The 72,089-nt window shown below is 37.0% G+C and overlaps 2 protein-coding genes and 1 long non-coding RNA gene across 3 annotated transcripts; 1 reads left to right on the top strand and 2 right to left on the bottom strand.

Moving 5' to 3' along the window:
- Positions 1–26,175: 26,175 nt before the first annotated feature.
- On the top strand, positions 26,176–36,733 carry LOC113513452 (uncharacterized). Its single transcript, XM_026897446.3, has 2 exons — positions 26,176–26,744; positions 36,223–36,733. The coding sequence occupies exons 1-2, from the start codon at positions 26,418–26,420 to the stop codon at positions 36,715–36,717; spliced, it is 822 nt and encodes a 273-aa protein (XP_026753247.1). The 5' UTR covers positions 26,176–26,417; the 3' UTR covers positions 36,718–36,733.
- A 747-nt stretch (positions 36,734–37,480) lies between these two features.
- On the bottom strand, positions 37,481–39,854 carry LOC128200756 (uncharacterized). The gene is made up of 2 exons (XR_008252861.1): positions 38,558–39,854; positions 37,481–38,275 (listed from the first exon to the last, which is right to left on the bottom strand). It is a non-coding gene; the product is annotated as an uncharacterized LOC128200756 (long non-coding RNA).
- A 12,245-nt stretch (positions 39,855–52,099) lies between these two features.
- On the bottom strand, positions 52,100–58,334 carry LOC113522199 (uncharacterized). Its single transcript, XM_052895186.1, has 2 exons — positions 56,791–58,334; positions 52,100–53,565 (listed from the first exon to the last, which is right to left on the bottom strand). Exons 1-2 carry the CDS (start codon positions 57,364–57,366, stop codon positions 53,170–53,172), a joined length of 972 nt encoding a protein of 323 aa, XP_052751146.1. The 5' UTR covers positions 57,367–58,334; the 3' UTR covers positions 52,100–53,169.
- Positions 58,335–72,089: the final 13,755 nt, after the last annotated feature.

Here is a 72,089-nt window from a genome sequence, read left to right as displayed (position 1 = left end):
TGTAAAATCACAACTGTTTATACAGAGATAATCTCTGACGTAATCCTCTGAGTGACTTTCTAATGATTTTATTGCCAGCCGCGCGGCGCACGCGCATCGACTAACGACCAAACTGATAGTGTACGTACGGATACTTATCATAATTGTCATATCCTTGATTATTGTCGTCTAATGTTGACGATAACTGAACTAAATCTTTATTGTTAGTGCTCAGAAAAAAATATATACAGAATAAGAAAAAAAAAAATAGTAAGTCTTTTGGAGTCAGTCAGTTTTACCAGCGGGAGACTTTATACAAAAGTCGTTTGCTTAAGTACCTCTGTCCAATTCGTGTTTCAACTGTAAAGCAGTTGTGTTTGCATGGCTGTATTTCGGTTTGAAGGGTGGGATATGGCGTGAATTTACAGGGTACAGAGGAATAACACCTGAGTCCTCAGGAATGGCAACGCATGGGGGTATCGTGGGCGAAACAGTATACTCTGTTATGTCCATGGTACTGCTCATGTCTATAGGCGACGGTTACCACTTTCCACCGATGGGCCGTCAGCTTGTTTATAATTCTGAGTTGCATAAAAAATTTTTTTTCTATGTTCATTAATCTTATTGTATTTTTAAACGATTACAAACGTCGTTTTGGAAGCAAAATTCTAGTTCCTGTTTTTATTTTTGAGTTCACAAAATTTTTAATGGGCAAATACCTGTTTGGATACCACAAAGGAATTATTAACAATGGGAACTTCTGTCCCCAATACTAGCAATATACCCTTTCAGGTTGATCTGCACGTGGTCGCACCCGCAATTCGCCACTATGGGTCCATTGACCAGAGTCCATCCTCACCTATCATCACTGAAGCGATAAAATCTTTGATTATTAAGAAAGATCTAGAACAAAAGTAGAATATAAATAAAACAATAACAAGTAAGTGAGTTGAAGGAAAATTTATCGGAAAAGTGGAAAATAATGCACAATTATGAATCGAACGAGACAGCTGACGCAATAGTCAACAAGTTAACTCATCCTGCTATGGTTTGTGAAGTAACACGTTCATACCACAGTATTATCATGGCTGAGTATTTTTACCACGATTTACCATTGTGGAAACATTATTATTATTCCTTATTACATTTTAATGGACGCTACAAACAGATGCTGCTTGGCCGGCCAAGTTCCTTTGAGTTTTAATAAATTAATCATGCAAAAAAAAACTTCAATTGTATCTTTTATATTTCAATATGTATTTCAAAGAAGATGAACAAAATGTCCATGGTACTGCTCATGTCTATAGGCGACGGTTACCACTTTCCATCAGGTGGGCCGTCAGCTTGTATGCCATTCTTGTATGGACATAACAGAGTATACTGTTTCGCCCATGATACCCCTCATGCGTTGCCATTCCTGAGGACTCAGGTGTTATTCCTCTGTACTCAGTAAATTCACTCCATATCCCACCCTTCAAACCGAAATACAGTCATGCAAACACAGCTGCTTCACGGTTGAAACACGAATGGGACAGAGGTACCCAAGCAATCGACTTTTGTACAAAGTCTCCCTCTGGTAAATATATGAACACGGCTATAATCCTTGACGAGGTAGTCAGAGGCATATCGTTTATTACTGTTACATATGTCTTTACAGATAACACACTAAGTTGTGATTCATTGACTTTAATTAAATGTTATTACTTCCACAAACAAGGAAACCGTGTTATGAAATAAATATAAAATACATTAACAATAGTCATCGTTAAGCTGTGAGCTATCGGTCTGTTATCACAATAACCAGTTATAACCGGTTATCACTGGTGACGCTACAGTCGCCGGTAGCGTCTGTGTAAATAACGAGTGTCGCTTTGTTTTGCTGGATGCGCCATGCTTGTTGTGTTATGATATTATAGGTATGTGTATACATTTCGTATAGATATTATTATTTACCAATTATGTAAATATACTCATTTGCATTGCAGAATTATCTGACAATATATCAACGGAATCGAATTTGGAGCATATTAATAGGACTATTTCTAATTGGTTTTAAATTACTGACATCATCATAGTAGTGGCTTATACCTAAGACTAAATAGTAATTTTAGAGTTCTAGTTGTTAGGACACTTGATACGACACGACGAACTTATGAACATTATAACAGAAGGTAAGATAGAAGGAAGGAAGGGAAGAGGGAGACCGAGACATAGTTGCATTAGGCAGATCAAGGAAGAAGTTGGTGTCGTGTCGTATCAAGAGGTGAAGAGACTCGCTGAAAATCGTAGTGAGTGGCAAGAGCTCCACCGACAAGAGCGCTCTTAAATAGGATAGCAGATAGATAGTTTTTTTAATAGAATGAACCTTATTTATGATGTTGGTTGTACGCTGACGGTACCAGTGAGGGGTGATAGATTAGCATGAAAACAGGTAATTTGAGGCATCGTAGTGAATTAGTGTGGTGGTCGCCTAAAACAGGAATATAATCTGATATTGTAAATAACAGTGACAAGCTACTACTAAACTACGCTACTAAGCTACTATTAACTAAAAAAATAACTAATTAATAAATTAGTTAGTTATTTTTTTGGTTAGTTAGCCCTTTGTCCTCTCTAGTTGGTGTGGTGAAACTGTGAATAGTAAGTTTAAACATGATATAAGTAAGGTGATGACATATGAATAAGGTGGTCCTGTTTAGGTGGTGAGCCTGTGAATACCGAGTTCAAAGGTTATTTGGTTGGTGAGTACTTGGTGAAGAAAAAATCACCTTCTTTTATTTCTGCCATCAGTATTGAACGTGGACTTCAAAAATAAACGTCCTAACTTGTAAATCTCACTAAAGGTGTAACAATGACCTTGCTCTCAACAATAGCAAAACACGTGTAAAGTCTCTTCGCAAAGCGATATCGTTCTGAAACTAACAAACAGGTAAAAAATAAATAAATAAATAAAAAAAATAAAATAAACTCCCGCCCGTCAGTGCCGATGATGCAAGAGTCATCCTTGTTGCTCTACTGTCAAAAGGGATTTTAAAAAAAATTCTGACGTAATAACAGATGTTGTTCCATAAAACAAAAACCAACTTACAGTCGTGGCAAAAACAGTTTATTTCATTTAAAAACTAAACTACCTAACCGATTTTGGTGAAATTACTATGAGACCAATCTGAAAGCACAGATGATGCAAGAGTCAACACTTTTACACTACTGTACAAAAAGGGAGAGTAATGTTTTCAGAGTTCATACACGTGTTTAAGTTTATTCCACCGTAATTTTGAAATGCCAGAACATATTTGAATGTATGGAGTATCATTAAAATTCTTAAGTCATATATTATTTTGGTCGAGCAACCGTGTTTTTTTCTTTTCTTTTACGAAACAAAATGTTTCTTTTTATAATAAAGTGACAGAATACAAACAAATCAACTCTAGTGAACTTTTCTTTTGTAATGTTTGATAATGGAGTGCTAACCCTGTCTGCTTAGGGGGAAAGGGATTGTTAGTACTGGAGTTTGACAGCCCCATTGCTAGCAATATGCTCTATTAGGTCGACCTCCACGTGGTTCTCCGTTGGAAACCATCGTGAACAATTCTTGTTGAATTCGTTACGATGGGCTAACTGACCTGCTTCATCCTCACCTATCATCCTTCACTGGTGCCCCGCCGGTGTATACAGATAGCGCGGGTGGGGTTGCCATTCCATTATCACCTATTAAAAAAACCCTGTCTGCGCTGGGTATACGCTGGCAGGGGCACCAGTGAGAGATGATAGGTGAGGATGAGAAAGCAGGTCAGTTAGCCCATCGTGATGAATACATCTGGACTTCAGCACGATGGTTTCCAGGGGGAATCGTGTGGAGATCGACCTGACGGGGTATATTGCTAGCAGTGGGACTGATAGTCCGCAATACTAACAATCCCTTCCCCCCAATACTAGCGAACTGGCCTGGCTTTGCTTAGGTAGATAAAATTTAAAAAAATAATATATAGCTTGATATTGATTGATGATGTAGCTTTCTACGGGTGGATTTTTTTTAAAGTCGGTTGAGTAGTTTATGAGTTTATTCATTAAAAACAAACAAACAAATCTTTTCTCTCTATAATATTACAAGTATAGATTGAAGTGATGTATACTAGGTTTTACCTGCGATTTTGTCCGCCTGACCTGACCGGGATAAGTTTCCTGAACCTTTTCAATCCCACATACATATTATATGCATACCAAATTTCATAAAAACTGATTAAGCTATTAAAGCGCTATAATGTAAAAGTCAAACATAACAATATATACTGGGGGGAAAGGGATTGTTAGTAATGGAGACTGAGAATCCCATTGCTAGCAATATACCCAACCACCCTCTGGAAACTATCATGGTTAATTCCTGATGAATTCATCATGATGGGCTAACTGGCCTGTTTTCATTCTCATCTATCACCCTTCACTGGTGCTCCGCCAGCGTATCCCGTTAGCGCAGGCGGGGTTACCATACCATTTTCACCCATCAAAAATAAAAAAAAAAAAACAATATATACTCCAATATGTAGGTGAGAAGCATCGAGCAACAATAATACGGTATTTAACCGACTCAAATCCACAATTCTCGTCTCCAAACACAATGATTCGATAGCCACCGTGCAGTATTTACACGCTCCGCAATCACCAAATGGGATTTTAACGACCCTTTATATAATATAAGGTTAATATTGTCTAATCTGCAGCTTCACTTTTCGTTTCGGACAGCCAACTTGCAATTACAGAAAACTGTACAGGTCACGTGAAATCTCAACGCGGACTCAGTTTTGACTTATTGTAAAGTGTTGAATTTTTAAATTAGCTTCTCTATTAGCCTATTAAAAATTTTCCGAATATTAATTATATGTTATATATATACAAGAGGGAGACTTTGTACAAAATCGATTGCTTGGGTACCTCTGTCCCATTCGCGTTTCAACCGTGAAGCAGTTGTGTTTGCATGGCTGTGTTTCAGTTTGAAGGGTGGGATATGGCGTGAATATACTGGGTACAGAGGAAAACCACCTGAGTCTTCAGGAATGGCAACGCATGGGGGGTATCATGGGCGAAACAGTATACTCTGTTATATCCATGGTACTGCTCATGGACGCTGCTGCCTATCTTTCGACCACTAAATTCTATTAGTTGCCTCTTACAATATCCACGGGAAAGGATGAAGTAACGCTAAAAAACGACTTCGATTGTGGCAAATCAATCATTTTGATTTAAAAACTAAACTACTGTACCGATTTTGATAAAATTTCTACAGAATCAATCTGTAAGTATATCCAATATAATTAAATATAAATAAATTAAATTTCAAATAAAAAAGATTTTCCTAATCGCTTTATAACTGTCGGAGTTACGAGGTAACAAACATAAAAAAAAACTAATTGAAGAACTCCTTTTTTTGGAGTCGGTTGTGAAAATGAGGTCAATACAAACAGTTAAAATGATGAATACAAATAATGTTCGTATTGCGCGCGGAGCATCGAACCCGCGACCGTCAGAAGGTGCGGCGGTGTGTTAAACCGCTACACCGCTAAGGTCATTGAGTGTTAAAATCAATTTATTTAAAACTATCAGTGCGCCCGACTTTGGACGGTTTTTTAATTAAATAGCCTATATTACACGTTGATAATAGATAGATAGATACTCTTTATTGTTTCTTCCAAAAGATTACAATGGTAAACTTATTATAAATATAAATAATTACAAGATATAATCACAATGAGAAAACAATGGGCGACCTTATCGCTAAGAGCGATCTCTTGCAGGCATCCTTTGGATGGAGAGGAGTAATTATAAACAATTTAGTGGGAGACACGATGAAAAATTCTGTCAATCTATACTTATAATAAATCTGTAGAGAGGTCAATTCTGTACATGAAATATATTTCCAAAATAACTATCAGGGGGTGATTAGTGATCGATACTGATGCCAAAATGCAATCAATAAAATATTTGTCTCTCTGTCTGTATGTTTGTTATAGAAACAAAAACTACTCGACGGATTTTAACGAAACTTGATACAATTATTCTTTATACCCCTGGGCAGGTTATAGTATACTTATCATCACGCTACGATCAATAGGAGCAGAGCAGTGAAGGGAAATGTTGGGGAAACGGGAGAAGTTACTCCATTTTTAAGCTTCCGTCGCGTGTGCAGCCTTAATGGCCACTTTTAAAATGTAAAAATGTCCACCCGTGCGAAGCCAGAACGGGCCGCTAGTTCTAAATATTGAGATGTGATACATGTAATGTAATATAGCTTTCTATAGGTGAAAGAATTTTTAAAAGTTTCGTGTTTATCATTTATAAACAAACAAACAATTGCTTCTTTCCTCTTTATATGTATTATTAGCATAAATATTTTTAAAGTCTATTAAATTTGTCTCGATTAATAATAATAAATTAATAAAGAAGAAGAAGAATAATAAAATTATATATAATTATTTATTACTTTATCAATTTGTTTTGTTGTTTCACAATGAATTAGTGTTAAACAATTAACTCATTAATTAATTATAATTAAATCAATAATTAATTTTTAAATAATCATTCGCTAAACCAATATTTATCTGTTTAAATATTATATTGTTTGCCTTAATCATTATTATGATTATGTACGCGTATTTATTTGCATTTCATCGAATATTAATATTGGGGGGAAAGGGGTTGTTAGTAATGGAGACTGAGAATCCCATTGCTAGCAATATACCCAACCAGGTCGACCTCCACGCGGTTCCCCCTGGAAACTATCATGGTTAATTCCTGATGAATTCATCATGATGGGCTAACTGGCCTGTTTTCATTCTCAACTATCACCCTTCACTGGTGCTCCGCCAGCGTATCCCGTTAGCGCAGGTGGGGTTACCATACCATTTTCACCCATAAAAAAAAACTTCTAGTGTTGTAGGCGTCTATAGGCTACAGAGTTTACCATCAGACGAGCTGTATGCTTTTACCACCTTTGTGATATAAAAAAAAAGAGATAATTAATTTTCCGTTACATGCGTAGACGTGGGATAAAAAATGAACATAACTATTAAGAATTTAGAATGGCTACACGTATTGGAAGCTATTAATTTAATTAAAAACACATACTGTTTCAATTATAACTTGTCAAGAACGATTTCCCAAGAAACATGTAGTTAACAAGCGACAGAGATCGTTTGCAATCATATACGAATAGCAATAGATACTAGGATACGCCGGATCAGCGACTAATGCTTTACAAATCGCAAATCCGGCCCCATATGGAGTATTGCTGTCACGTATGGGCGGGAGCGCCTAGATACCAGCTTGAACCCTTCGACTCAGTGCAACGACGAGCTATGAGAATTGTCGATGATCCCAGGCTTGCAAGCGGTATCGAACCCTTAAGTCTTAGGAGAGATTTTGCCTCACTCTGCGTGTTCTACCGCTTATACAACGGATTGTGCTCAGAGGAATTATTCAATATGATGCCTACGGCCACTTTCTATCATCGTACGGCTCGCCATCGGCAGGGAGTTCACCCTCATACCTTACAGCCTAAATGGTCGCGTACAACGCGGTTTCAGAGATGCTTTCTCCCACGAACACTCAGGTTATGGAATGAGCTCCCTGCCGAGGTTTTCCCGAGAGACTACAGCATGGGGTTCTTCAAAAGGGGGTAAAGAGGTTTCTTCAGGGTCGGCAACGCGCGCGTAATACCTCTGGTATTGCAGGCGTTCATAGGCTACGGTAACCGCTTACCATCAGGTGGGCCGTATGCTTGTTTGCCACCTCAGTGGTATAAAAAAAAAAAAAATAGGTAATATAATTGTTCTGTTTAAGAATCATTTATCAATGGAAATGTTGCTTCATTTTCCATTGGATCAAAGAAACCGATGGCTGTCATTCTGTGTATGCGATTTATAGTTTTTCAATTAGATTCCATAGTTCTGATTACGCGCTTTTTATGATGCTACGCCTATGAATAATGGTCGATTGTGTTGTCGAGCAACTACTCATGTGGAATATTAACCTCGTAAATCTTTTCTGTGTTATCTAACGCTTAATATCTGTCTATCTGTTTTATTTATATAGTTAAACTTTTTGAAAAAAGCAACAGCTGAGATTCCCTGTCCGTTCTTCTCGGCTGGGATTGCGTTTCGAAAGGGCGGTAATTAAAAATTGACTATTCAAAAATGTTTATATAAGTTTAATCGATTAAAAATATTTCTTTCTTTGTGAAAATGGTACGGTAACCCCGCCTGCGCTAACGGTACACGCTTGCGGAGCACCAGTGAAGGGTGATAGATGAGAATGAAAACAAGCCAGTTAGCCCATCATGATGAATTCATCAGGAATTAACCATGATAGTTTCCAGGGAAAACCGCAAGGAGGTCGACCTGGTTGCGTATATTGCTAGCAATGGGATTCTCAGTCTCCATTACTAACAATCCCTTTCCCCCCAATTAAGTTCTGTTGAGACAGACTATCGTATCACAAACTACCAGGCGAGTGATCTTATATAGAAACGATCCATTAATAATGAGAGGAAGTGATGGTTAGTAACGCGGACTACTAGTCCCATTGCTAGCAATGTACTCTTGCAGGTAGATTTTCACGTGGTCCCTTTAGGAAACCATCGTGTTGAATTCCAGGTGTATTTATCACGATGGGCTAACTGATAAACCTTTTTATTCCCAGCTATCACCCCTCACTGGTGCCCCGCCAGCGTATACCGTTAGCGCAAGCGGAGCTACCATTCCATTATCATCCATTAAAAGAAAGCCCCATCGATAATCCGAAATGCAGTCACGATTCTCAATAATTAAGAATCTATTACAAACAAAGAATAATCTAGCCAAATGCCTATATATACTCCAACAATGTCTTCACATTGGATATGCAGTCTTTTTTAAAAAAAAGTCCAAATATTTCTTATTCAAATCGACTTGTCTTTTGAAAGTTTTGCATTAAATATTCCATGCATTCAATGCAAAGGCCATTGTCATTTTAAATTTAGATCAAGGTCGTTTAATAAAATGACAAAAAGTAATGATGAGAGAAAATATAATATGTATTTTGTGTAGATTTAAATATTTTACGTGGGAGATGAAGTAACGTTAAAATCTCCAACATAACGTTGGAAAATTGATGCTATTTTTACCTACCAACATAAGGTTTTTTTATATTTGAAGCTTTTCGGTGTGTTTGGCGTGATAGCGACGTGAATAGACAGGTCTCGATGCTTTTTTGTTTCTTTTATTGAAAAATAATTTGATATTGATTTCGTTGGAAATATTACTTATTTATTTAAACGCTTATGGTCAAGGGATTTGCAGCAGCGTTCCTATTAAAACAATACCAAAGCCTAACTGCTGTTACTAACCCGCCTGCCAAACGTAATACTGGCAATCCGTCCACTATCGAATGGGCCACCCCTTCCTTTCCAATGGGTAGTAAGAGGCGACTAAAGGAACTTATGGTCGAGGGATAGGCAGCAGCGTCTCTCTTAAAATATTTGAAAAGACCTAATAGCGGTTGCCAACCCGCCTGCCAAGCGTGGCAACTACTGGCAAACCCCATACAATACAGGTATAAAATATCTTAAGAACAACGGACACTACGGAAGGAATTAACAATTGAGGAAAATATAATGCGGAAATGCACAATAAATGTCGGTCACGTTACCAAGGTCAACGGCAGGCGATGCTAATTTTAACTTATTGATTTTTTTTTATTACAAGTCGAAGATCAAAGGTGAACAAGTATGCAGGCTCGTCTGATGATAAAAATGCTTATGAAGGAATGTAACATTAGGAATATCCCATTTTAAATTATAACATAATAAATTGAAATCAGATTGTCAAACTTAAATGTGGATTGTCCCCAATTTTTAGAACTAATTAATATTCATAGGAATGACCGAATTCGTCTTCAACGTACTTTTACTGTGCCTCTTTTTAGAAATAATATTTCTTTAAATAACCCTATAGCGAATATGTGTAGACCGGGGGGGAAAGGATTGTTAGCAATGGAGTTTGACAGCCCCATTGCTAGCAATATACCTTATTAGGTCTACCTCAACGCGGTTCCCCCTGGAAACTATCGTGAATAATTCTTGTTGAATTCTAAGGCTAACTGATCTGCTTCATCCTCACCTATCATCCTTCACTGGTGCCCCGCCGGTGTATACCGATAGCGCGGGTGGGGCTACCATTCCATTATCATACATAAAAAAAAAATATGTGTAGATCATATAATGACGCTCATCAGAATGACCTTGACGTATTTGGACTCGGTCATAATCAATATCGCTGACAATTGTGTAAAATAATGTAATATTTAGAAATTTCTTATATAATTTTGTTTTGTTTTTTTATTTAACTTTCTCTATGTTTATGTTACTTTTTATGTTTAATTTTTTCACTAATAGTTGCAACCGAATGGCTTTGTTGCAGTCGCATTTATTATTGGATCATGCTGTGTGCACATGTTGTGGCAAGTTTACCTGATCAATACATTAATGTACATGGCATGTTATAATTTAAGTTTGTAATTGTAAACTTCTGTTATGTGCGCCTAATAAATAAAAAAAAAATAGATTACACAGATTAATCATACTTTACCGTCATACAAAGTCCATTATCATCTTTATCATACTAGCTTTTGAACTGTCCACTGCTGGACATAAGTGTCCCCCTCGGGAGGTTTTGCCAGTAGTTGTTACGCTTGGCAAGCGGATTAGCAACCGCGGTTAGGCTTTAGAGATATTTTAAGACGGACGCTGCTGCCCATCTCTCGCCCTCACTTAGTTGCCTCTTACGACACCCACGGGAAAAATAATGGCGTATTCTATGCTAGGATTATACAGTTCCAATATACGAGTATACATGTCTATTTTCTATCAGGTGAGCCGTAAGCTTGTTTGTCATTTTAAGCTGCATTAAAAAACTACACTATTCATCCTTAACAGTATAGGATAGCATTATTATCCAGACTGCACGGTGCAATAGTAATGCAGTGATCCAATTAGCTAAACCACCTACCTGCTAGTGCAGTTCGATCACACGAAATAACTGCAATGGCTTCACTGCAATTATGTATTCGCAGTTCGTTTTATTTGGCTTCCGATAATTACTTTATAATTGTAAGTCTTAGATCATATACATAGAGCATCCAGACTCAAAAACGGGTCAACATTTCGTCAGCCAATTGTCATATTAGCTGACTCGTTTCTTTTTATTAGTATTCTATATATCAATAGGAGCCACAGACAGCCCTCTATGTCGAGGCTGTTTCGACGCCGAAGAAACGGCTGCTCACGTAATCCTGGAATGTGAGGCTGTGGCCCATCAACGTTTAGAAATCCTCGCAACGGTGAGGTCGCTCCGTGAGGCCTGTGAAGAACCCAGGAAGCTTCTGCGCTTTTGAGCGAAGCTAGGTTGGCTGTACTAGCCACGACTCATAGCACAATGGCCCAAATGAGAGGCTAAGCGCGGAAAATGGTGTCTTTTTCACATTCACATTCACATGGTATTCTATATACTTACGCATAAAATGTATCTTGACGTATTATTTAATAAATTCAATGAGTATTTACGCATTAAAAAGATGCAGAAATTATAAGACAACTGTAGAAGTTATAAAGGATTCATTCATAACTATATATCATGCAAAATTGTATGAAATTGTTGATCCGTTTATCTCGAATCATTTCTATTGAGAAACTGGCTGTATAATCTAAGTTGTAAGATATATAAAGTCATGGGGATCGTAAGAGGGGATAAAGGGGACTTCATGGCAGCAGTGTTCTTCTTAAACTTGCTTGCCAACTCGCCTGCCAAGCGTGGCAACTACTGGCAAATATGGGGAGACTGATGATTAGCGGTGGACAGTTAAAGGTTTGTATTTATTATATTGTATTTATTATAATAATGTTGATAATATCGGATGGCCCTGTACCTAAAGATTAAATGACAAACTAATGAAGACTCTTGTATGTGGAAACCCGAACATGGATTACAACAAGTTACTGGTGATTAAGCATTATCATGTAAATTAGGTTAGATAACGGATACTGGGTTAATGCAGATAAAATACCTCAACCAACTACATATATGCAATACGAGTACATACGCAAAGTACTGTGTAGATACCCACCATACATACATATCTGTCACGCCTGTCTCCCATTAGGGTAGGCAGAAACAATGGAACGCCAAATGCTTCGATTCAAACAAACCTCTTTCGCTTCTTCCACATTCATCAATCGTGTCATACACGGTCGCCGGTTACGGGTACTTTTAATTTGGCCCTTCTTCAGCACGTCGCCTATTTGGTCGACATACGTCCGTCGACATACCCACCACTATTTTTATTTAATATTTTTTTACTAGCAAACAGACCCGTCTTTGTACGGTTTTTTTTTTAAATAAAATATAGCCTATATTAATCGCTGATAATGTAGGTGTTTACAAGTGAAAGGATTTTTATAACCTTTTTTTTTTACAACTCGGAATGGCAAATAAGCTGACGGTCCACCTGATGGAAAGTGGTAACCGTCGCCTATAGACATGAGCAGTACCATGAACATAACAGAGTATACTGTTTCACACATCATACCCCCCCATTTGTTGCCATTCCTAAAGACTCAGGTGTTATTCTCTGTACACAGTAAATTCACGCTATATCCCACCCTTCAAACCGAAACACAGCCATGCAAACACAACTGCTTCACGGTTGAAACACGAGTGGGACAGAGGTACCCAAGCAATCGACTTTTGTACAAAGTCCTTTTGAATACTTTTTGAGTTTATTTATTGTAAACAAATTACAAAATTTCCTCTTCATAATGTTACTAGATATTGGGCCCAGCTTTTAATAGTGTAGTTGGAATTTTCGAAAATAACAGATAGCCTATGTTACTGGCTGATAATGTAGTTTTCTGTAACTGAAACAATTTAAAAAATCGATTGAGTAGTTTTCAAGTTTATTTATTACAAAGAAGTTAACATTTTTTTTTCTATTTATAATATCAGTATAGAGGGGGGAAAGGGATTGTTAGTAATGGAGACTGAGAATCCTATTGCTAGCAATATACCCAACCAGGTCGACCTCCTCGCGGTTCCCCCTGGAAACTATCATGATTAATTCCTGATGAATTCATCATGATGGGCTAACTGGCCTGTTTTCATCCTCATCGATCACCCTTCACTGGTGCCCCGCCAGCGTATCCCGTTATCACAGGCGGGGTTACTATTCCATTTTCTACCAATAAAAAAAAAATCAGTATAGATAATCCAGATATTGACTACGTAGATGCTATAGTCTAGGTATCTGATATCAACTATATGTAGGTAGGTCTAAGTATCAGCTACCTGACCTGCATAAAAATACAATTAAGCTAGTCAAATATCCAGTTAGTTATTTCATTACCAACATTCTTTCTGCGTGCCCAAATCTGTCGCGCCATTTCTGATTTAAACCGACTCTTTCCAACCAAACTGCTCTCTTAACTTTAGCTCGACTTAGTGGTTTTATATTTCGAGCGTATTATCAAAGAATAATTAAATTTATGCTAGTTATACATTCTCTTTCTAACACCCTTGAAAAGTTCAGAGCTCCTTACACTTTTCGACATACATTGAAACCTATCTATCTATCCTATTTAAGAGCGCTCTTGTCGGTGGAGCTCTTGCCACTCACTACGATTTTCAGCGAGTCTCTTCACCTCTTGATACGACACGACACAAACTCCTTCCTTGATCTGCCTGATGTAACTATGCCTTGGTCTCCCACTTCTTCTTCTTCCTTCGAAACCACATTTGAACTATTCTAATCTTAATACTAAACTGTGATAGATGGACGAACGAAGTCTTACCATAAGAGTTCTTTTGTACCTTTTTGGTATGGAACCGTAAAAAGGGATTTTTAAACTTATAACGTTGAGCCCAAATAAATAATTGGGATAAAGTGGGAAGATAACGAACATGGTTAGAAAAAAGTTTTTCTACTCATTATTTGATGCTCTTATTTCGTTGATTTAACTATATAATTATAGAATCTACTAGAACTACTATGAAATAACACGGCAATAATACAATAGTTGTTTTTTTTCTTTATACTCTTAGCACAGTAATCAATTAACTGACACATCACACCCACCGATAGGCTGAAGTTACATCATCTCAGTATCCGTATGTAAATCATTAGAGGCCCAACAAAAAGAGCGTCGAATTAAGCCGTCCGCGTACAAAAAAACGCACTTTTGAGTGGCAACTGTGCCGTAACGAGCCGGTGTTGCCATGTGAAACTCTTTGTTGCCAGTCGCTATATAATTAAATATTATTAGTGTATCATCCCGCCGTTACTGTTGCCATGTACGCAAACCATTGTGCGCCGATCTGAAACTGATTCGTAACGCCATTGTGTGTGGAGCTGCAATTTTTTTATGTGCAATTTTCAATGGGATTCGATGTAATCCCAAATACCGCTTCGTATCTCTCAGATCTAGACGTTAATATTAGAATGTTTTTTATCTGCCAACAATGGGTTTCATGTAGACTTTCTTCGAAACAATGGAGCTTAGTGTTTTTTTTTTTTGTGGCAAGACAGTTGTATGTGTAATTAATATTCGTTGCCAACTTGAATGTTATGTGGAAAAAAGTTGAAAAAACACAAGGAGACTTTAATACAAAAGTTATTTGCTTTGGTATCTCTTTCCCATTTGTGTTTCTACTGTGAAGCAGTTGTGAATCTTCACCTTCCCCAAAATAAAGGGAAATGAGGTTTTAGGAATTAGTAAAATAGTACAAACTCAGTTTATTATCCAATATTGATATTCCGCCAGTGTATACTGATAACGTAGACAGGGTGGGGGGAAAGGGATTGTTAGTAACGGAGACCGAGAATCCCATTGCTAGCAATATACCCAACCAGGTCAACCTCCTCGCGGTTCCCTCTGGAAACTATCACGGTTAATTCCTGATGAATTCATCATGATGGGCTAACTGGCCTGTTTTCATTCACATCTATCACCCTTCACTGGTGCCCCGCCAGCGTATCCCGTTAGCGCAGGCGGGGCTACCATTCCATTTTTATCCAATAAAAAAAAACGTAGACAGGGTTACCATTACATTTTCACCCATTAAAAAAACAATAGTACAAGAAACGTTATGACCTCCAAAATGGTTCGGTTGTCGCTTACAAGAGCTCCCCTGTAGAACGTTATTCACGCTTGGTCGAAGATTAAGAGTCCGTGAGGAAACCTATCTAATACTTTTATTTAAAACACTCGTATAAATTGTGGCTTAAAGTATAATATTAAAGCGATATGATTTAAAATTATGTTCCACAAAAACTAAGATTTCCTTCTCCAAGTAAATAATGGGAAATTTAAATAAACACCAGAGGGACCAGACTTTGTACAAAAATCGTTTGCTTGGTCACCTCTATTCCATTCGTGTTTCTACCTTGTAGCAGTTGTGTTTGCATGGTTGTGTTTCGGTTTGAAGGGTGGGATATGGCAGTGAATTTACAGGTTACAGAGGGATAACACCTGAGTTCTCAGGAATGGCAATGCATTGGGGGTATCATTGGCGAAACAGTATCTCCTGTTATGTCCATGTAATGCTCATGTCTACAGGCGACGGTTACCACTAAACATCAGGTGGGCCGTCAGCTTGTTGGTCATTCGAAGTTGCAAATTGAAAAAAAAAAGAACTTTCTAATATTATAAATGTCAAAATATATTTTTTATTGAATAACCACTTCGTATTAAGGGAATTTACTTCAGGTTACACTTTTAATTTGTCATAGACAATACAGGCTACTTTTTATCCAAGCCACGGGATAAAGTTTGCGATCTTTTCAATAATACTGAGTATACCTTATTGATCCAATATATTTTTATTAAAAACAGGGGGCGTAGTTATAACAGGTGACTTGCTACGGGTTTATTTGAGTTCTAGTACGCAATTACCTAGCACAATAATGAAACGGCGAATAGTGGCACATATTTGATATCGTGTGGCGCCCCCTTGCGACGCTTCTACAATTTCCATAGTATATGGAGAGAAACGTAAATAATAAAATCAGATATTAGAAATAATATTTTACTAGCTTTTATCTGAGACTACGCACGCCAGACCGGGGTATGTTAATTTACCAGGGATAAATACTGGTCAATCTTTCTCCATTCCATATAATATGGATACTGTATATACCAGAGGGAGATTGTATAAAAGTCATTTGCTTGGGCACCTCTGTCCCATTAATGTTTTTACTGTGAAGCACTTATTTGCATGGTCGTATTTCGGTTTGAAGGTTGGAATATAACGGTGAAATTACAGGGTACAAAGTCGTAACACCTTAGTTCTCAGGAATGGTAACGTATGATGGGTATCATGGGCGACACAGTATACTCTGTTATGTCCATGGTACTGCTCATGTCTATAGGCGACGGTTACCACTTTCCATCAGGTGGACCGTCAGTTTGTTTGTCTTTCTAAGTGGCATAAAAAATAATAAAAGTTATAAAATTGACGGTTAGCTCTAATTTCTTTACAAATAAATAACAATATGTCAAATTTAATTATATCACATAAAAAATATAACGACATTAACATTCTAAAGCATAAGTTACTTTTGCCTTCTTTAATAAATAAAAAAAAACAAGTTTTATTCTATGAGAAAACCATAAAACCAACTATACAGCCGTCATTAAACAAAAAACACACTAAAATAATATGTAAGTTTATTTATTTTCTTTCTGTCGCTGGTATTGTATGGTGAAAGGAATTTAACAAAAGAATCACCTAATCTCTAAATCCTACATATACTATAATAGCGCACCCTTATTATACAGGCTGAGTCATAAAAGCGAGTCCTACCTATTTTGCACTCGTAAAAGTGTCTCGTAAATTTCACGTCACAAATGCGACTCTTTGTTGGCTGGAAGCGTCAGATAGGCCGGGATCGAAGCCGCGACCCACCCCTCAGCGTCCCCACGAATAATCTCATGGCCATACGATAAGTTGCCGCCGATATGTCCACATCCACACTTGACGGTTGATTGTAGTGATGTCGGTATATCATTAAAAACTATCGACAATATCGATGTTTTGTTTTCTTCTGCGAAATCATCGTGATCTACGGTGGTCGATAATGGGCAAATCGAGTACGAAGTGGCTGCAATTGACAAGATAGTTAGAAACTACCCTATTTAAAAAATGAAAAAAAAAATTAAAAATACTAAAATACTCAACTAAAGCTTAGAATAACAAACTAAAATAGCAAAAAAGTTGTCGTATAAAAATTAACAACGGAACACATAGTTGTTTATAGAAAAAAAAAAACTAACTCATTTACGATTATTGTTTTATTTTAAAGGAAATAGTAACCCCATCTGAGCAACTGGTAAACGTTGATAGATGTAAAATTTTATCATTGTAGTTATGAACATCGGGGACTCTTCAACAAAATTTGTATTTAAAAATGGCAGTTTTATCTTTTCTTTTAACTAATTTTGGAAAAATAATAAAATTGTATTATTCCACTAAAAACAGAGTTTGGTAACAAAATATAATTTTGTTTATTTACATTTATTACAATTATTAATAATATTTGAATACACAATATGCAAGAAGAATAATGTTTTCAAATCTCAATAGTCTATCTCTTATCGTTTGGGTGTCTGCACGCTTGTAACCTAATTTTTTGAGGTTTGGCCGAAAGTAAACTCTACTAATCAATCGACAAAAACTGTGTCTAATAAAAATATAGATATTCACTTATTACTAAGCTACTAATTAATAGTAACAAGTAAAAAATACGGCCAATGTACTCCTTGTCCGGAAGTAACTATAATTTGTATAAATGCTCTCTAATATTGTTAGAACCATTCCAGCTGTCAATATTTAAGTATCACTTTACTTAAGTATTTTTGAATAATGATTGTTTCAATAGAAAATTGTCTTATACTTGTATATTATAACGATGAAGGAATATCAACATTAAAAGTTTAATGGGTTGTAAATGAAAGGGACACTAAAAACGCTGATACGGCGACTAAAATAAAGTTGAATTTAATACCACTTACTTGCAAAATCGGTTGTAAAAACTGATACGGAGACTAAATGCGACTAAAGGGAAATTGAAACTTGGAAAATGTTTAAAATTTCATCCGTTTTAAATGTTTAAACGAAATTAAATTCTATAATAGGATCGAAATCAATTTAAAAAATATGCTTATTCATTCCGACTCATACAAGGAACTTGACGTATCTTTTTTCTTTTTTAACACGTCGAGAAATTGTCTCAACTGAGAAGAAATAGCAAGAAATTAAAATATTACACTTTTGTAACATATTTATCAACAAATTGATATTACAAGGAGCATTTAAAATGTTAAAACTGATACAGGTGGCTCAGGATCATTCCTTATAACAGCGTATGATGAAGATCTATGATCAGCAGTGGACAGATGATGGTGATGAATTAAAATTTTAATATAACGTACATAAAGACGCCAGAATACCATTTCAAACACAATATGAAACAACAAATCACCAAACATACACGCTACGTTTTATATAACGTTAGTTCTATATAAGCGTTACGTACGCTTTATATAATTATCATCTTTTATTGTGAAATGAAATGAAATGAAATGAAATGAAATGAAATGAAATGAAATGAAATGAAATGAAATGAAATGAGATGAAATGAGATGAAATGAGATGAGATGAGATGAGATGAAATGAAATGAAATGAGATGAAATGAGATGAGATGAGATGAGATGAGATGAAATGAAATGAAATGAAATGAAATGAAATGAAATGAAATGAAATGAAATGAAATGAAATGAAATGAAATGAAATGAAATGAAATGAAATGAAATGAAATGAAATGAAATGAAATGAAATGAAATGAAATGAAATGAAATGAAATGAAATGAAATGAAATGAAATGAAATGAAATGAAATGAAATGAAATGAAATGAAATGAAATGAAATGAAATGAAATGAAATGAAATGAAATGAAATGAAATGAAATGAAATGAAATGAAATGAAATGAAATGAAATGAAATGAAATGAAATGAAATGAAATGAAATGAAATGAAATGAAATGAAATGAAATGAAATGAAATGAAATGAAATGAAATGAAATGAAATGAAATGAAATATTTATTTGCTTTAAACAGACATTTGACATTATAAGGACCATGTGACAAAACTTTTTGGCATCTGTTTAATTGCCTTAAAATTGTAGGCATGCAAATCTAATTTATTCCTTAAATAAGGATACAAACTTAATTTATACTAATACATTATTATGATCATAGAATAATAAAAAAAAAAAGAAAAAAAAGAAAACAATGCTCAAACAATTATCAAGTCAAATCAATAAATGTAAGTACATTTTTTTTTTTATACAACTTAGAATGGCAAACAAGCTGACGGCCCACCTGATGGAAAGTGGTAACCGTTGCCTATAGACATGAGCAGTACCATGGACATATTCAATATCGTCAAATAAAATTAACTTATTAAATTATTATATTAATATCCATTATTGAATCGTGAAATTACAATATTTTGCCAATTATTACATCAGACTAGAGCATATCAAGCTGTTCCATAAAAACTCTGTTAATGGACCGTCGTTATTTTTTATCAATATATTATTAAGCCTATTTATTATTCATCTATTGGTTTTTATAAGCCGATTGACCTTCATATTCGCAGCAGTTACTGTATTGGTAATACAGTATATGAGTATTTTATTTGCTCTTAGCCACGCAGCGGGAAGTCGAGTTCTTTCCGGGATGACATTAGCTATTTTAAGAACATCAACAATATAATATAGATATATATTCCAATCGGTAGAGTTATTTATTATTAGCATTATGTAAAAGGATTTACCGTTATTTATACTTATTCTTTATCTATAACGTTATTGTCAGATAACTTAGTTTTTTAATCGATTTCAAAAACATTATTGCTTATTTGACCAGAACCAAGCATGCCTGATTAAGTTCTTACTCTCTTTCTAAATAACTCTTTTTAGTCAAGACTGTTTCAAATACTTACCAGAGGGAGACTTTGTACAAAAGTCGATTGCTTGGGTACCTCTGTCCCATTCGTGTTTCAACCGTGAAACAGTTGTGTTTGCATGGCTGTGTTTCGGTTTGAAAGGTGGGATATGGCGTGAATTTACTGGGCACAGAGGAATAACACCTGAGTCCTCAGGAATGGCAACGCAAAGGGGGGTATCATGGGCGAAACAGTATACTCTGTTATGTCCATGGTACTGCTCATGTCTATAGGCGACGGTTACTACTTTCCATCAGGTGGGCCGTCAGCTTGTTTGCCATTCTAAGTTATATAAAAAAAAAACTTTATTAAGTGGATCTCTGTCCACAGAAACAGTTTCAATTTCTTTGAAACTCATCTGTTTTGTAGCTAAAAGTTGATAACCTGTTTATTCATAATACACAATAGAAGTATCAATCAATATTTCCTATGACAATAAAATGAGGCTTCGACTTCATAATGACATGAAAGAACTATTCGGAGTTTGAGGTAATAAGAACATAAATATAATAAACAAGTTCACGAACAGGTCGAGTCATTATCATGTAACGCATCGCCGGAATTACTTTTTTTTTGTCATTAAACACATTAGATAGTACATTATTAATCACATGCGTTAATTTATATGCTATAATATTGTTTTTTAAATATACACTCAAGTTATGGCGTCCTATATAATTGTATATGCCTAGTAAAATAAGTTGACAGTTCTGTAGAACAAAAAAGTTGAATATCGTATTTGTATGACTTGAAAATGCAAATAAACTAGCGGATTATAGATGGTAGAAGACGTAATCATCATCTATAGATGACTGTTTTTTTTTACAATACAGGGGGCAAACGAGCATGCGGCTCACCTGATGGTAAGTGACTACCGCCGCCCATGATCACTCACAACACCAACGGCATTGCAGGTGTGCTGTCGGCCTTTTAAAAAGGAATACGATTTTTTCTATAATCCAATATTTTCGCCAGTTCTAAATCGATTTTTATTATTCTTTTTTCAATTGATATTACCGTATCGGTTTCATATTAACTTCTACATGATTAAAGTCACAGTTTAAAAATCTACATGTTTTTGAGGTTATACTTATGTACTTAATTAATCACGCTGGTCTTATAATGATATAAAAGAAATCATCACTCAGAAGTAAAAAGTCTATTAAGAAATTTGATAATTAGAACAGATTGCAATCATTAGTGTTGGGCTTAGTCTTTATCGATAATTAAATATAAACAGCAAATTATCTATGACACGTCGACGCCGAATGTCATCGGAACAATGCCATTGACATTTCACGTCAACACACACATTATCGAAGTAACCCTTCTATAATTACGAACGAAAATAATACATTTAATAATGACATGTTGTCGTGCTGTTGCGAAATACTGTGAACATATTATTTATTATTGTATTTCTTCATACAAACCTACAAGCCTAGTAAGCTGAAGTGGCAGTGGGCTGGTCACATAGCTCGAAGAACCAACAACTGATGGAGAAGAAATGTTCTTGAGTAAAGGCGACCGCGTACGTGCAAACACAGTCTAGGACGACCACTCACTAGATGGAGTGACGACCTGAAATGCATTGCAGGGAATCAGTGGATGCAGGTGGCTCAGAATCATTCTTTACGGCAGTCTATTGGGGAGGCTTATGTCCAGCAGTGGACTAATAATAGCTGAAATGATGATGATGAAATACAAACCTACGAAATAAATGTGTTTATAAAAGGTGTAAATTTAAAAGATAACAGTATCATTACCTATAATAAACATGTATTTGTGTAATCAATTACATGAGTCAGATAAAGGAAAGGTTAGGTGTTATTTTAAATAGGAGAATAAAGTGTCATCTTCGTCATCATATCAGCCTTTAACTGTCCACTGCTAAACATAAGCCTCCCCTGTTTTTGACAGCAGTTGTCACGTTTGGCAGGTAGAGTGCCAACCGCAGTTAGACTTTAGAGATGTTTTAAGAGGGACACTGCTGCCCATCACTCGCCCTCTCTTAGTCGACCTTTACGATACCCACTAGATAGAAAGAGATGGCCTATTCTATGCCGGGACCATACGGCTTAACATGAACAAAGTATATGTTAAGCCGTATGGTCCCGATTTAGCCTACGATTGAAATAACTTGAAAAGAATGCGCAAATTAGTTACACCGATAAAAGAAAATTTCTAATATATGAAAATCAATATATTTTTTACAAAAAATGTTAGTCTCATATTACTGGTGATGCAGGTGGTTCAGGACCGTTCCTCATTACAGTCTATGGGAGAGGCTTATGACCAGTAGTGGACAAAATTGGCTGATATGATGATGATGATAAGTCTCATATTTTAACACAGAATAGATATCAAATTAACATAATTTGCCGTGTGGTCCTGGCATAGAATGGGCAACCCCTTTTTATCCCGTGGTACCGTAAGAGGCGATTAAAGAAGCGCGAGGGAAGGGTAGCATCGTACCTCAGTGTCCTCTTAAAACATTTCTAAAGCCTAACTGCGGTTGCCAATCCGCATGCCAAGCATAGCAACTACTGGTAAAACTCCTCAGCAAGAGACTTATGTTCAGCAGTGGACAGTTAAAGGTTGATATAATTATACGATGAGTTTTTTTTATACAACTTAGAATGGCAAACAAGTTGACGGCCCACCTGATGAAAAGTGGTAACCGTCGCCTATAGACATGAGCAGTACCATGGACATAACAGAGTATACTGTTTCGCCCATGATACCCCCCATGCGTTGCCATTCTTGAGGACTCAGGTGTTATTCCTCTGTATCCTGTAAATTGAATGAGATATAAAATTTAATATTTTGTTACCGTGTCGATGAAATTTGGGCAAATAAAAAAAATATCTAATTTCATAACAGAAACCCTATCATACAAATATATTATCAAGAATATATACGAGTGATTTGATTTTATCTACGCCTATTTATTATGAAAATAGTTTTCTTAGAACTGCGAAGTAAAAACAATTTAAAAGAAAGTGCTTAATTTTTCAATCAGATATTCCTTATCTGCATTTGTTTTTGTATGACACAGTTTCTAAAGATACCTACTGTTTTTATAAGTCTACATGAATTACTAATTAATACCTACTTATCTATTCTGACAATGTATTATTCTTTAAGAGATATCGACAATTTTATTGCGGGCACGAGTGTCGTCACAACACTATTCCGAAGTGCGTATTTGGCATAATCTTTCTTTCCCTTCGTCTCAGCCCCATATTGTTTTTAAGTTATGACAGTTTTGGACAATGGCACGGAAATCCAGAGGAAAGTTATTGTTTCCACTTGCACAAACCGAACTTATCTAACCATAGCTGGAAATAAAGTGAAATAAATTGTGGAGGTGCACATTTTTTTTATTTCTTCGCGCGTTTTGCGATGACTCGCAAATTGCATGCAACGGAACATGAAAGGGATTGAGTTTTTTAATGTGTTCGAATTTTAAAACGATGTCATTTATGATATATTTTATAAATCGTATTCAGTTTTGAATATGGAACGTTCACGATATTTAAATTTATTTTCGTGTCTTGTTTTTTATTGCCCGTACAATATAAGACATATTCTGAAAAATATGCTTGTTTATTGTTGGTTTGTGTTGCTTAACAAAATAAAGAAGTATTACTTATCTTTGCTTCTAAGACAGCCCGTCTTAACAGCGAGGCACTCATATACATACGCGTGCACACACACACACACATGCACGCACACACGCACGCACACACGCACGCACACACGCACGCACACACGCACGCACACACGCACATGAATAAACGTTTTGATTGTTAGTTATTAATTAATTAATAATCTATTTCATATATATGTTAATTTGTTTTATCAAATACATCTAATTCTTATTAAAAATCACCAAAGACTGTATTTTAAGAATATTAAACGTCTCTGCCTACCCCAATATTTGTCGAGTCAAGAAAACGGTAACAACATACTAATAAATTTTTTATCATTTCATATAATACCTCTTAGACACATAACCATATTAAATAAAAGCCATTACACTCCTTCATTTGACAGTTGAGTAAATAGAATTAAAAAAATTAATGGCACTACAATCGAATTTAAACTTTAACCATAAACATAAAATCAACAAAGTCCTCAGTGGAAAATAGAATTTCATTAATTTAATCACGAACTGGCCCCCCTGCCCTCCCCTCCCCTCCGCTCCCAGCGAGGGGGTCGTAGGGTGGCTCACGGAGCCCTAATAGTCATTGATAAAGCTCTCCATTCAATGGGAAGAACGACCAATTGATAAAGAGCCCAGGATCCCCTCATTCCTCCATACGAAATAGCCCTCTCTTTCGAAAACCCAAGGACCTAGTTATATTGGACATTGCCTCTTAAAATATGTCCAGGTTATAATGAACTCTGTTTATATGAACGCCCCTATGAATACACAGGTCAAGTTACACCAGACAACGTAGTTAGGTAAGAAAGTATTTTTTTTATTTTCTATTCCAAATTGTTTAGTACAGAGATTGGAAACTTGGCAGTTTTGCAACAAGGGTGAATATTGTATACAAAAAATTAATTTATACTTGGGTATCGCCAAGGTATAATAGTATTTTATTAAAATTACTGTAAAAACTTTATCGATAATCAGTTCAGTGAAATAATAATTGAACTATCTTTTTTTTTTATACAACTTAGAATGGCAAACAAGCTGACGGCCCGCCTGATGGAAAGTGGTAACCGCGCCTATAGACATGAGCAGTACCACGGACATAACAGAGTATACTGTTTCGCCCATGATACCCCCATGCGTTGCCATTCCTGAGGACTCAGGTGTTATTCCTCTGTACCCAGTAAATTCACGCCATATCCCACCCTTGAAACCACACAGCCATGCAAACACAACTGCTTCACGGTTGAAACACGACAGAGGGATAGAGGTACCCAAGCAATGGACTTTTGTACAGTCTCCCATTCATCAGAAAATTTAAGAATTGTGATAATATGTTTGTTTGTTACTTCTAAGCTCCTTTACAGCATAACTAATCACTATGAAATTAAGTGTATACGTACCTACTATATGGGATAGAGAATGACATAGGCTACTTTATATCCTGATCAGTAAACACATACCGGTTTCACAGACAAAGTCGTGGGTAAAAGCTAGTGAAGAATAAATACCTTATACCCATACCACATACCTTATGTGTACTTTGTATATAAATAAATAAAAATAGCTATATAATAACAGATAGGGTAGTCAGAGATTTGACCTGCCACATCTCAATTATTGGAACAACCATGGTATGGCACGAAATGGAACAATAGTGAAAAGTGTTTTAAAAAACATCTAAAGGGACAACTCAAAATATTGCGGGGAAAGGGATTGTTAGTAATGGAGACTGAGAATCCCATTGCTAGCAATATACCCAACCAGGTCGACCTCCTCGCGGTTCTCCCTGGAAACTATCATGGTTAATTCCCGATGAATTCATCATGATGGGGTAAGTGGCCTGTTTTCATTCTCATCGATCATCCTTCACTGGTGCTCCGTCAGCGTAACCCGTTAGCGCAGGTGGGGTTACCATTCCATTTTCACCCATAAAAAAAAAACTCTAAATATTTAGACTTAAGCTTATTAAAAAAAAATCCTAAATTGACTCAACTGATCGAATGATGAATCGAGCCCGGGACCGTATTACGCAAAAGAATGTACCTACCGTTGCCCAATCAATGGAGGTTGTTAAAAAAGTTTTTTTAATACTGCCTAAATTCGAAATCACGACCAACGAGGTCTTAATGCTCTCAGAAAATAGTATTTGTCGACTTTTACCTCTCTATTCTCTATATCTCTCTTCTTATCTATCTCTCTATTCATAGTGTGATAACATATACGTAGTTTGTATTCGAACCGAAATAGTACATGTTTAGTAAACCACATCTAACTAGGTAGGCCAAGTAGGAAATCTATAGTTGTATAGTTGTGTACCTACGAACTAAAACGTGCTAGAAATATGCAAGATTACATAAAATATTCAGTGCGCGCTCGACTCAAAACAATGGGTGCCAGGCGAATGCAAACAGGGCTTGGAGGCGAACCTGCTACGAACTACACAACGAGACGTAGGTAAACATCGCGAGCGGGCGAACACTGCCGATCGCGGCCGAGCGTGTGCCGAACACGCGCACCCACCCGCCGCGCCGCTCCACCCCGCCCCACAGTCACTGTTCGCGTTTCGGGCCGAACGTGCGCGGCGCGGCACGAATTCGCGCTCTCCGCTCACATTCGAAAATAGAACGATTAATTTTTTTTTTCTCAATTTTAATCTAAACACATGTACGCACAGCCCAATTTCTAATGATCAAAATGGCCGATGTTGAATGGACAAACGAATTAGTTATAAAACTAGTGGAGGAATATAGTAAGAAACCGGAGCTATGGGACAATACGCACAAGTGGTACCGAATGCACACAGCTAAGTACGAAGCGTGGACTGATTTGGCGAATATGTTTGACTGTGACATCGCCGATTTAAGGAAGAAATTAAACTCGATATTCGCATCGCACAGGCGCGAAAAAGCGAAAGTTCGGTGCGGCGGGCGCTCGCTGTGGTTTCTTTACAACCATCTGAAGTTCCTGCCGAATCATTTGGACAACGATAACAATCCGGATGCCGTTGTTATGGTAATTAACCTTTATGTTATTCGCGTTAGGTTCACTAAACCAAACATTGTTACTTTTTTTTTGTTTTCTTTTTAATTAATTGTTTTCTTTGATTAATTATGCGTTAACGATTAAGTTAAGTGATTGAGTTAAGTGGATTTTCAGTATTTCAATTAGATTAACAGGGGGGGAAAGGGATTGTTATCAATGGAGTTTGACAGCCCCATTGCTAGCAATATGCCTTATTAGGTCGACCTCCACGTGGTTCCCCCTGGAAACCATCGTGAGAAGTTCTTGTTGAATTCGTCACGATGGGCTAACTGACCTGATTCATCCTCGCCTATTATTCTTCACTGGTGCCCCGCCGGTGTATAGCGATAGCGCGGGTGGGGTTACCATTCCATTTTCATCCATTAAAAAAAAACTAGATTAACAAAATATATGTATAATTGTATAAAAGGGCGTGATAATATAGGCAGAGAGAGTCTTCTAATTTAATTTCTTTTATATTAATACAGAAATAGGCACATATATGTGTATTATTTTTGTTTGGACTCTTTGCCCAGATATCTATTTTTTTTTAATGGGTGAAAATGGTATATAAAATAAAAATCGGTAAAAAAACTTTTAAGTTAAACGGTTTTATTTTATGTGCACTGAAAACTACAAAATAAATAAATAGTTACTTACCTATCAACCTACGTAGGTGATCTCGGTCATTAATATCTCTGATGGTAGTGGTTGTCATAGCATGAACCATGTCAGCGGCTGAAAGGCAGTTCATGAGAGAACACTGACACCAGGGTTTGCTTGGTAGGTAAACTAAGCAGCCCACAATATAACAAGTAGGTATTTTGACCTTCTAGTTCAGAAATATTTTAGTACTAGGCAGAATAGCTTTTAGGCATATTAGACTAAAATAAAAACGTGGGGCCCATTAACTATTTCTGTATTACTTTCTACTAAACTAAGTGTGGATTGCATCGACTTATTATAATCGTCATCATCATCATCCTAGCGGTTTATCCCGGTCGCATCCGAAACCTCATAGCTCCGGAGTCCAGGGTCCGCTGAATCGACTTACTATAATCGTTACTGGAGGTTTTGACCATCAATAACCAGCCGTTACGGCTTCACCAGCGAACGCCGAGCTCATGATCTACCAAAGTATAAGATATGCTCTGCTATAGGTATGATTTCAGAGGGGCCCCACGTTTTTATTTTAGTCTAATATGCCTAAAAGCTATTCTGCCTAGTACTAAAATATTTCTGAACTAGAAGGTCAAAATACCTACTTGTTATAGTGTGGGCTGCTTAGTTTACCTACCAAGCAAACCCTGGTGTCAGTGTTCTCTCATGAACTGCCTTTCGGCCGCTGACATGGTTCATGCTATGACAACCACTACCATCAGAGATATTAATGACCGAGATCACCTACGTAGGTTGATAGGTAAGTAACTATTTATTTATTTTGTAGTTTTCAGTGCACATAAAATAAAACCGTTTAACTTAAAAGTTTTTTTACCGATTTTTATTTTCTTGTTTTTAGTTTTTAGTAGTGAAATTGTTTACCGAATATTCCTCATTCTATTTAATTCATTCAGTGCATCATTATTACATGGTTTCTTACCTGATAATTTAGTACAATCTAATTCCTCAATACATAGCCCTTCCAGAGACTTGACTCGACTTAGAGCCACGTACGCTTGTCCTTCCTCAAACCATTTTGAGCCCAAATATACTACTGCATGGTCGACGGTGCTGCCCTGCATTTTATGGACGGTGAATGCTCATGACAAAACTAAGGGCAACATCCTTTTTCAGCCGTACCATAACTGAATTTTGCTGGAAACTGTATGGCTTTAAGGTAAATAACGTGCATGCCGTCTGTGCCAAAGTCAATTAAAACTGATGATATATCTGTTTCGTACATTTGGGTTCGACGGAACTGAGACCAAAAAATTTCTGTAATGTGGCCTATAGCGTCATTTACCAATCCTTTTGTAACGTCAATGTTGGGCCGCAACATTACTTTTGCACCTACAAATATTTCAAGTACTGATGGTAAGCCTCCAGTCTTATTTATATTTGTTGGTATTTTTTGTTTATTGTTACCATGTTGTTCCCACGATTAAGGGGCATTTTGACGGTCGACCTCCCCCCCTCCCCCCCCCCCTCCGCAGTCCAGTAAAGGGGCAAGGCTTAATATACAACAAGATGCGCCCAATCTTGAGGGGGAAGCGCTTACGACATTACATTTTTATCCACCCTAATGCCATACAGTCCTCGGCACGTTTTAACCTATTACCTTAACTTGGGTGGTATAACTACCGCTTACTAACGAGGTATCTAATTACCTATTTTTTTATCTGCCCCTCTAACGTCACACAATCTTAGACGCAACTGTTCTCGATACGACTAATCATGCCCCCACCTAATACGCCATTTTGTAACAGCGTCCATCTTGAATTTGAAATTTTGACATAATGACAGTATTCTGCAGTGTAGTCCTATTATTTGATACCCATGTTGTGGTGGTTGTGGAAAAATATGTACCTAGTCCGCCATATGGGAACGGCGTCCATCTTGAATTTTAAATTTTGACATAATCATCGTGTTTTACTAGTGTAGCCCTTTCATTTGATACCCATATTGCGGGGTTAAGGAAAAATATGTAATCCGCCATTTTGTATCGGCGGCCATCTTAGATTTATAATGTTATTGATTTTATTATATTGTATTGTCATCTAAATTAAATGTGTGTACCAAATTTCAGATCAATCTGACAACGGGAAGGTGCTTAAATTCCAATTTCTAATTTTGACCCAAATAAATAAATACCGTACAGGTCGAGCTAAATAAAACCGTTTAATAATAAAAATAATCACAACTAATTTAAAGCAATTGTGAATAGGCTATTCTCGGGTCCACAAGCTTCGTCTAAGACCACATCATCACCATCCATCTGGTGAGATGTGTGTCTAGTGTCTGAGTGTCTTGTGTCTGAGTGTCTAGTGTTTAGTGTCTGAGTGTCGAGTGTCGAGTGTCGAGTGTCCGAGTGTGTAGTGTCTGGGTGTCTGAGAGTCTAGTGTCTGAGTGTCTTGTATCCGAGTGTCCAGTGTCTGTATGTCTAGTGTCTGGGTGTCTGATTGTCTAGTGTCTGAGTGTCTAGTGTCTGAGTGTCTAGTGTCTGAGTGTCTAGTGTCTGAGTGTCTAGTGTCTGAGTGTCTAGTGTGTGAGTGTCTGAGTTTCTGTAGTGTCTTCGAGTGTCTAGTGTCTGAGTGTCTAGTGTCTAGTGTCTAGTGTCTGAGTGTCTGAGTGTCTGAGTGTCTGAGTGTCTGAGTGTCTAGTGTCGAGTGTCTGAGTGTCTAGTGTCTGAGTTTCTGAGTGTCGAGTGTCGAGTGTCGAGTGTCGAGTGTCGAGTGTCGAGTGTCGAGTGTCGAGTGTCAAGTGTCGAGTGTCGAGTGTCGAGTGTCGAGTGTCTAGTGTCAGTGTCTAGTGTCTGGGTGTCTGAGTGTCAAGTGTCTGAGAGTCTAGTGTCTGAGTGTCTTGTATCCGAGTGTCTAGTGTCTGAATGTCTAGTGTCTGGGTGTCTGAGTGTCTAGTGTCTAAGTGTCGAGTGTCGAGTGTCTAGTGTCTGAGTGTCGAGTGTCTAACGTCTGGGTGTCTGAGTGTCAAGTGTCTGAGAGTCTATTGTCTGAGTGTCTTGTATCCGAGTGTCTAGTGTCTGGGTGTCTAGTGTCTAAGTGTCGAGTGTCGAGTGTCGAGTGTCGAGTGTCGAGTGTCAAGTGTCGAGTGTCGAGTGTCGAGTGTCTAGTGTCTGGGTGTCTGAGTGTCAAGTGTCTGAGAGTCTAGTGTCTGAGTGTCTTGTATTCGAGTGTCTAGTGTCTGAGTGTCTAGTGTCGAGTGTCTGAGTGTCTAGTGTCTGAGTGTCTGAGTGTCTAGTGTCTGGTGTTTAGTGTCTGAGTGTCGAGTGTCGAGTGTCGAGTGTCGAGTGTCGAGTGTCGAGTGTCGAGTGTCGAGTGTCTAGTGTCAGAGTGTCTAGTGTCTGGGTGTCTGAGTGTCAAGTGTCTGAGAGTCTAGTGTCTGAGTGTCTTGTATCCGAGTGTCTGAGTGTCTAGTGTCTGGGTGTCTGAGTGTCTAGTGTCTAAGTGTCGAGTGTCGAGTGTCGAGTGTCGAGTGTCGAGTGTCGAGTGTCAAGTGTCGAGTGTCGAGTGTCGAGTGTCGAGTGTCTAGTGTCTGAGTGTCTAACGTCTGGGTGTCTGAGTGTCAAGTGTCTGAGAGTCTAGTGTCTGAGTGTCTTATATCCGAGTGTCTAGTGTCTGAGTGTCTAGTGTCTGGGTGTCTGAGTGTCTAGTGTCTGGGTGTCTGAGTGTCTAGTGTCTAAGTGTCGAGTGTCAAGTGTCGAGTGTCGAGTGTCGAGTGTCGAGTGTCGAGTGTCGAGTGTCGAGTTTCGAGTGTCGAGTTTCGAGTGTCTAGTGTCTGAGTGTCTAGTGTCTGAGTGTCTAGTGTCTGGGTGTCTGAGTGTCAAGTGTCTGAGAGTCTAGTGTCTGAGTGTCTTGTATCCGAGTGTCGGAGTGTCTAGTGTCTAGTGTTTAGTATCTGAGTGTCGAGTGTCGAGTGTCTAGTGTCTAGTGTTTAGTGTCTGAGTGTCTAACGTCTGGGTGTCTGAGTGTCAAGTGTCTGAGAGTCTAGTGTTTGAGTGTCTTGTATCCGAGTGTCTAGTGTCTGAGTGTCTAGTGTCTGGGTGTCTGAGTGTCTAGTGTCTAAGTGTCGAGTGTCGAGTGTCGAGTGTCGAGTGTCTAGTGTCTGAGTGTCTAGTGTCGAGTGTCTAGTGTCTGGGTGTCTGAGTGTCAAGTGTCTGAGAGTCTAGTGCCTGAGTGTCGTGTATCCAAGTGTCGGAGTGTCTAGTGTCTAGTGTTTAGTATCTGAGTGTCGAGTGTCGAGTGTCTAGTGTCTGAGTGTCTAGTGTCTGGGTGTCTGAGTGTCTAGTGTCTAGTGTTTAGTATCTGAGTGTCGAGTCTCGAGTGTCGAGTGTCTAGTGTCTGAGTGTCGAGTGTCTGAGTGTCTAGTGTCTAGTGTTTAGTGTCTGAGTGTCGAGTGTCGAGTGTCGAGTGTCGAGTGTCGAGTGTCGAGTGTCGAGTGTCGAGTGTCGAGTGTCTAGTGTCTAGTATCTGAGTGTCGAGTGTCTGAGTGTCTAGTGTCTGGTGTTTAGTGTCTGAGTGTCAAGTGTCTGAGAGTCTAGTGTCTGAGTGTCTAGTGTCCGAGTGTCTAGTGTCTGAGTGTCTTGTATCCGAGTGTCTAGTGTCTGTGTGTCTGTGTGTCTAGGGTCTGGGTGTCTGAGTGTCTAGTGTCTGAGGGTCTAGCGTCTGAGTGTCTAGTGTCCGAGTGTCTAGTGTCTGGGTGTCTCAGTGTAGTCCTATTATTTGATACCCATATTGTGGTGGTTGTGGAAAAATATGTACCTAGTCCGCCATATTGGAACGGCGTCCATCTTGAATTTTAAATTTTGATATAATCATCGTGTTTTACTAGTGTAGCCCTTTCATTTGATACCCATATTGCGGGGGTTAAGGAAAAATATGTAATCCGCCATTTTGTATCGGCGGCCATGTTAGATTTATAATGTTATTGATTTTATTATATTGTATTGTCATCTAAATTAAATGTGTGTACCAAATTTCAGATCAATCTGACAACGGGAAGGTGCTTAAATTCCAATTTCTAATTTTGACCCAAATAAATAAATACCTTACAGGTCGAGCTAAATAAAACCGTTTAAAAAAGGTTCTCATAACGTTACACAAGAATGAAAATATACAGTATTTAAAAAGCAAGAAATATAGATACGCTGGGGGGAAAGGGATTGTTAGTAATGGAGACTGAGAATCCCATTGCTAGCAATATACCCAACCAGGTCAACCTCCTCGCGGTTCCCCCTGGAAATTATCATGGTTAATTCCTGATGAATTCATCATGATGGGCTAACTGGCCTGTTTTCATTCTCATCTATCACCCTTCACTGGTGCTCCGCCAGCGTGTCCCGTTAGCGCGGGCGGGGTTACTACATCATTTTCACCCATCAAAAAAAAAAGTCTAAATAATTATAAATTTTGTTTAAACAGTAACTACGCTAAAATATCAAATTAGAATACTAGGTTTAGAGAAATGACGTTCCAGAATCGGTTCCATTATCTAATTAAAGCAAAAACTGTAGCAAAACGTACTGTTATGTATAATAATACCAAAACTTTATTATATTTTGCTACGTCTATCCGTCTGTGGGAAGGTAACCTAACCTACCCACCTCACTATGTCACGGCTTCTGGGCCCATAACTCGTAAACGAAATGGCTTCCATTCCTCGAATATTTTCGGTAAGTTATTAATACTTGTGTAGATATACTATTTTGACCTCTAAAGGTGAAGAAGATTCACCTAAATCGGAATATTGAGTTAAAGATAACAGGTAATATTATACTACAATATATTAATAATACTATATACCAGAGGGAGACTTTGTACAAAAGTCGATTGCTTGGGTACCTCTGTCCCATTCGTGTTTCAACCGTGAAGCAGTTGTGTTTGCATAGCTGTGTTTCGGTTTGAAGGGTGGGATATGGCGTGAATTTACTGGGTACAGAGGAATAACACCTGAGTCCTCAGGAATGGTAACGCAGGGGGGGTATCATGGGCGAAACAGTATACTCTGTTATATCCATGGTACTGCTCATGTTTATAGGCGACAGTTACCACTTTCCGTCAGGTGGGCCGTCAGCTTGTTTGCCATTCTTAGTTGTATAAAAAAAAATACCATTAGGCTGTTTAACACCAGATGGAGTTACATTCAGACGAGTAAAAAACGAATGGGTTTCTATCATATCTTAGATCAGAGTCATCATCATCATCAACATTCTGGTGTCAGGCAAAAAATATTTACCAATTACTAAGGCCCTAGTGAAGAGTGAGAGGTAAAGATGAAAACAGGCCTGTTAGCTTATCACGACGAATTTCTTAAGAATAAACCATGATGGTTTCCAAGGGGAACCGCGTGGAGGTCGACCTGATAGGATTTATTACTAGCAATAGGGCTGTTGGACCCCATTACTAACATTTCCTTTCTCCCAAGTCACAGTATTTGGGCACAAAACCGATGCAATACCTAAAAGTGTTTATTGATTAAATATAACATTTATACCATTGGTATTAAGATATCAAATAGAATTGTAGATAAGCACTAACCTTGATCGGGTTAGTTCGTACAAAATTATACCTAAGCACCTACCTACCTATATACATATTGTTTACTAGTTGCTACATTCGACTTCGTTTACATAGAACTAAGTTTTATATCCCTTTATTCAAAAATGTTTGATTTGCTATTCAATCTTTTATTTCATTCCCACTGGCTTCTGCTCTCCTAGTATGTAAAATATAGACAACAGTAATTAAAAGAAATTAATATAAAATAGATTTTTTAGGGATATTTTGTATAGAAAGGAATAATAAATGATTAATTTAAAGAAAATATTATAAATTATATAACTTCTTTTAAATTTTTTAAGGATATTTTGGATAGAGGGAGAAGAGGTATAATTGCGGTAGGATCACATAAGGTGTAGTCTAGTAGGACCAGGAGGAAAAATAATTCCTCCTGGTCCTACTAGTAAAAAGAGAAAATTAAGACCACAAGAATATATCTGTTCTACCGTAGGAGTGGTAAAATAACAGTCCACAGGAATGGGCACTAAACTAGCCCATGCGTCGCCATTCCTGAGGATCATCACAGTGTATTTTGTGATATCATATGCAATCACTTTACATTGGATGATCCATCAGCTTTTGCCCTTCTAATTGCAATAAAAAAAATTGTACATTCTTAATAATTCTCGTGGAGGAAAAACTCATGCATTCAAGTCATAAGCGATGTTTGCCATCACTCTCTTTGCGATTCCAAGTAACAAAAAAAAAAAAAAATATATATATATATATATATATATATATATATATATATATATATATATATATATATCTATATAAAAATAGAGAAAAATAACAAGTTTACATTAAAGGCAGAAGGTCAAGTGACTCAGTCACTAATCAGCAAACATTGTAACAATGTTTGCATGTACACGATACGACACAAAAAGTATATCTTACACAAAGCGACCTATAATTTGTCGGCCTGTAATTTCTAGAGTGCTATCATTTGTACGTTTCCATCCAATATTGTTTGCTGTAATAACAGCTAAGGCTTTTAGGCGTTGCTTCTATAACAGACGAGAAAAAAATAAACAGTATAAATTTAACTTTTTTGTTTACCTGTGTTACGTGTTGTTTCCCTGAATATTCTGAATGGCTTCAATAAGGATGGAGTTTCCAATTTGCCTATATTTTTTATGAGTGTAACGTGATTTTCTACCCAATGGTAAACCAAGTTTAGTGATGTTGACATTTCAAGATTTTAAGTATACCTCGAAAACAGTTTTAGTGGTCATTAATTGACTTAGATTAAGGAATAGAATTAATGTTTTCGAGTGCTGATTTGGCGCAAACAAATAAGCAAAGTCAGGCGATCCTTTACTAAAAATAGGGATGACCTCAAATGCATTGCAAAAGTCAGTAAATATAGGTAGCTCAGGACCATTGCTTTTGGCAGTACGTAGAGCCTACGCTCTGAAAAGGTTAACTAATGGCTAAAATTGTGAATGAAGAACAAATCTTTTATTCAAAGACTTTCCTATGTCTTAATCTAAAATTGGAATTGAAACAAGCAAGCGAATCCTCGTTCTTCCTCTACAGCATCAATATTTGTTTAGTATATATAATAAATGTATAATTTTACAAGAATCCTTTCTTCAAAAATAATCATTGTTTATTCTTTCCTTTCTCGTCTACATTCACGAATTGTGTTGGATATTGCGTTTCTTTTAACTCTCGTTCTTTGTTCTTATTAAATAAGAAATTCCATCTTAAGGAAATTTCTATTTGGGAATACGTGACAGATTATAACCTGATTTATATTTACGTATGATATTGTATTTCAGTCATTAGTTATCTTTGGTACAATAACTTACCGATACTATCAATATCTCTAACAGATTAGCTTATCTCTAATGTTACGTAGACAACAGTTTAATTTTTATTTTTAGAATATCTACAACAATGTTTACCTTCAATTTTGTGAAACATTTCACGGCTGCCTGACAATACAATTTTAACAGTAAGCTCCTATCACTTCGCTCCGTTTGAGAACAAAAATAATGTTAGGTGAAGAAACGCTAACCTTAGTTGAGGTCGAAGTACACAATTTACTGAAATTTAATATTTGAAAGTAAAATTAAATTAATCCACCAAAAAATAGTATTATGTACAATTATGTATAGGTAATATTCTTATATAAATGTCAACGTATATTACGAAGACATTGAAAGTTTTAATATTTAAAAAATTTATACAGGTGATTAGAAAATAAATCTAATAGATATTTTTTATTTCAGAAATCAAATAACTCCCGTATAGAAGAGGATTTTGAAGAGCACACATCGGATGACAACAACCATGATGTCGACGAGGACCATGAAGAGATTATCATAAAAGAGGAACCAGTCGTGCAAACGTATGTGAAACCAAAATCATATAAATACACGACTCATAAGCCACGTCTCACGAAAACAATAAAACGTAGAATTATTAGAGAAGCCCCCGCTAATTCGAGCAGCAGAATAGACAGTAAAATTCTAGAAACTTTAAGACTAATACGAAAATCTGATTTGTCACGAAAGAAGGATGAGTGTGACAGTTTCGGCGAATATATTGCTGATTCATTAAGAAAACACGATGATAGAACTCAGTCGATGATAAAACAAGCTATAAATAATATATTGTTTGAGCAAGAAATGAAAAAGTACAGTACTAATCAATATGAAGTTGTTATAACAGGTGTCGACGAGAACCCTTTAATTTTAGGTGATACAGATAGTAATGATAAATAAATAATTTTGTTATAAATATTTTTTTTTTATTCACACACAGTAGGTGAAGTTTTATACATTATGAGAGATGATAGTTGGTAACCTATCTCATGGGACAAGCATTGTCTGTAAACATAACTCTGCCATCGTCATCAGAAACTATGGTGCCCCTGGCGCTACTCACACGTTGGAACTTTGAGGAAAGCATGATTACGCTGGCCTTGTTACCCTTATTAACTTTCATGATAATTACTGCAAAGTGCACATACATAAACTGCAAAAGTTCTTGCGACATAATTATAAGTATACTAAACATCTGTCATAATGTTTAATAAAGTTATATGGATACAGGAAGAGGTGAGAATGATGGACCACATGGCCCTACTAAAATGTCTGTCTAGTGTGACCATAATCTGGTTTTATTTACGTTATTCTTTCAAACCTGGATAAACGTAATGTGTTCGTTTAGGACTTCCGACTATTAGATACAAATAGCCCTGGTTTACTACTACCGGGACTATTATATAAAAATGATATAATTACGAATTAACTCTCGCTATGAGTCGTATAATTAAAAATAAAATCAATTATAAAATATTACCTTTCTTATAACCTTTGTTTATGTCAAATATCAAGAGGCTAAGTTAAGCGGAAGCGTTCTCATCTTTATTATGTTGGCCTTGTCGAAAGGGAGTTTAACTTTTTATTAATTTAATTACCCAGTGAAGCTTATTTACGTTTATTAACTTAATTATTTAAATATTACTGAATAAAAGACCGTAGATCTTAAAATTTGGCATTAATTTTAGCCAGGTCCTTTTAATTCCAGACAACAAAAATTTATAGACAGTCTACAGAATGACCTTAAACAGTTCTAATTTAACTTACTGAGACACGGAACATTAACAAACTTGATATAATTATACGCATCACAGCAATTATGCTAGAAACAAGAAAAAAAAATAAAGCGCATGGAGACACGAGGCGTTAGCAGAATCCACACGCATGTGTGTTTTCTTCAATAAATTTTCCTCAACTTTTTATTAGCACCGATCAATCTAGAACCAGTCTACGTGCCTCGGTGCACGATACACGACTCGTCGACCCTCATTAAGTAACTGTTCGAGGTTTCTACACTGTAACAATTCCACCAGCTCATTCTACATTGCCAGTTGTCTGCGGTAATGTACCACAGCTATATATTTTTAGTAGGCGATGGTAATTAAAGCAATTTTATTTGATTCAGTACTCGTTAACAGATCTGAAAAAGTCGCAACAAACTTGCTCGCTACAAATGTTCATTCATTCAAATGTATTCAGTAATTATTTAAGATTGTAGCAACGATTACTGGTCAAGTCTTTAATTAACTAGATACAGCTTGTAAGGAAGCGTCAATGTAATTCGACTCGTGTTAGATTCCCGATGGTTCCTTGGTGAAGTCGTAGTGGTGCATTAGAGCAGATCCAAGATCACGCCATGTGACGTCACTCTGCGTTTGGTTTTTTTTTCATTGCAGCCGTGTAATTTGTGTGCAGTTATTGCAGGCGTTGCCACGCAGTCTTGGCATTAGATCACAACCTATAATTTAAATCACGCAGGCCATTTTAATTATATCTATCTGCATTCATTAGCAAGTTACTATTATCTACAGTATTTAGATTAATATGTATATTTTAAAGTAAGATTTTGTAATTGAATACATGATTGTAAAAACAGAAAGTAACTGAATAATCAATTCACAATAGATATTGTTGACGAAAGAAAACTGGGAAAACTTCAAACATAAGTTACATCCATCTGACGTCAATTCGATATATTGGAGTCCAATAGAATTTCATCAAAAATCACCCCAAAACATACCTTGTAAGCGCGGATGAAGCCGAGATAGAGCTCAGTCAAGGAGAAACTTCTGTAAATATAAGAACTGTATCTAATATCAAACAAAGAAGTGAATTATTCATGATAAAGTTTTTCGAGTTCTTCCTTTAACGTCGGTGTACTCTGCTTGGTTGTCTTAGCTGCTTCTTATGACTTCCTGGGAATAAAAAATAGTGGTGACACGTTAAAGACAGGTAATCGCGTATAAAATGGTTGACCATTTTTTATCCTCCATTCTTACTGCCATTTCATAAATATTACATCATTTTTAAGTAACTGTGCTAACCGCCAGCTCCGTGTGTCAGTTAGGTCAGGCCATTTTACTCATACACTGAAATAATTGCATCAGATTTATGACTATATCATTAACGATTGACAAGTAATTTATAGATTATTTTTCCTTAAGACAAATTGATAGGGATTATTCTTGTGACTACAATGGTTTTTTTCTGCATTATTATTATTTTTCCATCTACACCTATAACTACTATAGCAACTACCTACTACATTCTATATTTGTTACCTTATATTCTAGCTGCCTACTATGTTCGTAAATGAGTCATGTGACATTGTTTTATTTTATTTATGTTAGACCTTCATTCAACACATTAAAGCCCAGAGACTCCCATTTCCACCATGGTTATTGCTTGCATCATGAATACATTTTATACTTTTGTGGTTACAGAAAACTATTAAGTTATAAGTACATTACACACAAATACAAACCACCATAAATAAAGTCCCATTCACGAGTCCAAGAAAAGAAATGCTTAATATGAAAATATATATATTTAAACTTATTTCTCGGTTTGACCAATGGTTAACTGGTAGAGAACACTGTCCGGTGTTAAGTCCGCCAAATGGACATAGAATTTTACTGTGCATTAAAGTTTAAATAAATAAATAAGTATGGAATCCTGCATTAAACTATTAGGCCAGTGTTGCAATAGTATCCTCTAAAAATCGTGTTCAGAAGAAAATCGGGTTTCTTCTTGAGATAATTTGTACAGATTAATAGATACATCAGAGAGCATTGCATAGTTTGTTGTTCTTTCCAAAAGATTATAGTAGAAAACTTAACAGAATCATACACTACGATAAATATTTTACAAAGAGAAAGAAAGGATAGATTTATTGTTAAAAACTTTGTCTTTCAGGTAACACTTGGGTTTAAAATTCAACTAGTCATTTGCTATATCAGTGACCTAAACCTTGTTTCTCCTTTACCACTAAATCAGATAAGCAATTAGTCGTGCACCGAAGTGGTCACAATAAAAAAAAAAAAGAAAACAAATTTAAACACAAAAAGTAATTACTAGAAAGATTTTCTGTCAAAGGTCTTTCTGTGTCTAAACGAATGCAGTCAGTCCACTCATATAAAAGTGACTAGGTAGTTTTTTTTCCGTCTAGCCCGCTAACTTACTAGGTCATATTGTCTAGATCTTGCGATTGTCTAGAGTAAATATTTGCTGAACAATCTAAACATTTTGCATATGCATTTCTTTGTCCTAGTTTTATTTGTTTTGTGATTTGTAGCGATTAGTAATGTTTGTTTGAGTTAATGCACAATAGCGATGGAATAAGGGATCTAATATAACAACAATATGTGATATATACCCATATACTTGTATATTGTATTGCGAAAATAAGGAAATTGAAAATTTATTGTACAGTGGAGAAGTTCACGGAAAGATAAATGTCGTATTGTCCAAATGTTATGCAACTTTAAGACTTCAGTTTTTTTTAATGGGTGATATTGTAATAGTAACCCCGCCTGCGCTATCGGTATACCCTGGCAGGGCAACAGTGAAGGATGATAGGTGGCCATGAAAGCAGGTCAGTTTGGCCATCGTGATGAATTCCACTAGAATTAATCATGATGGTTTCCAGGGGGAACTACGTGGAGGTTGACCTAATAGCGTCTATTGCTAGCAATAGAGCTGTCAAACTTCATTGCTAACAATCCTTTTCCCCCACGGAAAGAAAGGGGTAACCCATTTTATGCCGGGATCACACGGCGTATATCTATCTGTATTTAATACTATATTATACGGTACGTCTACAAGATTGCAAATTACCATGTAGTCTAAGTAGCAACCCAGTGTATTTAATTCTGCCTACATATCAGTAATACGATCAACAAGTATCACATTTGTATTGTGGTGTCGTAGCGTCCAACAGACGGAACGACGCCAGTCTGATTGCTATATAAGGATCTTACGTAAGTTTCAGACAATGCACCTATCAATATATTAAAGTGTTTTCTATCACGTTTGTCTTCTAACGCGTGCGTCGTAAGATCTAATTTCCTTTGTTTTTCAGTGGCACTGATAACTAACGACCTCGAGCTGTCCTTAGGACATCAATTGTTTTGTTTTTCTTTCATTGACTTTATCAGGTATGTTATGTGGTGTTATGGGTGTCATATTAGACGATTCCTGCATTTCAATGGCAAACGTTAACGGATCTAGATTATTTATAGTGTTAGTAAATTAAGTTTTCATTCTTTGAACAACTTCAAATGATAAGAAGGTTCCCAATTCGTATTTTATGGGATTTTTTAAATAATTCTAAAAAGTTATATATATAATTTATTTTAGAAACATTAGGATTTACTTCTGTGTTGATCCTATATAAATTTTGTTACATTTCTGCCCACCCTAATTGGAGATAGGCGTGTCAGATGAGTACGTATTTAGGTCGCCCATTGTTTTCTCACTGTGATCATTTCTTTAATTGTTTGTATCTATAATAAGTTCACCATTGTAATCTTTTGGAGGAAACAATAAAGAGTGTCTATCTATCTATGTATTTGTAGACATCGTTGTTTTGAAATTAACATAAATGTATCTAGAAACAGTTGTATAAATTTTTGTCACGTTCGAAGTTGCTGTTCTTTTGCAGGAAAAAATCTTTAGATCTACATGTATGTACTGGTATATTACATAACACTTCTATACAGTCTTAACAACGTATCCACTAATTTACAACAGACTTTAATGATTTTAGTTTTTCAAACAATCAAATTTATCTCTGTATTAGTCTCATACTAGTTTTGCTACGGTTCTTGCCGCTATTTTTTTTTGTGGCACAATGACTTCTCTTGATGATTGAATTTGTCAGTGTTTTCTCCACCGACTTCAAACTTAAGAAGGTTATCAATTCCGTTATATATTTTTATGTTTGTTATCTTATAACTCTCTCAGTTGTTAACTAATTTGGAAAATTCTTTTTTTTTTCGCAAAGGATATACTTTCAGACTGGTCCCATAGAAATTATATCAAAATTGGTGTAGTGGCTTAGTTTTTAAATCAATTTTTTTTTTTTGTAGAGCATAAATAATTTTTATTGTGTAATTTTAAAATGTATCATTGTATGAAATTATGAATTCTAAATCGAAAAAGAAATGTGACGAGGATAAATGACATTCATTTGTCTTACTCTGAGTAATAACTTTCGTTAATAATAATCTGTTTGTAAACATTAAATACATGATAAATACAAATAGGTACAATAAAGGAGAGGTAGCTAATCCCATTATAATCTGTATACCTAAACATGACAAATTTTTTGAAGATAACAAGATAGAGCATGTAGAAAAACAAAAAATATTGACAATTACGAAGTTGAAAACAAATTTGTAATAGATTATAATATTATATTGAGCAATGAAAACGTTTTTAAATGAACACCCAACATTAATTTTAATTTGGATTGGGCTTTTCAATAGTTTGGCTAAGACTGTCCAAAACACGTCAAAAATGGTTGCAATTTTATAGATAATGGCAAACAAAAGTCTACTTTTCACTTTACTTTTACTAACATTAGTCATAACAGCTGGATTTACCAGAGGGAGACTTTGTACAAAAGTCGATTGCTTGGGTACCTCTGTCCTCAAGCAGTTGTGTTTGCATGGCTGTGTTTCGGTTTGAAGGGTGGAATATGGCGTGAATTTACAGGGTACAGAGGAATAACATCTGAGTCCTCAGAAATGGCAACGCATGGAGGGGTATCATCGGTGAAACAGTATACTCTGTTATGTCCATGGTACTGCTCATGTCTATAGGCGACGATTACCACTTTCCATCAGATGGGCCGTCGGCTGTTTGCCATTCTAAGTTGTATAAAAACATTTTATAATATTAATTCTAATAATTCATGTTTATGGTATAAAAATAAACCGTAATATTTTAGAACAAAACATATATTTTGTTTAGTCCTCAATAATTTGTATAGGAAACTTATATGGAAAATCCCATACTGCGTCCAATAATATAGTTTTTTCGTCGACAAATAAGTCAGTCAGTCACCTTTTGTGTTTTATTAAGTAGATCCTCGCTTGTCAAACCCTGACAGTGAAGCAATCAATATGTCTTGTTTACAGATTACATTTGTCAAATGCAATTTATTGTTTCCCCCAAATCCATGGATTACAGTGACCAAATCCCAACAAACAGAGTAATCTCCGCCGAGTGTTTACAGCGAGTGTACGTGATGGGACGTGACGAACACACAGAAAGAAAATAAAGGGAGCTAAAAAGGAAACAGACATACTTATAATTGAGTTTTAGTAACTTTCTAAATTGTACCCGAATATAACAGAAGAAAATTTTACTCACAGGAAAAAACAACGTCAGTCGTAATAAATAAATATTAATGTTTACCAGTAATCTAAATGACGAGATGTTTAGTAGACACATTAGATTCAGTGTGTTTACAGGTAGATTTTATACTTTAAACAATAGCGATATTCATGGTGACAGAATTTAGAGTTAGACAAAGACGGGAGTAAACCTAATTGATTATAAAAAAGATTGGTCGAAATCGATTTAAAATTAATGAAAATATCATTTAAAATTTTTATAAAATCGAAAATATATAACCAGATTGATTATCCCGATACACGTTTAGAAGTTCCTGAAACTGGTACCGGTTTTGTGCAATAGAGAACAACTGTCTTACCTGTTTCTAGCAAGAAAGAGTCTTAAATTGCTTTTTTATTAAGACGTGACATGACATATTGTCTGATGGCTGAATCTATTGTTGTCAATTATATAGATATAGCTTAATGTCTTTTTAATACAAGAAAGATATCTGGTGATATGTCAACAATCTATTCTATCTTCTGGTCATCATAAGAAGTCACTAAAAGTAATGTAGCACAATCTACTATCCAATAAAATCCAGAAATTAAAATCTAAGAAAGAAACTAAACAAACCAAAAGCCCAAACTAATGTAGTAATAGGCTAGTTAGTATCTACTTCTAATGAGAAACCACCTTACAATGGTAATTAGGTTAGGAACGACAATTAGGTTTTAGGGATAGTTGAAAAAAGTTCTTTCATCTATCCAGAAGAACACATGGTTACGAAGTTTAAATTACGTCAGCATCTTACGAAACTCAATGCTACAAGACTTGGTCCTCTGGTTTGATAGATCACAAAGCAATTACCAGCTGCAAAATAGGTTTGCGGGCACCATACCGTTGTATCCGTCCTGTGCAAATATTGTGCGGGCAATATTTGTCGCCGCGTCGCGTCTGCTCACCACCCGACCCCTTATCGAAAGTGATAAATTAATTGATGTCATTTAACACGACGTCTTGTAGTCGTGATAACCCGAGTCTACCTCTGACCTCGATTGTAGAAACGTCATCAGGTTTTAATAGATATCCGTCTGTAAGTGTATTCATGCAGGAGAAATCGAAAGTGCCTCTAAAAGTATTTACGTTTAGTGAGCTTGTTTCATCAAGTATAACGACTGTTTGATATTTAAGGCAAAATTTATAAGAACATGGTTTATAAAATCAACATGAAAGTTTATCAGGATTATATTATCTGTTAACTGTCTACTGCTGAGCATAAGCCTTCTCCAGAAGAGAGTTTTGGCAGTAGTTGCCACGCTTGGCAACCCACCTGGTTGGCAACCGCAGTTAGGCTGTGGTGATGTTTTAGGAGGGACCATTAAATTCATTCATAGACTACTGCCGTTATGGTGAATGTAATATTCGACATGGTCATATTTCGCCAAATGTATTTTAATCCAAAAACATTAAGTACGTAACAGGCGCGAACCTATAGCCGTCTCTCGGCTACAAGAAACAACCATAAGAATAATTATGTAAATATTTCTTTACACAATGTATAAAATTAATTTTATTTGTAACCTAATGAATAAATGAATTTAATCAAATACATAATTTCCCAAGAGAACAAACCAGAGATATTTACTTAATTTCTATTAATGTGAATAACAAATTAGATTACGCATCGTTTATTAAAAGTTGCTCTTGCCGTATTTTCTTTATCCGGATTGGTCCGAACTAATGGGATGGAAATATAAGAAGTGACGGATTTCCTTGTTTTTACATTAAAACATTCGGAATTTCATTTGTGAGTGATTGATCAATCGCGTATTGAGATCTACTGTGTGTGCATCACTGACTGTGTTTGTTACTATATTAATATTAACGAAAAGTAAAAATGAAATATAAGGGAATTTAGTTATTTATTTCAGTGCGTGCGTGCGTGCGTGCGTGCGTGCGTGCGTGCGTGCGTGCGTGCGTGCGTGCGTGCGTGCGTGCGTGCGTGCGTGAGTGCGTGCGTGCGTGCGTGAGTGCGTGCGTGCGTGCGTGCGTGCGTGCGTGCGTGCGTGCGTGCGTGTGTGTGTGTGTGTGTGTGCGCGCCTGCGCGTGCGTGCGTGCGTGCATGCGTGCGTGCGTGTAAACGTGTGTGTGAGTGTGCATGCGTGGTCACGAAGACATTCAAGTTAAGTTTCACATAAATTTAGAAAAACCAACATGCCTACCAAAATGGATGTACATACATTTGCATCTTAATATACGAGTATGTACATAAATAACTCGCATAAATAATTATCAAGACTTATTTGTACACAATAACTGACTAGAGTAATAAAATATGATTGCTTGTTATTTTTCTCGATATAGTCACGATAAAGGTGTAATGTACAAAATAGTGTATCAGATAAAGCAATGTAGTTGACACATTGCGTCATGTTAAGAAGAAAAAACCAACAGTCTAATCTACAGTACAAATATAAACTAATCACGTACACATTATTTTAATTAGCTGTTATAGTTAACCTTCACGTTGACTGAACGAAGTTTGTTAGTTTTCAATCTTTATTATTATTTTTTTTACAACACAGGGGGGCAAACGAGCATGCGGCTCACCCTATGGCAAGTGACTACCGCCGCCCATGATCACTCGCAACACCAACGGCATTGCAGGTGTGCTGCCGGCCTTTTGAAAAGGAATATACTCTTTTCTTGAAGGTTATGTTGTCGTATCGGTTCGGAAATACTGCTGCTGGAAGTTGATTCCAAAGAGTGGTTGTGTGTGGAAGATAGTGCCTTGAACAATGTACGGTGGCATACCGCCACTCGTCCAGATTGATTTTTTTTTTTTTTTTTTTTTTTTTTTTTTTTTTTTTTTTTTTTTTATGGAACATAGAATGGCAAACAAGCTGACGGCCCACCTGATGGAAAGTGGTAACCGTCGCCTATAGACATGAGCAGTACCATGGACATAACAGAGTATACTGTTTCGCCCATGATACCCCCCATGCGTTGCCATTCCTGAGGACTCAGGTGTTATTCCTCTGTACCCAGTAAATTCACGCCATATCCCACCCTTCAAACCGAAACACAGCCATGCAAACACAACTGCTTCACGGTTGAAACACGAATGGGACAGAGGTACCCAAGCAATCGACTTTTGTACAAAGTCTCCCTCTGGTATTATTATTTCAGTATGTTATTGAACGTAGGCCTCTAAGGATTCTTTTTTTTTTAGGTGAAAATGCAATTGTATGTCTAAAATGTAGTTTATATTGTCCTCCATCCCAGGTTCAAGGTGTAGGTCAAATTTTATAATGATTAAGTCACTAAAAGGTAACAAAAATATTTTACTTTCACATCATCCCATCAGTCGTTAACTGTCCACTGCTGAGCACAGGCCTCCACCATAAGGAGGGTTTTGTCAGTAGTTGCCACGCTTGGCAGGCGAGTTGGCAATCGCTGTTCGATTTTGGTGCTGTTTTAATAGGGACGCTGTTGCCTGTGTTCAACTATTAAGTTCCCTAAGTCGCATCTTTCGACGTCTACGAGAAAGGAAAGGGTGGTCCAGTCTATGCAGGGACCAAATGGCAACTCACAGATGAATACTTTCACATAAATAATGTTAAATAAGGATTTACATTTACATTACAAACTTTTTATAATTACTCCTCTCCATCCAAAGGTTGCCTGGAAGAGATTGCTTTTAGCGATAAGGTCGCCCATTGTTTTCTCACTGTGTTTATTTCTTGTAATTGTTTATATTTATAATAAGTTTACTATTGTAATCTTTTGGAGGAAACAATAAAGAGTATCTATTTATCTAAAAATAAAATATATCAGTAAATAAACCCATGTCAAGTTCAAGGCATAATGAATATTAATTAATTAATTTACATACACAATGATAAATATTGATCCAATAGGTTGTAAATATTTATTATTCTACATGACAACTAAGCAACTAATAAAATAACAATAACTCGGTAAATAATACCGGTAACCTTACGGTGACACTCATTATGAAATATTTTTAATCGACTTTTAAAGAGTAGGTTGGCGTGAATTTACTGGGTACAGAGGAATAACACCTGAGTCCTCAGGAATGGCAACGCATGCGGGGTATCATGGGCGAAACAGTATACTCTGTTATGTCCATGGTACTGCTCATGTCTATAGGCGACGGTTACTACTTTCCATCAGGTGGGCCGTCAGCTTGTTTGCTATTCTAAGTTGTATAAAAAATATATGGCAATATCTATACACTGTTCCAGTAACGAATATGTTAAAAGTATGTTATCCAAAAAAATTATATTGGATAACTGACTTTTAACCGTCGCATATAGACATACTATGACCATAACAGAATATACTGTTTCGCCCATGATACTCCCCATGCGTTGCCATTCCTGAGGACTCAGGTGTTATTCCTCTGTACCCAGTAAATTCACGCCATATCCCACCTTTCAAACCGAAACACACCCATGCAAACACAACTGCTTCACGGTTAAAACACGAATGCGACAGAGGTACCCAAGCAATCGACTTTTGTACCAAGTCTCCCTCTGGTAAAATATTCTGGTAAGATATCTCTGGTAACATATTCAAAGATAGATATCCTACCGATGTCGGGCGATATCGGAATGAGTGATGACCTTTCTCTCGCCATAAATGTCCAGAGGAATCCGATATATAGATATCGGATCGGTATTCATATTACTCAGGCCTAGACAACCTCCTGATAAATGTAGAATCAGGATCTATACTACTAAATCCCTACTCTATTTTTCAAATGAAGCATTTTAGACTTTTAATTCTACAATAAGATTGTCCCCTAAAAAACTGACTTCATTGTGGCTGAACCATTTTAATAAATAAACCACTGAAGCCTTTTTGATAAAATTTGTATGAAACTAATCTATAAGTATTTCCTTTCAGATAAAAAAAAAGAATTTTCTGAATAGGTTTACAACTGACGGAGATACGAGATAACAAACGTTAAAAAAGAAATAAATATAATATTTTGATAAATTTTCTATGAGCCCCAAATTGGTAAGTATATCGTTTCAGATAAGAAACATCAAAATCAATTTAGAACTGAAAAACTGACTTCATTGTGGTTGAACCATTTTAAAAAATAAACCACTGAAGCCTTTTTGATAAAATTTGTATGAAACTAATCTATAAGTATTTCCTTTCAGATAAAGAAAGAATTTTCTAAATAGGTTTACAACTGATGGAGATACGAGATAACAAACGTTAAAAAAGAAATAAATATAACATTTTGATAAATTTTCTATGAATCCAATTTGTAAGTATATCGTTTCAGATAAGAAATATCAAAATCAATTTAAAACTGATGGGGTTATGAGGTAACAAACAAAAAAATACAATCGAATTGAGAATCTCGCCCTTTCTGATGTCGACTAAAAAGCGCTTTATACAACTGGCATTCAGCATATATTTTTTAATGACAATAATTGTTCAGCTAAAGTTGTACACAGTACAAACTTCGTGAAAGCAAAGCTGAACTGTAAACAGGCATAGGCCCACGAGACGTACGTGTGCCAGTACAAATGTACGCATCTCTGGTATCCGAGACTTAAATTATCTTCAAAAGTTGTGTATTACGACGACAAAAGATGCGGGATAACGTCTCGAAAACAAAGCCATGCGTTTGTGCTTCGAGAGGCGTGCAGTGGAATTTTTAAACGACTTTAAAAACACGATACGAGTATAACGTGACCATTTTTTTTACCGAATAGCATATTTGTTTGAGACAAAATTGTAATTTAATTTGAAGATACCCTATTTTAGTAGCATAGAACATGTTGTTTACTGAATTTTGTACTATTGTAATCTACCAGAGGGAGACTTTGTACAAAAGTCGATTGCTTGGGCACCTCTGTTCCATACGTGTTTCAACCATGAAGCAGTTGTGTTTGCATGGCTCTGTTTCGGTTTGAAGGGTGGGATATGGCAGTGAATTTAGAGGGTACAGAGTAATAACACCTGAGTCCTCCGGAATAGCAACGGTATCATGGACGAAACAGTATACTCTGTTATGTCCATGACACTGTTCATGTCTATAGGCGACGGTTACCACTTTCCATCAGGTGGACCGTCAGCTTGATTGTCATTCTAAGTTGCATAAAAAAAAAAAATACCGAGACTGCACGAAAATATGTATCTATTTAAAGGCATTTATGTCTAAGAGGCCTAGCTTGTATCCCGGGGTTTGTTTTTTTATCCGACAAGATCTAATAGAATAGTCCCTGAGAAATTTTATCAAAACCGGATTAATACTTTAGTTCTTAAATTGGAATAACTAACTCGTTTTGCCACAATTGGAACCGGTTTTTTTATTTGTGGGACGCAATCTTTAATTATATTGGAGTATTACGTATATCTTCAACACTCTTTTTTATACAACTTAGAATGGCAAACAAGCTGATGGAAAGTGGTAACCGTCGCCTATAGACATGAGCAGTACCATGGACATAGCAGAGTATACTGTTACACTCATGATACCCACCATGCGTTGCCATTCCTGAGGACTCAAGTGTTATTCCTCTGTACCCAGTAAATCCACGCCATATCCCACCCTTCAAACCGAAACACAGCCATGCAAACACAACTGCTTCACGGTAGAAACACGAATGGGACAGAGGTGCCCAAGCAATCGACTTTTGTACAAAGCCTCCCTCTGTTTGTTAGTAATGAAACCAGTTTATTATTGTTAATAGTATTTTTATCATGTTTACATTAGCACGAGTGTTTATCAATAGCTGATTGAAGGCCGTATGACTAACTTGACATTGGTACGGAACTATAAACACTCCCAAATCTACAAAGATCTGAAATTTGAATAAATAAAATTAAAGTTGGAAAGGTAAAATGTCAATTTGGTTAAAGTGTTGTGGCCACTTTGGTTGATATTTGTTTATTTACTTGTAACAGGATACCTGACGCTTATCGGGGGGAAAGGGATTGTTAGCAATGGAGTTCCATATTGCTAGCAATATGCCAATATCAGGTCGACCTCCACGTGGTTCCCCCTGGAAACCATCGTGAACAATTCTTGTTGAATTCGTCACGGTGGGCTAACTGATCTGCTTCATCCTCATCTAACATCCTTCACTGGTGATCCACCGGTGTATATCGATAGCGCGGGTGGGGTTACCATTCCATTATTACTCATTGAAAAAAAAATTTACGCTTATTTACATAAAAAATAACTATAAAATGAAGCCACTTATAGATTTTCACCAATAGAGTTGTTTTATTTTATTTTTTCTCTTTCGAGTGGTATATTTAATAAAGGAATCTGAGCAATTGGTGGCGATTTGGCCAAAACAAAAATTGACCAATAAATTTTAACCACAGAAATTAAAATCACATGTATTCTGGGATGTCAGTGACGCTGATCATGACGATTGTCACTTTAAGTTAGGTGGCTTAGCTTCCGTCAGCTTGTTTCCCATTATAAGTTGCATAAAAACATATAAGTAAATAAACTAAATGCATTCGGGTGGTCATAGCCAAAATACGGTACATTAATGACGCTCCCTTTCTCCCCGACGCAATATGTCGGGGAGAAAGGGATTGTTAGTAATAGAGACTAACTGACCCATTGCCAGCAATATCATCAGGTCGACCTCCATGCGGCTCCCTCTGGATATCATTGTATTTAATTCTAGTGGACTTCGTCACGATGGGTTAACTGACCTGCTTTTATCGTCACCTATTATCCCTCACTGGTGCCTTGCCAGCGTATACCGATAGCACAGGCGAGGTTGACGGCGAGGAATGGCAAACAAGCTGACGGCTCACCTGATGGAAAGTGGTAACCGTCGCCTATAGATATGAGCAGTACCACGGACATAATAGAGTATACTGTTTCGCCCATGATACCCCCCATGCGTTGCCATTCCTGAGGACTCAGGTGTTATTCCTCTGTACCCTGTAAATTCACGCTTATATATTTTTATTATTGAATATGTTACAAGCTAAACTCCACTATATTATAAGGGAACATGGCTTGTTTTTATTAAAAATATATTTTATATATTTATTTCAATAACTACATATTTTTATAATGTTTGTTTTAAATGATTATCAACCGTTTCAAATGGTTATCATTATTTTACCATCCTTAACACTCGCAGGTAAAACTAGCTGCAGTTGTTACCCCCACGTATCGGTCTTTCAACCCGCGTCTGTCCTCCTCGCACCTACAAACTGCCCGTATGTTGCATCTCACCCGTGCACGCGCTGCCGAATGTCACGTAGGCAAAACTTGGCATCGCATTACGTTTTTATCAGTTGAATTAAGTAACCTATTTAACTTTCCTTGTTTATTTATAAAATTAAAGCTACATTTCACTATCGTTGCAAGGTTTTGTTTAGAAGCCAAATGGCTGAAACAAAGCCTTACCATAAACTGCAGTTTTATAATAGTTTTTTTTTTTATTTTTAATTTTATTCTATCTTTATTTGGTCTCCCAGAAATTGTTACAATGATAAGATTTATTATTAAGATTACTATCTAACATTACTATACATTACCAGAGGGAGACTACAAAAGTGGTCTGCTTGGGCACCTCTGTCCCATTCGTGTTTCAACCGTGAAGCAGTTGTTTACATGGTTGTGTTTCAGTTTGAAGGGTGAGACAGGCAGTGAATTTACAGGGTACAGAGTAATAACACCCGAGTCCTCAGGAATTGCAACGCATGGGGGGTATCGTGGGCGAAACAGTATACTCTGTTATGTCCATAGTACTGCTCATGTCTATAGGTGACGGTTACCACTTTCCATCAGGTGAGCTGTCAGCTTGTTTGTCATTCTAAGTTGTATAAAAACATCTATTCATACATAGTGTATAATCATTTTAGGGGAAACACAGCATGCTAATTAACTTTATTTTAAATAAATCATACTGAATACATTAAAAGATTTAATATACAATAATAACAATTTAATATATAATATTATATTATATTTTATATACACATAATATTGTATTTTAAACATAATATTCAATCGTATCTGCCCAGCCCATAAGGGACGCTGCGTGAATATAGCATCAAAAATGTACATTTATCTACAGTGAATACAAACAAACAATATCAAGATCATTATTGGAATGTCGTTTAAATATTAAAACTTAATTGTAACTTAAAAACTTAAATACACTTATCTATGGAATAAGCAGACTTTAAAAATTTACCTTCATATTAATTACTTAAGTATCAAATTTCAGTGCAATCATAATAAAACACATGTAATTTAAGATTAGTGTACCAGAAACTTCATTTTCAAACATTACATGACAAAAATAAATATTTTTATTTTGAAAATCCAGTTGTTTAGATTTACAATGAAAAAAAGAATTAAAATGAAAAACTAAACTTCCAAATCGATTTTGAAAAATTTCAATACTACAATACCAATTTGAAAGTAAATCCTTACAAATAAAAGAAAGGTTTCTCCAAATCAGTTCAGGCGTCTTCGAGTGATTGGTAAACATACAAAAAACAAGAAAGATTTGAGGACCGCCGTTTTTTGAAGTCATTTAAAAATCATACACGCTATAGTGCACACGTGTTTTGCAAGTACACTGTACAAGTATACAATTTTGTTTTTTACCAGAGGGAGACTTTGTACAAAAGTCGTTTGCTTGGATACCTCTGTCCCGTTCGTGTTTGAACCGTAAAGCAGTTGTGTTTGCATGGCTGTGTTTCGGTTTGAAGGGTGGGATATGGCGTGAATTTACTGGGTACAGAGGAATAACACCTGAGTACTCAGGAATGGCAACGCATGGGGTTATCGTAGGCAAAACAGTATACTCTGTTATGTCCATGGTACTGCTCATGTCTATAGGCGACGGTTAGCACTTTCTATCAGGTGGCCCGTCAGCTTGTTTGCCATTCTAAGTTGCATAAAAAATACAAAGGGAAGTATGAGTACTTATTAATGTAAGTCTTTATAAAAACTTAAATACTAAATAAAATTCATTGAGCGTCACCATTATTCAGAACGGCAGACGCGATCAAACTGACAATTTGTGGTTGCAGAACTATGGCTTTCTTCTGAGGCAGCGTCCGCAGAAGGGCTGCTATATATTTACCGAAACTATCAAAGCAGTCTTCACCCACTTTTGTTTCCATAGAATCAGTAAGTAGCTCATTTTCTTCCATTCGAAGCCTCTTCGACGATGCCACAGACCAATCCCGAGCTCTTTTCACAGCTTTGCCTGCTGACGATTCGGAGTCGTTCTCGCTACCTGTGTCGTCTTGACTGGACCCGGGTACAGATAATAAATCCGCTGTTACATTTTTGGACCATATTGAATCGTCGGAATCATCGACTGTTTCCGTTTCCCTCTTCACCACACCATTGTTTATTACCTGAAAAACGTATATGTTAATACGTTATGTAAATGTTATGTTAAGTTATGAGTCATGTACTGTGAAGTCAAGGTTAATGTGCAGTGTTGAAGAAAATACGATTTCAAATTAATTTAACTAACTAGCTATGACTTGCGGTTTTGCGTTCTGTTAAGCCCCTTTTTTTTTGATGGGTGAAAATGGTATGGTAACCCCGCCTGCCCTAACGGGATACGCTGGTGGAGCACCAGTGAAGTGTGATAGATGAGAATGAAAACAGGCCAGTTAGCCCATCATGATGAATTCATCAGGAATTAACCATGATAGTTTCCAGGTGGAACCGCGAGGAGGTCGACCTGGTTAGGTATATTGCTAGCAATGGGATTCTCAGTCTCCATTACTAACAATCCCTTTCCCCGTGTTAAGCCCCTTTTATCATCGTACCGCTCGCGGTCGACAGGAAATCCATCCTCATACGCTCGAACCCAAATGGACCCGTACAGTGCAGTTTCAAAGAAATATTCTCCCGCGAACGCAAAGGTTTGAACGAGGCCTCTGCCGAAGTTTTTCTTAGAGACTACAATATGAGTTATTTTCAAAAAGAGTGTGTTAAGGTTTTTTTTAATGGACGATAATGGAATGGTAACCCCGCCTGTGCTATTGGTATACACCGGCGGGGCACCAGTAAGGGATGACAAGTGAGAATGAAGCAGGTCAGTTAGCCCATCCTGACAAATTCAACAACGAATCAATCATGATGGTTTCCAGGGGGAACCGCGTGGAGGTCGACCTGATAGGGTTTATTGCTAGCAATGAGGTTGCTAATCCCCATTACTAACAATCCCTTCTCCCCCCAGTGTATTACGGTTTGTTCAGGGTCAATAACGTGCGCGTGACACCTCTAGTGTTTTTTTTTTATGGGTGAAAATGGTATGGTAACCCTTCCCGCGCTAACGGGATACGCTGGCGGAACACCAGTGAAGGGTGATAGGTGAGAATGAAAACACGCCAGTTAGCCCATCATGATGAATTCATCAGGAATAAATCATGAGAGTTTCCAGGGGGAACCGCGAGGAGGTCGACCTGGTTGGGTATATTGCTAGAAATGGGATTCTCAGTCTCCATTGCTAACAATCCCTTTCCCCCCATATCTAGTGTTGCAGGCGTCCATAGGCTACAGTAATGTGTTTACCATCAGACGGGCTGTATGCTTCTTTGGCGTGGTATAAAATAAAAATACAGTGGTACTTATTTTTAAATTGCGACATTTACGACACGACAGTAAAATGACTCATGTCGTATGTCATTATTAAAATTCCATATAAAGAAAGTCGCAAACAACAATTAAATCGGTTTTATGTAAAATTATACAAGACTTACCTATGTATTGTGCAAACCTATATTAATATTGTACAGAGGAAAGATTTTACTGTTTGTTTGTGATGGATTTTTTTTTATACAACTTAGAATGGCAAACAAGCTGACGGCCCACCTGATGGAAAGTGGTATCCGTCGCCTATAGACATGAGCAGTACCGTGGACATAACAGAGTATACTGTTTCGCCCATGATACACCCCCCATGCGTTGCCATTCCTGAGGACTCAGGTGTTATTCCTCTGTACCCAGTAAATTCACGCCATATCCCACCCTTCAAACCGAAATACAGCCATGCAAACACAACTGCTTCACGGTTGAAACACGAATGGGACAGAGGTACCCAAGCAATCGACTTTTGTACAGTCTCCCTCTCCCTACGCAGAAACTACACAAGAGGTTTTAAAAATTCTGTCACTTTTAGAAAGCTACTTTATCAGTCAGTAATCTAGGCTATATATTATTTTTGAAAATTCTATCCACCCGTGCGAAGCCGGGGCGGATCGCTAGTGTAAATGCTGCGACATACATGGTGAAAATATATTTTCGTATTTTATCTTTTGTATTATATTTAAAAAAGTGTAAATAATCTGATTGTATAAACTCATTTGTTAATTTACGTGTGTCATAAATGGCTCAAATAAAGTGTTTATCTATCTATCTATCTAAATATATTTATATTCTAGTAGGTAACAAATATAGATATGGGTGTACTTTTTTTTAATAGATGATAATGAAATGGTAACCACCCGCGCGAACGGTATACACCGACGGGGCACCAGTGGGAGATGATACGTGAGAATGAATGCAGGTCAGTTGACCCACCATGATGAATTCGACAAGAATTAACCATAATGGTTTCCAGGGGGAACTGCGTGGAGCTCGACCTGAGAGGGTATATTGCTAATGAGGCTATTAGTCCTCATTACTAACAATCCCTTTCCCCCCGCGCAAGCGGGGTTACCATTCCATTATCACCCATTAAAAAAAACAAGTAGTTGAATGCGCTTTCGATTCCTCTGATGTTACATGTATTACTGAACTGCGTGACTGCTTATCATCGGGGGAAGGGATTATTTGTAATAAATAACCCCCCTTGCCAATAGTATACCCTGTCAGGTCGACCATCCATCCTCACTCCTCTTGACAACGTCGTCACGATATGGAAGCTGAACTAACTTCATCTTCTCCTATCTTCACTTACTAATACTTCACCAGCTTATACTGATAATAAGTATTTCTATGTTTTTTTTTTAAACACAGGGGGCAAACAAGCATGCGGCTCACCTGGTGGTAAGTGACTACCGCCGCCCATGATCACCCACAACACCAACGGCATTGCAGGTGTGCTGCCGGCCTTTTGAAAAGGAATATACTCTTTTCTTGAAGGTTATGTTGTCGTATCGGTTCGGTAATACTGCTGCTGGAAGTTGATTCCAAAGAGTGGTTGTGCGTGGAAGAAAGTGCCTTGAAAAACGCACGGTGGAGGACCGCCACTCCATCTTAAAGATTCTCTTACTATCAGGCAGGTCATACGCTTGACTGCCTTATCCTTACATAAACACCACTAGAGGGAGACTTTGTACAAAAGTCATTTGCGTGAAGCAGTTGTTTTTGCATGGCTGTGTTTCAGTTTGAAGGATGGGAAATGGCTATGAATTTACAGGGTACAGAGGAATAACACTTGAGCCTTAACAAATGGAGGGTAACACATGGAGGGTACCATGGGCGAAACGGTATACTCTGTTATGTCCATGCTACTGCTCATGTCTACAACGGTGACGGTTGCAACTTTCCATCAGGTGGGCCGTCAGCTTGTTTGCCATTCTAAGTTGTATAAAAAATAATGTAACAAACAGTTAGGTGCTCACCAACTTAGCTTGACTAGGAACATGCTTGAACTGCAAATGTGGCCTTATGAACGAGTCCATTTTGTTGAACCATATCACTGTCGGTTTATATGCATCGGTTTCTTCTCCGGAACTGTTAATTAAACTATTCGCTATCTTCTTCAATTCCTGACAATAAGAGTTCCTCAAGTTCTTAAACTTGATCATCACGTGGCGCGCCTCGAAATTCTCAATGTTCAACTTCTTGGCTATCCGTGCCGCTGCTTTAGCTCTCTTCTCTCTGTTTCTGTAATCTTGTATGGACGTGTTCCATAAGCATTGTTCTTTCCGATATAGATCAATGAGTTCCAATGTCTTCTCGTCGCTTATCCTCAGTATTGAATACTGCGTCTGCTCGGTCATGGTTCGTACGCAGTTCGGTGTAAGTAGATGACAGACGGAGCGAGCGCGTGAGTCCAAGCTTACGTATAGCCGCGTAGCGTGGCCACGCTTCACTGAGGACTGAGAGAGAAGGCAGGATAGCGGCGTGGAGCGGCAACGACGCCAGCGTGCTGCGAGCGTGACTAGTGTTGTTTCGAATCGGCATTTTCCGTTCATTTTGGTATTCGAGCATTTTGAAATTTAAAAGAATCAAGTCCTAGTTCGTGTTAGAAGTCTCGAACTAGGATTTGATTTGGGCAAGTGTTTTAAGCTAATAATCGTTGTTCAGTCTTATACTCAATTGTTCGTTAAGTAAAAAAAAAGAAAAATAAATACAATTAAGTTTTTTTATCGTTAAAATATGTGTACACAACGCAAAAGTTTAAAATTAACTAAAATAAATGAAACTATAAAACAGAAATATAAAAACTTACGCTAAAGACTTTACTAATATTTAAATAAAGCAAGTGTATCCGAATATCGTATATCCGTACTCTGTACATAGTATATTCAAATAATTGAGGACTTAGAAGCTATTAGATTCCGTACCCGAATCAGTCTGACTTGATACATCATTAAACGTTCCATTGGTAACCATTCCATTGGACACACAATAACGTTTTTTTATGGGGTGGTAATGAAATGGTAACCCCGTCTGCGCTATCGGTATACGCTGGCATACGAGTATACGTATCGGTATACGGGGCACCACTGAGGGATAATAGATGAAGATGGGAGCAGGTCTAATGGTTTATCGTGAAGAATTGAACAAAAATTAATCACGATGATTTTAAAGGGGAACCGCGTGGAGGTCGATCTGATAAGGTATATTGCTACCGCTATTGCTATAGGGCCGTTAGCTCTCATTAGGTACAACCGAATTGCTTCCCCCGCACAATAGATTTATCTATATTGTTTTTTTAAAAAGAACGATTTTAAAATAGTGTTGTGAATCGTAATTTTTGTATTTATACTCGAATAAATCAGTGTAAATTAAGGACTATTCGAGAATAAAGGTTATTATGTTGTAATACATACATCCTTTTCACACTCATGTGAACTCATTAACAAATGTGAGATAGAGAATAGCGCGCCTAAGATGTGGACAGCACACGCCGTATGCCTAAATTATTAAAAAAAAAATAAACACTCTCCTAAATATTATTTGACGAAACAAAAGCCAAATATTTATCACATCGCAGCGTCAATTTATTTTTAATGGCAACTAAAAGTAAATCGTTGATAAAAATAACAGAAATAACATTTTCCTTTTTCATTTATAAAATTAGGCACAAGTGTTTATTATGACAGCTACAATATCTCCTATAAATACTTATCTTTATACTGTACATGTGTAAGATAGGTATAGGATTTCTTTAAAAAAACAATAATACCGCAAGGAATAATCAACCTACACAAAGTGCAGCCAATGCGTTGCGTCAGCCGAGTGGCGTGACTTGACGTCAACGGGTTGAATGCACTCAAATTATACCTCTCCCACATTCTAATAAGGTGCATTATAATATTGCACGTTGTAAATAACATTAATTGCATTAGAATATAGACCTTATGCGTCTAGAAATATGAGTGTACAGCGGGAAAGTATAGACAAAGGTGCCGCCACTGAGTCTGCCGAGCTAATATGTTCTTGAAAGTCGTTTCACACTTGATAAAGTTGATAAGATAGTTTTTTTTTTAATGTTATCTACTCAATAAGTACCTAGAATGGTGATTATGTTTTTTGTATTGAATCGTAGAAAAAGCAACAATCATTTTATAGGAAAATTGTGTTTATTTTTTTCTTAGTTTCTTTAAACCAGAAGGAGACTTTGTACAAAAGTCGATTGCTTGGATACCTCTGTTCCATTCGTGTTTCAACCGTGAAGCAGTTGTGTTTGCATGACTGTGTTTCGGTTTGAAGGATGGGATATGGCGTGAATTTACAGGGTACAGAGGAATAACACCTGAGTTCTCAGGAATGGCAACGCATGGGGGGTATCATGGGCGAAACAGTATACTATGTTATGTCCATGGTACTGCTCATGTCGGCTGGCGACGGTTACCATTTTCCATCAGGTGGACCGTCAGCTTGTTTGCCATTCTAAGTTGTATAAAAAAAAAAATTTAAAAATAAAAAAGATTTAGGTAGTTCCTTTTTTTGTACCGCTGAGGTGGCAAACAAGCATATGACCCATCTGACAGTAAGCGGTTATGCTATGAACGCCTGTAATACCAGGGGCATTACGTTACCAATCCTGTGGAAATCTCTTTACCTCTTTTTTGAAGAACTCCATGCTGTAGTCTCTTGAAAGGACCTCGTCAGGGAGCTCATTCCTGAGTATTCGTTGGAGACATCTGTCTGTATCTGGAGACACTGTAGGGTATAAAAGTGAACTCCCTGTCGATGGCGAGCCGTACGATGGTAGAAAGAGTTCATACAGCGTGCTAATAAAGGTGATAAGTTAAATAGTTTATTTGGCACTTCACGTGCTATGCTCACAGACCTTATCACCCCTTATCATACGAATAATATGGTATGACAGTCTACAGGATTATTACGTATTCACACAATAGGGTTGTCACCTTTTAATTAGACAAATAAAATATTTATACTCATTGTTGAAAGACGAAATAAAAATAAAGTATATTTTTATCAAGTCTATCAAAACTGACAAATAATTCTCACTCCCGAAATTACAGTCAAATGTCACTTGACGATCTACATAGAAAAAAAAACCTAGAAAAAAAAAAACAAATTAAGTAGTTTATTCCATTGATATAATACGAATCTCTCTTTTCATTTAAGAGTTTCCTCTTGTCGGTGCAAATGATTCATGCATCTTCTTCCAGCCAGTTCTATCCCAGGCCACATCCTTGACCTCCCTATACGACATGACACCTAGTGTTTCCTTTATCTGTCCCATGTAGTTATTCCTCGGTCTTTCTTTTCCTCTTTTGCCCTTTATTTTACATTCTGCTAGGCTCTTTAAAAAATTGTCATGTTGTATAAGTTGACCCAGTATTTTGCTTCTTCTATTCTATTAAATTTATACAGAATAATGTCAAATTAGTTTAAAAATCAATACTTTGTTAAAAGGGATCACACGGGTAATCTCATAATATAAGATTACCGGGGGGAAAAGGATTGTTAGTAATGGAGATTGAGAATCCCATTGCTAGCAATATATCCAACCAGGTCGACCTCCTCGCGGTTCCCTCTGGAAACTATCATGGTTAATTCCTGATGAATTCATCATGACGGACTAACTGGCCTGTTTTCATTCTCATCTATCACCCTTCACTGGTGCTCCACCGGCGTATCCCGTTAGCGCAGGCGGGGTTACCATACCATTTTCACCCATTAAATAAAAAATATAAGATTACCCGTGTGATCCCTGTACAGAAAAGGCCACGCCTTCCTTTGCCAAGCGTGTCGTAAGCGGCGACTAAGGGAGAGCGAGGGATGGGCAGCAGCGTCCCTCTTAAAACATCTCCAAAGCCTAACTGCGGTTGCTAATCCGCCTGCCAAGCGTGGCAACTACTGGCAAAACCTCCCTTTGTCCCTGTTCTCTGCTGAACATAAGATTCCCCGGCTTATGTCCACTGCTAATATGTTAATGATGTTTATAAAACAACGGTGGCAACCCTAGCCGTGCATTCGACGCCCGAGCCGGCTGCTACTGTACGCTGCGTCCAATCAACCGGTCAACTGTGCGACTGCCTATAATATCCTTGAATTTGTAAATGATAAGATTATATCAATTAGCAATTATATCTATTACACATGTATATATTTTTATTACACAATTATTCAAAAAAGTCCATGAGTGTTATGTTTTTATGTTTTTATTTTTTTTTATTTGAACAGGACTTCTACATATAACAAGAAATTTTTCCAAAAAAAATTTTTTTATACCACTGAGGCGGCAAACGAGCATACGGCCCACCTGATGGTAAGCGGTTACCGTAGCCTATGAACGCCTGCAATACCAGGGGTATTACGCGCGCGTTGCCGACCCTGAAGAAACTGGACTACTCTGTCATAAGAATGTGTTTTACAACTAAAAACCGACTTCAATCGTGTCAAATATTTTTTTTATTTAAAAAATCCAGTTATTTTGATTTAAAAACTAAACTACGGATTTTGATAACACTTTTATGAAACCAATCTGAAAGTATATTTACCAGAAGGAGACTTTTTACAAAAGTCGATTGCTTAGGTACCTCAGTCCCATTCGTGTTTCTACCGTAAAGCAGTTGTGTTTGCATGGCTATGTTTCGGTTTGAAGGGTGGGATATGACAGTGAATTTACAGGGTACAGAGACATAACACCTGAGTCCTCAGGAATGGCAACGCATAGGGAGTATTATGGGCGAAACAGTATACTCCGTTATGTCCATGGTACAGCTCATGTCTATAGGCGACAGTTACCACTTTCCATCAGGTGGGTCGTCAGCTTGTTTACCATTCTAAGTTGTATAAAAAAAAATATATTCTTTCAGATAAAAATGAATTTGCCAAATCGGTCTAGGGGTCTTCGAATAACTGATGAAGATACATAAAAGTGTTGTATGAGTCAACTAAGGGAGGACAAGGGATGGGCAGCAGCGTCCCTCTTAAAAAAAATTCCAAAGTCTAACTGCGGTTGCTAATCCGCCTGCTAAGCGTGACAGCTACTGACAAAACCCCTCAGGGGAGGCTTATGTTCAGCAGTGGACAGTTAAAGGATGATATGATGACCATGATGACGATATATAAATAAATAAAGATTCCAACGAATTCCGCACTCTCCTTTTTTGATGTCGGTTAAAAATTAAAAAAAAAAATATGATTGAGAAAAAGGTCAAAGATATCATCGTAACACATAGCTTCAAAAGAATAGTCGGGTTGATAACCTCCTTTTCGTGATCGGTTAAAAGTGACCTTGAAATTAAAAATATTTCTACACAATTGCACAAATAAAAAGAACCACTTCAGATAAGGCGGTCGTGTAATGCTCGAAATGTATGAATCATATACCGACTTCACGGATTTGCCATTTGATAATTTCACCGTGTAACGTAGGCACATTATTTCATTTTATAGCCACCTCATGTTTGCTGTAATGCAAGAATTATACGTGTCATACAATCAATGAGTCATACATATATGATCGTAACAGGTGTTAACTGCCCACCAGGTGTAGACTTCCTTCTACACTTGGTGTAGAAGGAAGGGGGGGGGGGGGTTAAATGGATGATAATGGAATGGTAACCCCACCCGCGCCATCGGTATACACCGGCGGGGCACCAGTGAAGGATGATAGGTGAGGTGATAAAGTAGGTCAGTTAGCCCATCGTGACGAATTCAACAAGAATTGTTCACGATGGTTTCCAGGGGGAACCACGCGGAGGTCGACCCAATAAGGTATATTGCTAGCAATGGGGCTGTCAAACTCCATTGCTAACAATCCTTTTCCCGAGGGGGGGGGGGGGGGGTTGAATGATAATGGAATGGTAACCCCGCTTGCGCTAACGGTATACGCTGGTGGGGCACCAGTGAGGAATGATAAGTGAGAATGAAGTCAGTTAGCCCATTGTGATGAATATACCAAGCATTCAGCGCAATGGATTCCAGGAGGGACCGCGTGGATAGATAGGGTATATTGCAAGCAATGGGGCTGGTAGTCCGCAAACTAATAATCCCATCCCCTCTGGCAGACAGGTTGGACCTTTCTAGGATCATTTGCTTGTCTGTCTGTCCATCCATCTGTCACAGCCACTTTGCTCTGAAACTACTGGACGGGCTTATGGGGGCGATTATGTTCAGGAGTGGACAGCAAACAACAAATTTGCATCAGACTTATGGGATAAAGATAACAAACTTACAGAATCTTCACCACACGAGTTTAACCTGTACTTGTTTAGTTTATATTCTATACAAATAACAATGCCAGCAATCTCATTGGGGTAAAAATTAATCGTCATAGATGATTAATTTTTACCCCAATGAGATTGCTGGCATTGTCGCGACATCGGCAATCTTCGTGACTCTTCGGTTCCCTTCGTATCGATGGACTATTTTGTTGTTGACGCGTTTGCATTTTTATGCGCATCGACAAAATAGCGTCGTAAAAAATAGGCCAAAACATGATTAAAATATTATTTGTTTTATTTGGTAGATATCGAGGTATCGGTATTTGTGTGGGAGGTAAAGTAGTATCTCATCTGACGCCTTATCAAAAAACTCTCGTGTTTTATGATAATCTTTGTAAAGATTAAATATTTTAGGTTTCATGTATGAGTCTGGAACCTTCGTATACATATGTATGAGACAGTTTACGAAAGTGAACAATAATCATTCTTTGTTGTTTTTACATAAAGCGTTTTAGTTACAAAGAATCAACACAAAAGAAGACAGATTGCAGTACAAACTACCTCCAAACCTAGGCCAAGTCTATATTTTAGATAAATACAGAATGTATGTAGGTATAGTGCATTTAACAAGGTGTTCTTTCTGTCTACCTCTTATAAGATTTGGCGTGATGTTTATGCTTAAAATTGTTTTGTACATTAAAAATAGAACATCTTTAATTTTCTCTATTGCTGCAGGGTGAAACTTGAAACTCTAATCTTGTTTCAAAATATGAAAATTTTAACATACATTTTCTTTTCAAATCTGAATTGACTTACCAGAGGGAGACTTTGTACAAAAGTCGATTGCTTGGGTACCTCTGTTCCATTCGTGTTTCAACCGTGAAGCAGTTGTGTTTGCATGGCTGTGTTTCGGTTTGAAGGGTGGGATATGGTGTGAATACATGGTACATAATAGTATGTGTGGTAACCGTCGCCTATAGACATGAGCAGTACCATGGACATAACAGAGTATACTGTTTCGCCCATGATACCCTCCATTCCTGAGGACAGGTGTTATTCCTCTGTACCCAGTAAATTCACGCCATATCCCACCCTTCAAACCGAAACACAGCCATGCAAACACAACTGCTTCACGGTTGAAACACGAATAGGACAGAGGTGCCCAAGCAATCGACTTTTGTACAAAGTGTCCCTCTGGTACCTGAAACTATTATTAAATTGGATACGCAAGGCATTGCAGGCCCCCGAGTATACCGGAACCGCTGACTCGCCGAATACAACGATGCACAATACGCTTTAAATAGTGTTATAGTTGCAGTTTAAGTAATGATGAAATTTTAACAATTGCCCACTAAGCTGAACATAGAATATTGTGACTAAAACGAATGTAACGGATATGAGTAAGCCCGTTTCTTTATAACTTTGATAAACTCGTTTCCTTTATAAAATATATTTTATGATATGTGTAACATAATGTTTATCTTAATTATAATTAAACTACCTGTTTCCTTTGACTTTGTCCGGAACTTATTACCTCTTATTTCCGTGGGAATCTTAAGAAACCTCTTCTTAGCACTCCGAGAGTGTCTGCTCAATAACGTTCATTCGAACTTCATGTCAGAGGGAAAAAGAATTGTTAGCAATGAAGTTTGACAGCCCCATTGCTAGCAATATACCCTATTAGGTCGACCTCCACGTGATTTCTCCTGGAAACCATCGTGAACAATTCTTGTTGAATTCGTCACGATGAGGCTAACTAACTTGCTTTATTCTCACCTTTCACCTCCCACTGGTACCTCGCCAGTATATACCGATGGCGGAGGCGGGGTTACCATTACATTATCACCCATTAAAAAAAAATTACGGCCAAAAATATAACATACAAAAGGCGGACTTATACCATACGTGTAGTTCCATTCTCTTCTAGTCAACCTTTGGAACAATAGAAATTTAATTATATTCTAACTAATACGCCCTTCTACTTCAGCTTGCCAATCCTTCAAGACATATCACTTTGACTTGATTCTCATTCAAAATCTTAATACGACGACATTCTGTATTTATTTGTGTCGTAAGATACATGCTTGACAATATTACTCTTAGCGTAGAATAATAAAATACGACTTGATTAAATATGGGTACGGTTTGTATCAGACATGTACCATGCGTAGAAAATAGCGGACGCATTTGAAACGAGCGTAATAAACCTATAGGTGGAAATGCCATGCAAGCAAAGCACAAATATATGTATTTTTTATGCAACTTAGAATGGCAAACAAGCTGAAAGTCCACTTGGTGGAAAGTGGTAACTGTCGCCTATAGACATGAGCAGTACCATGGACATAACAGAGTATACTGTTCCACCCATGCGTTGCCATTCCTGAAGACTCGGGTATTATTTCTCTGTACCCTGTAAATTCACTGCTATATCTCACTCTTCAAACCGAAACACAGTCTTGCAAGCACAACTGTTTCACGGTAGAAACACGAATGGGACAGAAGTGCCGAAGCAAAAGACTTTTGTACAAAGTCTCCCTCTGGTAAATAGAGAAATATAATAATAGAGAAATAGTTTCATGCTAATTCTTTTTCGCTGAATCTGTTCAATAAATTGAATGGAAGGGTTAAAAAACCTCCTCACTCCGAACCGGGGAAAAAAGATTTTTGAGTAGCGAGTCCGTACGGGTAAAAGCAGTACTCAAAAGCATTGCAGGGAGTGAGTGGATACAGGTGGCTTAGGACCGTTCCTTATTGCAGTCTATGGATGAGGTCTGTGCCCAGCAGTGGACGGAGAATGGTTGAAATGATGATATTGATGATATTTACCAGTGAAGTTCAAAGATATAGGAATTTTTCCCCTAAAATTACATGGCGTAGCTAATATACGTGATACGGACAAAATGGCTTGTATTGTAAAGAAGACACGGTTTGTCCGGAAGACATGTTCCATGTTCCACGTCACATATACAGGTTCCAGCACGATTTATATTTGCGGGTAGGCAGTAAACCGCGGGCACCTGGTGCCGGGAGCCGTAAATTTCCGAATCATTTGTGCGATTGTGACTGTTCGGAGAGAATTGTCTATGGTTGTAGACGAGCGGTTCAAAGAAGCACTTTGTGTTCTACTATCCAAAAGCATTGTATGTTTTTTTGCTGTTGAATGTAAAAGTATTTTGTTATAATAATTAATATCATATTTTATGTATTTGTCACATCTTACCCTAGGTCGCCTGCATTTAAGTTTTTTATTTGATAAGGGTGAAAATGGTAGCCTGATGAATATGAATATTTGTAAGATAGAAGGAAGGAGGGGAAGAGAGAGACCCCGCCTGCGTTAACAAGAGATAAAAGTCGCTGGCAAGAGCTCCACCGACAAGAGAGCAGCTCTTAAATAGGATAGATAGATAGAATGTTTGAGTCAAGAATATCCGTTGCTAAATGTAACAAAAGAGGTTTTTCTGTCAAACAGATGTATTGTGATTGATGAATTTTGACAGATATCTAAATATACGAAAACATAAAAGTGTTCTGGAATGCGAGAAAGAGGAGTGGGGAGGCCAGGTAAGCGCAGGAGCCCATCATGATGAATTCATCATCTGTGAATTAACCAACGAAACCCCGTGATAGTTTCAGCGCGTCGTAATCAAGTTTCTCTCGAAACTCGGCAAGAACCGCGATCTCAGAACAGTTTATGGGGATGATGCTGTGAAGGAACCTCCACAAGTGGCTAAAAAGATTCAGAGAGGGCCCATTGCTAGCGAAAACGTGGAAAGAATTCTGTCTCCGTCGTTTAACGGTCAACAATCCCTTTTTGGGCAAAACCCCACGAAATTCACGAACTTTTGCGCCAAGATTCTAACTCTTTATATTTTCTTGTCAAAAACCAAATTGGTATGTAAATGAGATCTACTCTAGGTAGTCTGCATTTATGTAAGTCTTTTTATTTGGTGTTATAAGAATGAAACTTAGGAAAAGGATGGAGATTAAAAGTATTTTTTTTTAAATGGATGATAATGGAATAAGGTAACCCCACATGCATCTTCTTCCAGCCAGTTCTATCCCAGGCCATATCCTTTATCTCCCTATACGACATGACACCTAGTGTTTCTTGTATCTGTCCCATGTAGTTATTCCTCGGTCTTCCTCTTCCTCTTTTGCCCATAAAATGACTTACAAGGAACAAATTTATGTGTTATTATTTAACAATGATTTTTTATAATTTTTATTATGTATGATACAATGTATTTTGTGAGGAAAAAATGAAGTAGGTCAGTATTTTAAACCGCCCATCGTGACGCCGTGAAGGACTTCAACAATACCAAATGATATTATTCACGATGGATTTCCACACGAAATACCTGGAACCAATACATATAATAAAATCGTAACTGGTCGCTGACTGTACATAGAAGGTATATAAAAAATATAAGACTTGTCAAAGATTCGGACTTCTAAGAATCAATGCAATGGGGCTGTCAAAGTCCATTGCTAAAAATAATTCTTTAAGGAACAAATTCTTAAACTCAACCCAAAACCAATAAAAAGTATTGCAAAAAAACAGTGCAGTGAAATATAGTCAGCCTGATGAATATGAAAATTGACCATAATATTTGTAGAAGGAAGGAGGGCCGATATAACTAAAAATAAAAATAAAAACAACGTCTTCTTAGATACAGACCAAGGAACAATTAACCTAAAATGTTCAATAAAATTGAAATTACATCAGGCAGATCAAGGATCCAGGAGCTGGTGTCGTGAATCGTATCAAGAGATGAAGGGACTCGCTGAAAATCGAAAAAATAGTGAGTGGACAAAAAATTATAATATATATACGACAAATCACCCATCAGGAAAAGCTCCATAATAAAGTCCGACATCCAGAGCGCAAGCATCTTCAAAAAATCAGATAATGATAGATAGATAGAATGTTTGAGTCAAGAATATCCACTGCTAAATGTAACAAAGGAAGACAACTTTTTCGTGTTTTTCTTGATTGTTTGTCAACTGGCGAACCTACTTACTGTCGAAGAACAAGATTTATTGTGACTTCTCTTAACAGTCATAAATAATAGACAAGTAAGCAAGACTGAGGAGTTTATGACAGATATCCTAATATATAGTAATCTTATACTACGACATTTGTATACCTGAAATTGTTCAACAGATTTTAACAAAATTTTGTAAATATGTATTATTTATTGAGATATTATGCCATCAAAAGAATTTAAATAGAAATAGTTCTATCCAAACTTACCCCGATAAGTGACTTTTTCATGGAAAGCCACAAAAAACTTAAAACGTGTCCATGGGCTCGTCGATAAAGTGCAACTAATTCATGCATCTTCTTCCATGCAACAGCTCTATCCAGATGTGCCATATCCTTTGTAATCTCCCTATACGACATGAAATTACAGCGAAAGGAATACTAGTGTTTCTTGTATCTGTCCCATTTCCCAGCCAGTAAGTTATTCCTCGGTCTTCCTCTTCCTCTTTTGCCCATAAAATGACTTACAAGGAACAAATTTACGTGTTATTATTTAACAATGATTTTTTATGATTTTTATTATGTAGTATCTATTCTATACAATGTATTTTGCTTTGGATAAAATAAATAAGTAAATAAATACGTTTGCCGGATTAGCTAGCCTATATTTTAAACCGCTCGTCTGTTCGCCCAGTTCCGACAACCCTCCCCTACCTATTGCGCTTCATCGCCGTGAAGGACTGGGGTGATGATGCAATACCAAATGATATTCACCAATACGCGACTCTGTATATTGATGAGCCACTATGACGGTACACGAAATACCTGGAGTAACTGAAGAATCAATACATATAATAAAATCGTAACTGGTCGCTGTCTGTACATAGAAGGTATATAAAAAATACTATTGTTGAAGACTTTATGAACCCAATAGAATGGGTTCTATTGGATTCATAAAGTCCTCAAAGTGTTTTGGGAAACAATGATTTTTTTAATTTTTGTCCGTTTGTCTATACGTTTGTGCCCGCTAATCTCAGAAACAGCTTAACCGATTTGAACACAGTTTTCACTAATGCGTTGCGGTTTACTTCACTTATCATTTTGTATTTGTTTTATTTCAATCGGTTTATAAATAAAAAAGTTATATCAATCTAAAGAATCACATATAAAATGCTATAAAATAAGCGATAAGTTGAATTGGCTGTAATTTTATGAAGGTTTTTTTTTATATAACTTAAAATGGCAAAATTGTATAAAAAAAGAAGCTGACGGCCCACCTGATGGAAAGTGGTAACCGTCGCCTATAGACATGAGCAGTACCATGGACATAACACAGTATACTGTTTCGCCCATGATACCCCCCATGCGTTGCCATTTCTGAGGACTCAGGTGTTATTCCTCTGTACCCAGTAAATTCACGCCATATCCCATCCGAATTGAAAATCTCCTTACTCCGATTGAAAAGTAAAATTCATTTAAAAATATCTCCATAAAAAAAAAATTGTAAGTGACTGAGACAGAACATTTGGTCTCGTCTCCTTCGTTTGTACAGGTGTACTGTGCGAAGCTGGGGCGAGCAGTTAGTATCTAATAATAACGATTGGCATAATAAATCATCCAGTTAATAGCATCGCGTGTAAACAAATCATATCGGCTGCTAATTTATTTCACACCATCAATTAAACGCTCAAATTGAGATCAATCTTTCCTTTAATTATGCAAAATTTGATAGCAAATTACCTTTAATGAAATATCAAATTGCCTTTATAATTAGTTTGCATTGCGCGGCGCGCACAGAATCCAATGAAATAAGTTGAAACGAGTGGGTGGCTTGAAGGGTGTACTACATCGAGGGATCCAATCAAATCTACGTATATAGGTATTTATAAAAGTAAATTACAATTAAATATTATATTAAGTCATGAGTCCATACGCGTGATAGTTGTTCTTCGTTTGATTTTTAAACGTTTAAAAGGAGTTTTTCGATTCGCCTGTATTTTTGTTTAAGTTTGGTAGAATTTTGATACTTTTTATTTATCGGCAAAATAACCTGTTAAAAAAACTTTTATGTTTTTGTTCAAACGTGCGGCTAAACCGTAAAGAGATTAAAAAATAATTAAATAATAAATAAATTTAATTAAAATAATTACTAAGTACTACGAAAGTAATGAAAAACAAAGAGGAAACATCAAGAAATCCATACTACAGCAGTTTTAGTATAAAATATGAAATATGTGTTGTGAAAACGCGTGCAAGCGCGTGCGAATGTAGTGTGTGTGCGTGCGTGCGTGCGTCGTGCGTGCGTGCGTGCGTGCGTGCATGCGAACGTATGTCAGCGAGTGTATGTTGCAATATATGCTAAAAATATTGGTTCTGTTGATGCTGGTGTTATTGGTTTGACAGTGATTTCATGATCTATCGATCCCATATAAACTTCATCATATTTGAAGTAGCTGTATTGGTGCGAAGAAAAATATTAAATTACAAGTTCGACTAATATCTATTCAATTCCAAAATTTTGATAAATCCAGTTCAACCGTCATTCTGCGTGTTGGGGGGAAGGTATTGTTAAAAATGCGAACTACCAGATAGCAATATACCATGTCAGATCGACCTCCCCGTGTTTCCCCCTGGAAAGCTTATGCTGAATTCTAAGTTTATTCATCACGGTGAACTAACTGACCTGATATTTTATTCTCACCTATCATCTCTCACTGGTGCTCTGCCAGTTTATACCATTAGCGCAAGCGGGGCCACCATTCCATTATCATCTATTAAAAAAAACCGTCAATCTGTTTGTATACCCCAATAGTAAGCACATGACGAAACAGTATACTCTGTTATGGCCATGGTACTGCTCGTGTCTATAGGCGACGGTTACCACTTTCCATCAGGTGGGCCGTCAGCTTGTTTGCCATTCTAAGTTGTATAAAAAATAAAAATATGACGTACATATTTGTGTATATAAGTACAAAATATTCCATTAATATTCACCATAATATTGCAAAGGTCAATGCTCTCATAATGCTACTTTCTATTGGTAATGCTGCATGCAAGCAAATTGCTGTTAAAAACTAGTCTTACAGGACTATACTTTCTCTGAGATTATGCGTCGAGCCGTTCTATATATAAGTACCTATAGTATACTAATTATAATAATCATATCTACGTTAAAGTTAAAATATACTAGGCTACCTTAATTGACATGTCACGATTAGATAGATCGTATGCTACAAATTTGTTTAAGTAATTTTTTTTTATACAACTTGAAATGGCAAACAAGCTGACGACACACTTGATGGAAAGTGGTAACCGTCGCACATAGACATGAGCAGTACCATGGACATAACAGAGTATACTATTTCACCCATGATACCCCTCATGCGTTGCCATTCCTGAGGACTCAGGTGTTATTCCTCTGTACCCAGTAAATTCACGCCATATCCCACCCTTCAAACCGAAACACAGCCATGCAAACACAACTGCTTCACGGTTGAAACACGAGTGGAACAGAGGTACCCAAGCAATCGACTTTTGTACAAAGTCTCCCTCTGGTAAGGTCTGGTTTAAGACTGTTTACTTGTATTAAATCAATGTTAATTTTTTGCTCTAAAAATCTATATTTTACTCAATTCAGTTGTCAATTGATTATCAGAGCCTAGTTGATTTTAAATTCCCCCTGAAAACCATCATGATTGATTCATTGGTGACAAATTTTGTCACGATGGACTAACTGAACTGCTTCATCTTCACTTATCATCCCTCACTGGTGCCCCGCCAGTGTATACCGATAGCGCAGACGAGGTTACCATTCCATTTCCATCCATTAAAAAAAATGTTTTTCTATAGTACCAACTTCGAGCAAAACCGCGGTAAACGATAAACGTTGGTAGAGAACGTTCCAACAATCACATACTCAGTATCGGAGGAAACGAAAGGAAACACTGTATAAAGGAAATCATTACATTTCAAATGAGCAGTTAGCGATCGGCCAATTGCTGATTGCTGCTAGATACGTAAGAGTTATTGAGAGCTACTTTCTTACATACTAGCCTATACA

The sequence above is a fragment of the Galleria mellonella genome, unplaced genomic scaffold (genome assembly GCF_026898425.1).
Source record: "Galleria mellonella isolate WM207_F2 unplaced genomic scaffold, CSIRO_AGI_GalMel_v1 utg266, whole genome shotgun sequence".
NCBI classification, from domain to species: domain Eukaryota; kingdom Metazoa; phylum Arthropoda; class Insecta; order Lepidoptera; family Pyralidae; genus Galleria; species Galleria mellonella.
This window is presented reverse-complemented; position numbering and strand designations above follow the sequence as displayed.

Coding starts and splice junctions, on each gene's coding strand:
- LOC113513452 (XM_026897446.3), top strand. CDS start 26,418: ATGATCAAAATGGCCGATGTTGAATGGACAAACGAATTAGTTATAAAA. Junction 26,745..36,222: donor ATCCGGATGCCGTTGTTATG/GTAATTAACCTT, acceptor TTTTTATTTCAG/AAATCAAATAACTCCCGTAT.
- LOC113522199 (XM_052895186.1), bottom strand. CDS start 57,366: ATGAACGGAAAATGCCGATTCGAAACAACACTAGTCACGCTCGCAGCA. Junction 53,566..56,790: donor TTCCTAGTCAAGCTAAGTTG/GTGAGCACCTAA, acceptor TACGTTTTTCAG/GTAATAAACAATGGTGTGGT.